Raw genomic sequence first — 72089 nt, 5'->3', positions numbered from 1 at the left:
TTCTTGGTTTGGTCTATTTAATAACATATTGACATAAAATTGACATAGGGTAAGATACTTGTATTTTAAGTGTACAATCTGGTAAGTCTTGACCCATGTATACATCCATGGAACCTCTACCACAATCGAGATAACAAGCATTTCCATTACACCCCTTCATCTGCTGTTGGACATTGGGTTGTTTCTGACAACCCACTGCTGTAATGTTATTTCCTCATAACCATTTCACAAGTCATTTTTTCTCCCCATTTTATGGGTGAAGGAATGAAGACTCAGAGAGGCCAAGATGCACACACGGAGGTTGGAGCACAGCATCTTAAATTGTTAGAATGTTTGAACTGCCCATGTCATTAGGACACCTCTCCCTCATTTAAAGAACTGCTTGGTGTTGAGATTTGAATTGTGATCAACAAGTAAGAGCTAGAAGGACACACAGGTGCAGAAGTTGGCTGAGCCATGTTATCGAAAACAGAGAAAGAAAAGTCTCCAAAGTCATATTTTATTTTATTTATTTTTAAAAGATTTTATTTACTTATTTATGAGAGACACACAGAGAGAGGTAGAGACACAGGCAGAGGGAGAAGCAAGCTCCCTGTGGGGAGCCCAATGTGGGACTTGATCCCAGGACCCCAGGATCAAACCCTGAGCTGAAGGCAGACATTCAACCACTGGGCCACCCAGGCATCCCCAAAGTCATTTTAAAGCAAGTTGGAATAATTTTGTAGGAATGACTTGGTGAAGGGTGTATTTGATCTCTCCTTTATTTTAAACATAGGATTTATATGTGATTTATCTGACTTTCTTGGCCATTTAACTTGAATTAATTTTTGTTTTCCCTCAAAGGGATCATGACTCATCTATCAGAGTTTCCACTTCTGAGAGACAGACGCCGTGAGAAATGCAAAGCACTATGAACCTTTGAACCATGCTATTTCAGGGTGGAGCGGGATGTACCATTCCACTCTGTGGAAGAAGACTTTCTGACTTCTTGTAGTTGGGAAAACGCTGGAGTCATATGTGATTTGTGGAGCAAGACCTTCTGAATAAATCAAATAGCTTATGAGGGAAGTTGCGTTTCCCTCATTGCCTTCAATTGCCTCCAAATTCACCTCAGAAACTCTCAGCAAGGATCAGCAATGTGCTCCCACGATTAATCGTTTTTTTCTTATACTTGGCCTTGTTTCAAAACCCTTTTTTGTTGATGTTTGCAAAGCAGGGTTTTGGTGGGATTCCTGCCATGCTTTCTCTCGTTCTCCTTTCATGGGACATCTGACATGGGGAGACAGGCCTGCCCACCACCTCCCTCATTTAACTAGAGGGTGCGTGATTTACATCTATTGTAGATTGAGAGAGTCCAGCCTCACAGAGACAGAGGTTGACCAGTGTTTCTCGAGCTCCTCTTGTTTTGTTTTGTTTTTTTCTTTCTTTCTTTTCTTTTTTTTTTTTGTTTGTTTTTGTTTTTTGAGCTCCTCTTGTAATAGATCCATGCACCAAGGGAAGTTCCCTGGGGGATATTTTAAACGTAGAAGGCCTGAGAGCAGGTAGGGGCAGAGCACTTGTGCTCCTGAGGCCTGACTTCCATGGAGGGGCTCCCAGCTAGCTGGCTTGATCATCCAGAAATTTCAGTCCCTGTGCCTTACATTCATTCCTGCAAGGAGACACTGCCCTGATTATGGTGACTCTATAACTTATCATACAGACAGGGACTTTTTTTTTTCTAAGATTTTATTTATTTATTCATGAGAGACATAGAGAGAGAGGCAGACATGCAGGCAGAGGGAGAATCAGGCTCCTTGAGTGGAGCCTGATGTGGGACTCGATCCCAGGACCTCGGTTGGGATCATGACCTGAGCCAAAGGCAGATGCTCAACCACTGAGCCACCCAGGTGCCCCCAGACAGGGACATTTTTAAGAATAAAAGAGAAAAGCAAAAAAGAATAAAAGAGATTGGTAAAAATAATGAAAGCTATACAGTTTAAAACTTTTTTTGAATTATAGATTAATTTTTATAATGTTGAACTTATAAAGTAATTCTACTCAAGAGTGTTTAAACAAATATAGATGCTGCAGAAATAGAGATGTTTTCTGTTTCATTCTATTGTAGTACAGAGTACATAGGCAATTAAAAATAATAGGTCTATCAAACATTTCTTCATGTAAGTCAAATTAGTCCAAAGTATAGTTATGGAATTTTTAAATTTTTAAATTAATTAACCTTGTAAAGCATTTGAATTTTCATTGTTTATTTTGTTCAGTTCAGTTCCTCCCCTGCTTTTGTGTGGTTTAGTTTCATATCTTCTTGTTTGCAAGCTTCTTTGTTTGCAAGCTCAATAACTGCAATTTGCTAGAACGTAAAAGCTGAAGTTTTGGAGTGCTCCATTCATCGAACACCTTGATTAAAGATTTTTAACTGATTATGAGCAAAATGCAACCAAAATTTAAATGGTATATTTACAAAAAGTGTTCAATGCCATTGCAGGGTACTTGTGTTCAGTTTGTTGAGTTAGAAATTTATGCTTGAAAGTCTCCAGTGTTTCTAAAATCTAATTAATGTTGGACAGCAAAGAATAAGAGTTGAGTTGCTTCAACATCAGTGTCTCTATGAAAATTACGTAGTTCAGTTCTTTCTTTCGGTGTATCTGTGTATTTGTAAAAATATTTGCAAATTTTGACAACATAGCTTCTGTTTTAACTGAAAGAATATCACAACCTTTTTGAATGCATTTACGAATCATGTGCATGGCAATAAGTTGTGGTACATTTCTGCTCTGCAGTTTCGATTTAGTAAGTGCATTGGGTTTTTTTTCCACAATTCTCTACACCACCAAAATTTGTAAACATATTGTGGCTACAAAAACAAATAACTTAATTCTTAGTATTGAACACTGTAACTGAATTTATAGGAGGATTCACAATAATTTCAGATGTTTCACTTCCTAATAAAATGCTAAAAGTTCTATTTTGATTCCAGGAAAAATTAGATGAAAATCTTCAGCTATTAGAGTTAACTGGATTTTTATGTCAATCACTCGATGACATTGATATAAAACTGGCATCATTTAACAGTGTGACAAGTTCTTTGTATACTAATGGAGCGAAACCATTTTCAGCTCTCACTTTGCAAGCATATGTCTATGAGGAAACTTGGAATTAAAGAAGAGCAAAATTAAGGACGCCTGGGTGACTCAGTTAAGCATTTGTCTTCGGCTCAGGTCATGATCCCAGAGTCCTGGGATCGAGCCCCCCATTGGGCTCCCTGTTCAGCGTAGAGTCTTCATCTCCCTCTCCTCCCTGCTTGTGCTCTCTCTCATTATCTCTGTCTCTCTCTCAAATAAATAAATAAAATCTTTAAAAAATAAAGAAGAGCAAAATTAAAGTAGAAAAAGGATCATTTTATCCAAATCAAAAGACATGCTTCAAAAGGGGTTGTGTAAATATATCTTCTGAAGCTGCACCTGCTCAGCTGTTGTATTCAATTCCAATCTTCTTAAATTAACTATTAACTTTTGAAATAGAATCTGATGACTTTTCGGGAGGTTTATATTTCCCTACTTTCAAGTGGCCAGTGCTATCACTATTGACCCCAAAATTGATGGTTGATGTTTATATTTTGTGCAAGTTTCACTTTCTTAACTAGCTTTCTTGTGAAGTGACAATTTTGTATTTATGTTTCCATTCAACTCGTTTCCTTGAGGTCATTTCTATTGAAAGGATTTACTGAAAAATAAAAAAGCATTGTCAAACAATAAAATAAGCAGTTGTGGATTTACCCCATTCAATAAGTAGCAAAGGCACCACGGCATTCACACTACACAAAGACTTCTAGACAGGATGGCTTATGTTCTATTTCCTGCATGTAATCTGTGCATACTTAACCAGTAATTTGACATGTTTTCCATTAATCTGGTGACTTTGTACATATAACATAGAGTGTCACAAGCTGATACACCAAGAGTGTGGTAAGTGGGTGGCAGGATCAGCAACACAGAATATTCCCCTTGCCATCACCTGAGACCAGAAGGAGTCATTTGTCCCTAGCAGCTCACGATGCTACACTTCATTTTACCAGTGAGAGTCCTGCATGGCAGGCCTGAAAAGGAAACATCAGCTACTTTGCTTCTAGAAAGTTGGGAAAAGAGAAATGGGTTATTGCTGGTTTCTTTCAGATTTGACCATATGTTAAAGTGAAAATGCAACATCACCCAAGCCACTCATAACGCTATTCAATGAGACTATAGCAGAAGTTGGAAATACAAACGGCCATCTACCCAACCCATTATGGCTCATTTTAACACAGCTACTAGTAAAAACACTTCATTAAAACATTAAGTATTTGAGACAAGTGCTATACCACGGGAATGTTGAGAGCCCATTGGTACATGTAATCTCCCTAAGCTAGACTGATTGTTTCTAGTTGGGTTTGGCTACATGACACTGTCATCTTTCTGGATTGTCATTAAATAAACCCTCTCATGTCTTTATTCTTTTTTTTTTTCATGTCTTTATTCTTAAAATAAAACAATTCACTGGCTTTTGAGTTTATTTAACTTCTGGAATAGGACCTTTAGTAAAGCATTACTACTTTATTACTATACTTGGCCTCACACTCAAGAAAAAAAAATCCCAGTCCCTCTCTGGGTCACAAGGTCTTGCGTGAGAGTCTCTGCCCCTGGCCCTTCAGCCCCATCTTTTTCTCCTCCTACATCACCATTCTCTGCCATACTTGCCTTTTTCCAGTTCTTCAGCTACGCCAAGTTTTATCTGTCCTCAGAGCCCGGGGAGGCTGCTCCCACTGCTTGCTCTGTTCTTCCTCCTATGATCCCAAGCTTGGCTCCGTGTCCTCCTGTGGATGATCTCAGCCTAAGCATCACCTCTTTGGAGCATCCCTCCGTAGCTCTTCCTAGAGGAGATGGCCCTTGGTTTTTCTCAATCTCAGCCCATATTTGTCTCCTTCGTAGCACTTGTTGCTTTTTGCTGCAGTTGGTTTCTTTGTTTGCTTATTTATTTTACTAACAGCCCCTACCATGAGAATCTAAGACTGCATTCTTTTCATCTTCATATCCTCAGAGCTGAAAAGGGTGTCTGGCACCAGGCACTGAATAAACATTTGTTGTAAATGAATGAAGAACATGTATTCATATTGTATGTAAGGTGAAAAATACATATCAGCTGGGTCACATTTAATATGAAAATGTTGATCGCAATATCAAGCTTCCAAAAATGTTTAATTTTCATAGTGGTTTCTATGATACATTTAGCAAGTTAGTCCCAAGGGCACCTCTCTGCTCACTGGAGAGGTACCTTCTTACCCCAAGTCTGCAAACAGAGGAGCAGGGTCCGATCTGCCCAAGTCTCACTTGCTAATATGGTTGGTGCTGGGACCTTAGGCTCCCTCCAACCGCTCAGGCTTTAGATACTGTAGGCAAGTGGGAACTTAAGTCTGTAAACTTCCTGTCACCTTTGTATTTTCATCAACCTGGCCTTGTATGGAATTGTGGTTTTTGAACAGATGGCTGACGTGGCTTTGTTAAATGCAAGAATTTGTCACATTGTTTTTCATAAGCTGCAAACCACTGAGAAATTTATTTGCATTATTTGATAAACAGGCTCCATTCCTCTCAGGATTTCTGCCCTGCAAATGTTCTGGTTTCTGGAAAAATTTACTCTAACTCGATTATGCCTTCTATAAACTAAGATGAACATCTTATATTTTAACGTTTAAAAAGATAACCCCTTCAATTTGGTTTTAAAGTATGCTAATTCTCTCAGTTTCAATGAATGTCAGAATCATGAATAAATCATTTGCAAAAGAGTTTTAATGCATTGCATTGCTTTCTAGGTACTCACTCCTTCTGCAAAAGGCTTCTTTACAAATAAGATATCCCAGTATGATTCTGATTAAGGGAGGTGCACAGGTTTGTGAGAAGGTAGAGAGAATTATGTTAACTCTATGCATGAGGTGCGACTATAGGGGAAAGAAGCTAGTACCTCAAGGCACACACAAAAACCGGTCTCACGATTATAGTCCATATTTTCAACTCTCAGCAATAACTTTGCATGCTTAAGTATCCAATAATTAAGGGACTAATTGGATAATTTATAGGATACTCATGCTCTGGAGTACAATATAACATTAAACATCATATTGTAGAAAAATATTTAATGACACCAAAAACTAATACGTTAAGAGAACAAGGCAGGGGGTACAAGCATATGTGCAACATGATGTCTTTTTTTTTTTTTTTTGTAATTTAAAAAGGCAGAGAAATATTTATGCAGAGAAAAAAGACTGGATGGTAACATCAACATGCCAAAATATTAACCCAGAAGGTTAATGATGACTTTCCCTGAGTGGTGGGAATGGGAGTGGTTTTCTTTCTCTCTCTCTCTCTCTTCCTTTCTCCCTTCCTTCCGTCTTTCCTTCCTTTATCGTTAAGATTAATGAAGAAAAGGAAGTAAGATAGGAAGCAATGAGAATAAGAAAATGGTTAATTTTCTTCATTGAAAACTGTACATTAACACGGTTTTTAAAAATGGAAAAAGCAATGAGTGTAAATATCAGAAAATGTAAATATCTCTCCCTGCTCTTCAATTTTTTCCCCCGTTGGCAACCTCTGTTAACACGGTTTTGTATTTAAATATATAATTTACATGAACCAATACTCATATATATTTTTTCATGGGTATTCTTTTTTTATATACAAATGCTAGCATAATAAATAATTTTACTCCCTTATTAACGACTTTCAAGAAAATTTCCCTTGTATTTCACCACGCAGACATCTTCATTACTCTTTGGCAGTGGCCTAGGGTTTCATGTTCTGAATGTGCTATAATTTACACAACCTCTCCCCTAGAGATGGACATTTAGGTTACTTCCATTCTTCACTACCACCCACGTTTTTGTGATGAGTATACCACAACATACATTTGCTCATCCATGGTTTTTAACATTTGCCAATCCATAAGTAAAAAAAAGGATTCCGTGGTTTTAATTAATTTACATTCTCTTATTATGAACTAACCATATACTCTAGCTGTAATATATTAAAAGATACTTAAACTATTGTCTTAAAGTCCTCCCAGGAAGGGGGTTATTACAAGGACAAAGGTCCATCAGGTCTGGATGAATCAATACCCAGAGCATAGATGGTAACCCGGTTAGAGCTGGCTGACAAAAACCAGGACTATGGCTCTGTCCCCTTCATGTCAATAATCCCTTATGTCAATAATACGTCAGAATTGACATGTTAGCTTATACTATTTGCCATGCTTATTTCAGGTAGCTTGTAGTTAAATAAAATAAAAAGATAAAACCCTGAGCTGTGGACCCCACATGACAACAAGCTTAAAAGAGAGAATTCCTTCTCTGTGAATCTCTAGGATTTGCCCTGTGTCATACAGTCAGTCTGACTTTTTTTCTTTTCTCACAGAATTATTAGAGACATACTGAGCTCTGGCCGCAGCCAGCAGCAGCTGCTCGCTGCCACACGTTTCAGGGGCTGATTTCTTTTCTGGCTTGGCTCCCCTCCTCCTTAAGCATTCTTTTCACCTTTCAAATAAATGACTTGCATCCAAACTGCTGATTCAGGTGTCTTCGGGGGACCCAAACTAAGGCACAAACCTTTTCTTATTTAGTTTTTTTTTTTTAAAGATTTTATTTACTTATTCATGAGAGACAGAGAGAGAGAGAGAGGCAGAGGGAGAAGTAGGCTCCCTGCGGGGAGCCTGATGTGGGACTCGATTCCAGAACCCCAAGATCATGACCTGAGCCAAAGGCAGATGCTCAACCACTGAGCCACCCAGGTGCCCCTTATTTAGTTTTTATAACGCATTGTGAGTTTGGTGTTAAAAACCTCATTTTACAGGTGAGAACACCGAGGTAAGTAACTAAGGTAGAGAATGTTAGCGAAAATTCTTTAGCAGGTGGACATGTGCTTTTTTTTTTTTTTTTTTTTTTTCCCAATCCCTTGCTCTAGTTCTTGTTCAGGGTAGTAACCAGCATCTAATTTTAGAGGCTACTAACCTGAGGGTAGCATCTGGCTGGCAAGGGAGGCCTGATGCTGTTTGTGGGGGAACAACCCCGTAGAGCACATGGAGGTGCCACTCTTTTCCACTATCTCAGCCTCCTGACTTCACACTCCTTCCAGGCTCATCTTCTCATCATACCTCAGCAAACGTAATGTCAAAGCCACTCCTTGGAGACATTAAAATCTTTTAAGATGTACAACTTCTGTCTTAAAAACTGCAACTTCTGGAAATTCCACTCAGGAGTAGGTACCAGATGCCCTCCCTCCATGGACATAGCCCATCTGTCTCCAGATAAAATGCCCGCAACTCCCCTGCTTAAATGGATTGGCTTATGGCTTTCCAGGTCCCCTGAGTGGTTTGCCGTCTACCTTTTCTCATCACTCAGGGTATTGACACCTGGGAAAATGCACACACTTGCTGACTGATGGAGACCAAGAGCAAAGAATAGATTTGGCTCCAATCTATTTTTCCTTCTTTCCTCCTTATGCATCCAGGGAACTTCTGCTCTGAAGATTTTGCTGTGGGTGAGCGTAGGAGTTGGCTGGGTAGGCTCTCCTGGATGTGCCTCACCAGGACCTGTCATCCCTCCCCACTGCACCCCACCTCATACCCGTACCACACATAGCAGAGCAGCTCCTTCAGACACAGCCAGTAGGTATTACAAATAGTGTTCATTACTGGATTTTTTTATAATGATTACATTTCATGAGTTTTATTATCTGTTTTTTCCTTAGAGCTTCAGAACATTGGATACATCTAAATATGGTAACAAAATGACTCCCTCACAGTCCTTTACCCACAAAATACATTGGAGGCAACACTCATAGGAAAAGTGCCTGAGGCCCCGGGAAATTGAACAATTACCTATACTTCCTTAAGTGTTAAGTAATTCAAATATTTTGGAGTGATAAACTACTTTGGAGATAATTGCACCATTATAACTAAATGGATCTAAATCATCTAAACATACATTGTGTTTCCAAGCATTTAGGTCTTTGTTATCCAATATTATTCTACTATATCTAATTAAATACACAGCACACGTATATAACACATGCACGTATTCATATAAACACATTATATATATAATATATATATTCTAAGAGCAAAGAATTACAGACATAACCATACAAAATGATTTGAAGATTTTCATTGTAGGTAGTCTAAGAAGATAATATTAGCTGATAGGTAATACGCAAGTGTAGGAAATCACACTATGTACTAAAGACTACAGAAAGATCTTTAGCAAGTTCTTAAACTTGAACTTTTATGGAAAAATCTAAGGAAAAGGACAAATAGAATGATTATTACACTGAAAAGATGTCCGTTTGGTTAATCATTCAGAGTCTTCCAGAATACATGTATTCATAAGTGGGGCCCCAGGATGAGCCCATTGTATTTCTTGATGGTGTAGTTGAATTTTCAAAAACTCCATTTGTTATTTTCGTGTTGCTCAGGGGGAAATCAGAGTCTGATGGAACTAGCTTGTACTAACTAAACTTACAAGAGCCTGATTGATAAAAACAGGTTGCCAATTAATTACTTTGAGGTGGAAAAAATATAGAGCTATTAAGAGGTCTGGAATTTTAATGTGCTCAGGACAATATTTTTTCTTATTTGTAGGAAAGTCTGCCTGGGAAGTTAAATTACTATGAAAAAGTGCTTGGTAAAAACAAAGTCAGAATAAAGGGAGCTGGGTCATCTTAATGAGAAGTACCGTTATAAAGAATCAACGAAAATTGAAACAATTTGGATAAGATATCTATGTCTTTTTCAGAGGTACAGACTGTATATCCTCAGCAGAATTTTAAAAACTTCTCTTTTTAATACATTCTGTTGGTAATACTCAAGTCCTCATAGAAAAACTCACCTCTAAAGTGCACTTTAAAGGTCATTTGTCACTGATTCATTTGCTAGAGCCAACTATTTTGGTGTGGCTTGATTCTATTTTATAACAAAGTCCTGCCAGTACAATTAAGAGAGATTTCCCTCATAATATTTTTCTATCAGCTTTCGCTTCTTTCTTTAAACACTGTTATCTACTTTCCCTGCCAATGACCTTTACCTTTATGTCATTTGAGTCATCATGCTACAGACTGGATGCTTTGGAAACGCAATTGCAATATGTCAGCTCCCTTTCAGTGGCATTCATGGCTTTGACACAACTAGCAAACAGGTTGAGAACTGAAGAACAGGATTTCTGTCTTGTGGATCCTCCACCACTTTTCTTGATTATAAGAAGCAAGTTAAGGAGGGATACTGAGCAAATTGTACTTCCCACATTTTCTATGAACAAAATTTGAGAGTTCAACTTTATGGTTTAATTTATTAGCAATAATAGATTTAGCAGGAACAAGATAGCATGTTCTTTTTTTTTTGTTTTTCATCTTCATTTCTTTTGCATCTATCACAGTGTCTGTAGAAAATGTCGGGAAACAAGTTTCCATGGATTTCTTGCATTTCTGCACATCTTTTGAGGAGAAGAGTTGTCAGGAGTGTCTCCCTCAATATCATTAAGTAGACGTGCTTCTTGTTCAGTATAAAAGACCTGGTTTCCCTAAGTTTAGAGTTGCTCAAATGCAGACACTGGCTACTGTTACTGCTGTAAGTAATGAAGTCCTTTGTCTCAGACCCAGGGGTTTCACGACCTCTGCTGGCATCTAAACTGTGGCAAGCAAATTTGTTAATTTGAAAGTAGGATAAAATCTCATACTCTTCACAGTTCTTGAGAATAAGTACTCAAAAAAGTAACTGTGTCGAATGAATGAATTAAAAAAAATGTTTAGGGAACTTAATACTCTTCTGACTAACCAACAGTTACCCAGGAATGAGCCCAAGAACTTCTCTTGGCAAGGAGCTATTTTACAATTTATTTTCATTAAAGTACCAGTGTGTGTTAGTCAGCCTGTGTTTACTTTAGATATCAGTGTTGACTTAAAACTGTTGGCAGCAGTATGTTTGGACTTGGCTAAACATTGAGTTGTATGATGGGAACTGATTATTTATTTAAGCATTACCTACTCATATAGGAACTATAGACTTTGGATAGTCTCTACTTGATTCTGCATCAACGTCCCTAATGGATGAAGCCATAATTTTGGTACAGAGGGCTGAAATTTTAATCTCTCTTTCTAAAAATAACAACTAATTATCTCTAGACTGATGCTTTCATTTGGAACACAAAATACTGACTTTGGCATTTATTTTTTCCATTTGCTTTAGAGGTGGATTTGTTTTTCTTTCTGTTTTAGAATGCCTGGCAAAGCTGAGCCCGGAAACCCTCTACCAAAAAGAAGTGATCTAGTCTTTCTACGTGGCGGATGGCCAAGCTGCCACCTGTTGCCCTCCCGTTAATCATGACTCCAAGAGCTTCAGCAGAGGGCTGGTGCCAGGCAGCTGTGGATCCAGGGAGAAAATCACGTTCTGAAGGCAAATAAGTGATTTAAGGTCAATCATCATTCATAGCTATCTTAGAAACTGTCTGGCATGCCAGGAAGCAAAAAGTGTGAGGATCCAGGAGCCATAGGTTTGGTTCTAGACTTGCCAATTTTCTGTGATCCTGGGCCAGTCATGTGATCTCTCTGACTCTTAGTTTCCCAGTTGTAAAGTGGTAACAATAATACCTGCTCTGCCTATATCACAACACTCTTGAGCATCAAATGAAATAGCTCAATTCTGGTCAGTAAGGGTAATCATCATAAAGTTCTTTTCTCGACATTTTGGAGGCCTACGTAAATGGAGGGGTTATCAGTAAGGAGTATGCCTACCATATTACTTTTGAGTTCCTGCTTCACTTTTTTTGCACTAACCAAAATGTCCCTGCAGGGAATAAAGCAGATGTAGTCTTGAATACTATACACACATGATTGAATAATTTAGATCATGGCAAAACTGACTTGTTTCTTGGACACTTTTTATGTGGTAAACTGGATCACAGTGCTCAAAGCAGAATCAAACTGGCATTTGATAAAGATGTAGATGCTATGATTTCTGACTCATGGGGTTTTCTTACAGAAGTGAAAATTCAGCCAACTATCCTTGACCCAGTTGGTCCCCATGAGACCCTGAACAGGATGAAGAAAGGCTGTTTAACAGCTTGTCTGTTTCTGTCATGAATCAGCTCCTGGGGTGCAGAGAGACTTCTCCCCATTCTCAGAGAAGAGGGACTGATTACATAGGGAGCTGGGCTTTGTGGTAGCAGGTCACCATTGCCATGATCAAAAATTGTGCATTTTGACACAGAGTAGAAGAAGAGTTAATATAGTATGCATTTTTTAGTCTTTATTGTATCGCATACCAAAATTATATTTAAGACCAGTTTTTGTGGAAATATGAAACAAAATTCATAAATACACATTCATAGAGATACAAAAGTGACAAAAGAAATAAATATTCCTTTTTTCCCCCAAGATTTTATTTATGAGAGAGAGAGAGAGAGAGAGAGAGGCAGAGACATAGGCAGAGGGAGAAGCAGGCTCCCCGCTGGGAGCCCAAAGCGGGGACTCAATCCCAGGATTCCAGAATCACAACCTGAGCCAAAGGCAGATGCTCAACCACTGAGCCACCCAGGCATCCCTAAATACTCGTTTTTTTAAAAACTTAAAATACAACATGCAGAAATTGAGCCATTTCCTTTTGAATTTAGCTGTCATTCCTAAATGTGATATATTTGTCCTAATGTAAAGTTTTGGTGATCCTGAAGAAAATAGAAATGGAACAACCTCCAGGGGACTATCTTCTTCAAATTTCATCTTTAGGATCATCTATAAATGGGTGATTGCCATTTTACCGCGTTGCCCTGTTAAGCTGTAATCACCAGTTTCATGTTCTTGCTTTTTTTTTTTTTTTAAATGAGATAACTCTTTTCAAAACGGATCTATGGCTTAGTTATAAGACGAAGTGGTGAATTATTTATGTAAAGATATATTATCTCTGAATGTGATTCACTTGTTATTATCGAAAGTATCTTTATAGCACTGAGGTTGCCATATGTGCTTCATGTATTGAAGATATAACAATTCCCTCAAACACTCAGTAAATAACACAGTGTCTCTATTATGAATTTTATTTCTACATCAAGTATATTCTGTATATTTTTGACACAGGGCCCTTAAATTGATCACCTTCTTGACCACCCACATGAATTTTCAAATTAAATAGTTAGTGTAGTCTTTTAACTATCAAAGACCAGCAAATATTTGAACAGATACAACTAGAGGATATCCTGATTGGCAGGCAAATCAGTCTAGCTGAAAAAGGTGCATATAGAGAAAAAAAAATCATGTCATCAGTGTTTTTCTGCCAGATGTAATATTTATTGTTATCTTTTGTTACATAACAGCATCGATACTGGTAAAAGACATTCTAGGACAAACTAGAGTGCATAGCACCCATCACTCCTGATGATGAAACCTGAAAGAATATAAACCTGAAAAGATGAACCAGAAAGAATATAAATTTGCTGATACACTAATTTACTTTAATTTGTTTGCATTTATTTAACATAAGCATGGAATACCTCTGTTTTTTTTTTCTTTTGGACAAGTAAAGCTTCTAAATATTTTTGTGATGGAAAAATTCAAGCATGCACAAAGATAGAATAGCATGTAAAACTTCATGTACTCATTAGGCGGCTTCAATAAATATTAAGAAGTGGCCAATCTCATTTCATTTCAAAATACCTCATCATAGTTCTCTAAAAGACATACATAAATCTTAAAATAATAACCATTCACATAAAATGGGATATGGTTTCAGTATTAGTAGAGTTTGGTGGAGTATAAGCTGAAAGCAAAGAATGTGCACTGGAATTTAACAATTATGCCTACAGATATTTATAGGTTTAAATATTTATTCCAAAACAGAAGGGCCATTGTATTCCCTGATGGCTATACAATTCCAATCAGTTGGCACCTGCAAAACCATTTCTAACATCCTTTCATCACTATTTGTGGGTAGTTGGATGATATGTATTTGTTAAAGCAAACCTCGGGAACTCTTGCCATTCTCATAGAGGCCAGGTTTATACGGTCAAAAAGTAGCAGAGAAAGAAGCTCCAAAATGCTCCAGATGCAGAGAAAACTTTTTTCTTCTCATGTACTGTACCAGTCTCTAGCCAGGGACACTTCTTTCTGATTATGTTGGCAGTGACTTTGCCTTTCTCTGGCCCCCGCGTCCTGTACAACAGCAAGAAAAAGACAAAGAGGAGACCTTGTCCTCTATAAATGTAGGGTGGACTTCCATTGTGTTTGCACAGATCATCAGAGCTTACAAAGCATTTCAAAGATGGTGTCACCTTTGACCATCACCATAAAGACTAGATTGTTTTTTTTTTTTTTTAGATTGGTATTATTGTGCCTGTTTTATGGTGAGTGAGTTAAGATACTTATCAAGGTCACGCAGGAGATGAAGCTGGGGCTTGAGTCCTCTGAAAAGGTACATGGTTGTTTGTTTTTTCAGGGCTGTCTCTGGACTAAAGATTTTATTTTGATTATTTTTTAAATAAATTCTGAAATTACAAAGGATAAAGGAAGGAGTGTGGAATGCATTTACAGTGACACAACTTAAAGGAACAAGGCACCCGTACACCTCCTCTTCCTTTTTATATCTCCTAACTGGGAAGGAAGATGCCCCTTTTCTTCTCATGGAGGGATGGGTCTTATTGGAGTGATCCCTCTATGTTAACAGTAGAAATGGAGGGACACCTGGTTGGCCCAGTGGTTGAGTATCTGCCTGTGGCTCAGGTTGTGATTCTGGGGCCCTGGAATCGAGTCCCTCATGCTTCTCCCTCTGCCTGTGTCTCTCTGCCTCTCTCTGTGTGTCTCTCATGAATAAATAAATAAAATCTTAAAAAAAAAAAAAAAAAACAGTAGAAATGGAGTCAATGTGTTGATCCCAGGGTAAAACAAATGTTCTTTGTCAGAGTCCAGGGATAGAAATCATCAGTCCATGGTCTTGGATGAAGAAAAAAATACTTCTTAAAATTTTCTTGAACCTCTAGCAGTCTCCAGAATTATAAATGCAGATTTAGTTAATTAATCAATCAATTAATTACAGAGGGAGAGTGCATGCTCTGACTAGTGGTTGGAGAGGGGCAGAGGGAGACGGAGAATCTTAGGCTGGTTCCACACTCACTGCGCAGAATGACTCAGAGCTCAGTCTCATAACCCTGAGATCAAGACCTGAACTGAAACCAAGAGTTGGATGCTTTAACTGACTGAACCACCCAGGTACCCCTAAACGTAGATTCTAAATCATGATAATTATTAACTGTTCCCATGAGACTGTCACCAAAAGAAATCAAAGATTTGTTCCTATCACGTTACAATTGTTGTAGATATCTTGAAAATATCCTTCATACTCATCACTACTTCAAAATACGGTAGCTATGAGACTTGCGGCTAGCTCTTATTATTTAATGTGTTAATAAAGACACATTATTTTATTATGAAATTTCAAAAGCCATTTTGATCATTGTATTTCTACATAATTATCTATTTTAATTGTAATCTTATGTGTTTTATTTTATGCATATTACCTGAGAAGGGGTATATGTATCACCCGGTGGTCATAGGGTTCATGGTACAAATAAAAGTTTTAAAAACTTGCTTTAAAGTAACATTCCCCTAGAAATCTTAGATTATTCCCAGGGAACAAAATTTTCAAAACTTATTTTAGAAAAGGAATTAAGTTGAGGCTATAATTCCTCAATCTCATCGTCTGTTCTGTTTCTCTCCTTGGCCCACTGAACTCCTGACAAACAGCACATGTGCAATAAACATTCATAGAGAATGACGTTCTTTTGTCTTCTTGGAGAAAAATGAGCAGACCGTTAAAAACACACCGAGTTTGGTTCATGGGACACTTCCCAAAAGGAGAGATGGTTTAAGATGGAGAGTAAAGTAGAAGGGGAAGGAATACCTGCATAAGGGAATTAGCCGAAGATCAGATCTTACCTGGAAGGAGACTTTCTGCATTGAGTCTGAAAACCACATTCATCTTCATCTGGAAAATGATGTCATGAACTAACCTTTCTGTATTCTCTCAACCAGAGGAAATCACATTATGCATGAAATAATTAAATAATTTTATTTTCAGTTGGAAGCACTACATTTTATGTTAAGTCTATTCACATGCGGGAAGATATTTGTTGCAGTAACATCTTCTGATACGTGCAATTCTCAGAAAACCATTATATTACAATTCTTAATCTAGGTGAAGGAAGTGAAAAGGTCTAAGCATTTAACAAGTATATTTTGATGATTCATATGTGTCAGGAGGAATTAAGAACTTCCATATGATTTTTCTGGTAAAGTTCTCCTAATAGTGTTGTCTTTTACGTTGCTACCAGAATTCGTTATGCTTGGCTTGTTATCTCTCAAGAGATATTTGGGAGATAACAAATACTCCACCTGGGTAGAATCTGGGAAATTAGATGACCATTAGGAGCAGTATGTAGGGCAGCCTGGGTGGCTCAGCCCTTTAGCGCCACCTTCAGCCCAGGGTGTGATCCTGGGGACCCACGTTGGGATCCCTGCATGGAGCCTGCTTCTCCCTCTGCTTGTGTCTCTGCCTCTCCCTCTCTCTTGCTCTGTGTCTCTTATGAATAAATAAATAAAATCCTTTTTTTTTTTTTCAAAAAAAGAGCAGTATTTAGAGCATAATATTTAGAACAGCAATAGGCAGAACAAATGTGCGGTTGCTCCTCCTATAGCTTACATTTTTACAGGGCCAATTTTGTGGTTCGTAAAATAGACCATATTTTTCATGACCCCAAACATCTTCCACGAATGTTACTCTGGTCTCATTAACTCTGCAACCTCAAGATCTGCAAAGTCATCATTTCTTGCAAAAACTTAACCCTGATCTCTCTTCTCATTCCAGGTTGGGTGGCCTGACCCTCTGTACCATTAGAGTCTTCTGCTCTCCTACTAGGGTCAGGAACTGCTGTCACTTCTCCATTCCCAAACCTTCCCACCCTGTACTCAACAGTACACTCTCAACTATGAACATCTTGAGACTGGAATTAGGTCTTTGAGTTACAGGTGATTAAGCCCACAAGATTTGTCTGCAGGATTAATTGAATGAATGGGTTAATGAAGCCAACAAATAAGACTAATGTGACAGGTAACATGAAAACCAAAGGGTGGGTAAGGAAGGGTGGAGAGGCAAGCTGACTCCAGGTGGTCTCACTTCCAAGATGTTAAACATATGTGGAGGCCGAGAAAAATTAAGGCCATCCCACCTAAAGTTTAGCATTAGCACAAGTACAGTCATCTTAGGACCCTGTGAATAAGAGCTGAACTTTACAGGAAAAACTGCAGAATGTCCTCGGCAGAGAATCCCATATCAGAAAGACAACAGAGCCCATGCCCATGGTAGAAAGTCGCATGTTAGAATGAGAACGGAGCTCAATGCCCTTGAAAGCCCCATATCAGAATGTAAACAGAACTTGAGAAATTCCTCCACCCCTTCTGAAAATCCCCTAGACCAGCCTATAAAAAACCCAGCTGTAACCCCAGACCAGCCTATAAAAAACCCAGCTGTAACCCACTTCGGGGTCCACGTCCCTGCTCCGCTGTGTCGGGTACACTTGGACCCAAGCTTGAGCTTGCTAATAAACCCTCATGCGCTTGCATCGGTGTCGGCTCTTTGGTGGTTTCTCGGATTCGCAATCTTGGGCACAACCAATAGAAGTGTGTGTGTCTGCACACACGCACCCAAGTGCACATGCGCACACGTGCACAGGCCCCCATGTTTGTGTGAGAGTAGCAGTAATACAGGAGAGGTGAGATTTATACTTGTCTGTAGATAAATACTTTCAAGGTAGCAAGTAGAAATGTCACTCGGCCACTTTCTGACGTGTAAATGCTACATTTCTCTAAATCAGAGGAATTGGTTCTGTACTTTCACCTACGTGACTGGCAGAAAAATTCAACATCAGTCATGTTGGGGAATTCTCTCTTATTCTCCAGAGGTTCATGAGAGGATCTCCTGGTATTGAGATACCATACCTTGCAGAGTCCTTATCAGCTACTCCATTTGCTGTGACTCCTCAGTTTCCAAAGTACTGGTCAAGCAGTGTGATCCAGGAAGACCAGAGATGCCCATCATGGTGGTCCCCTCCTCTACTACACACAGGCCCACGAGACCCAGGGTCTCAGAGTTTCTCACGAGACTGAGGAAAACCAGCCTTCTTCAATTAGGTTGCTTGTATGGCTTCAACTCCTAACCTCCATGCTCTCTTCTGCTGGAACACAGTCTTGGGGAAATTTTTGTCCTGGGTGTTGCAGGGCAAAAAGGGAGCTGGAAATACCACTCATTCCTTTCTTCACAACTCACCTGCTACACAGGTCTTCAGAAGTAACAGAAAGTTTTATCTTCCTCCTCCCAAAGCCCACCCTAGCCATGACCCCAATCCACTAGCAGTCCAGCCACTATTCTCTTTGCAGCATGGAAGAGCTCAAAGCACAGAGCCTTGGCAGTTGTCCCAGTTTTCTTTATCCTGTTCATGACGCCAAAGAAAACACATTTCTGACTCAAAAACAAGCTGGAGTTTTCTGTTGAGACCTCAAATATTTTCCCAGAGTCCACCATAGAAATAAGAAGGTTATGTTGTAATTTTAAACGATTTGTTCAAGTTCTTGTGGCAAGACTCTGCTATAGTTTTGTTTATCGTGCAAAGAGCCTTGAGTTTGCTTCAAACAAAATGTTTTCCAAAAACGAATGCAGACTTCCCTCTGCTGATCCAAATCTCAAGAAGAATTAGCATCTGTTGTCACAACACTCCAAACTAATACTTACAAGCACGATTGTTTTTGCAAGTTGCACGATTTTGGCAACAATACTCATGCTAGCATTATTACTTGAACTCAGAATTAATGTTTTCTTCAAAATATTTTACTCTAGTGATGTAAATATACCTTATATTGCCAAGGACATACTAGACAAGCATGTTCATCAATGTATTGTACTGAACTTGGCTTCGTTTCGAAAATAGTAGGAAATTCATGAGAGAAGCTTTGGGAAGAATAAATATTTTAGTGATCTAATCCCATAACATTTGTGCTTTCTTACAAATAGTAGTAACTAGGCTTCATTTCCAATGACACTAAAAATCTACCCCATTCAATGAGTAAGACTTCATTTTAAAATAAATGTATTATGAAACCATAAATAAGTAATATTGAAGACTACAAATGCGTAATGGGTGAATATTGATGTACTTCCCTTTGCTGCCCATTAGGAATAATTTCACCAGTGCCAAGTTGCTTCATGAGCATCTGTGATGTAGTGAAAGTGGAGACAAGACTGAATTGGAATAGGCTAGATTTTACTTCTGGAAGAGAAAATGCTAAAGGTGTAGGGAAAGGCAAGAGCCAAGGAAGTATTAAAAATGTTTTATTGGGACGGAGATACGGATTGAAATGATAGAACTGTCAGGGCTTTGCTCCAGGTCAGATTCCAGAGGCAAGGTGGGAAGCGGGCTTTGAGAAGTACTGTCATGGCTGTGTAGCAATTCCCTTGACAGACTCTCACGAGGGATTTTTAAATGCTAGGTTTTATTTCAATTTTGAATAGATTATACATTCACAAGGTTCAAAAACTAAATGCACTGTGAAGTCTATCAGGAAAAAGTCTCCCTAATGCTCTAGGCCCCCACTCACCCAGGTCTCATCCCTGGAGGCCACCAATATTACCAGCTGCTTGTTTATCTTCCAGAGGTTATAGGCATTGGTAGGAGATAGGAGATAGGAGATAGGCTTTGGTATCATATAATCTCCCCTCTCACTTTTTAAAGATTTTAAAATTTTTTTTTATTTATTCATGATAGACATAGAGAGAGAGAGGCAGAGACACAGGCAGAAGGAGAAGCAGGCTCCATGCCGGAAGCCCGACCTGGGACTCGATCCCAGGACTCCAGGATCGCGTCCTGGGCCTAAACCGCTGAGCCACCCAGGGATCCCCTCCCCTCTTACTTTTTACACAAGTGGTTGCGCACTGCACAAAATCTTCTGCGTGCTGTTTTACTGTCTTCACAATATTTGGGGTATCATTTCATTTTATTAGATAGATTCCTCATTCTCTTTTGCAGCTGCAGAGTATTCCATTGTAGCAATATACAAATATTATTTAGCCAGTTCACACTGTTGGAGGCTTCCCATCATTTGCTATGATTGTATACCTGATGCAATCAACTACTCTATCCTTAACTTACATGAGTTTCTTTTCATCGTAACATTCTCTTTCAAATGTAGAAATAAAACCCTTAGGATTAAAAGGAAACCAAGTATACTGACATAGAGTTATCAAAATATTTTTTTAATATTTTGATATTTTTTTGATATTTTGATATTTTAAAAATATGTGTGCTTAGTTATTAAGGAGTTAAATACCAAGTTCTGACAGTGGGACTAGTGACTAATTCCAAACTATAAATGAACATATGTGATATTTCAGAATATTTGCAACAACAGTAGCATGACACAAAAGGTCTGATTTTTGCTGGTAACAAAGGCGCAGGCTGATACTATTGTGGTTTCTTGCCTGCCTTCATAATTAAAGGAAATGACAAATTTCACTTAGATTTTGATGAAAACAAAAACACAGTGTGAGTTTGATGAATCCCCTAGATGTTCCTGTGCAGCCCTTACTAAGAAGGTCTGACTTATGCAGACATCATTTCCTAAATATTCAAGTATATTTGTATATATTTGTAAATTCCCAGAAGTGTTTTAAATAAGCAAATACTGATACATTTGTCACTGAACCTGTATTGTCAAACCACCAGATATACGGGCACTCCACCAGCATGGAGTGAGGGTGTGTTAGCAAGCATTTTTCGTCTTTGCCAACCTGAGAGATGAAAAATAGTATCCTGGTGTCGTTTTATTTTGGGTTTGTCTTATAAAAAGCACACTTGCTTCTCCTATATTTAAGAGGCACTTCCTATCTGTTCCCGTCCTTCGCTTATTATATTGGTGCAGGTTTGTTGTTGCATGAATCACAGAGACGTAGACAGCGCCCCCTGGAGTTAAACACCGAGGCTCTATTTGCTGGTCCCGGGGAAGATTTACATTGCTGTCCATTGTGGTTTTACCTCAGATTATGGTTTCTTTGAGTCATCCAAATACATTTAAGAAGCATCTGGAATCCTCAGGCAACTGGTCTTATTTGGGTGACAATGCTGTCCAAGACAAAGTCTGAAAGAAGTGCCAGAAATTTGATAGCTGCAGTTATCAAAGCAAGGGAAGTGACATGGAAAAGGTATGAAAGAATTTTTACTTTGCCTTTTTTTTTCCATTGCTGTAATTATGCATTATTTGTATGCAACAAATGAATGATGAGAACGAACACATGTGATGAAAATTCAAATAATACCGAAGAGTATTCAAAGAACGGTAGAAGAATCTTCAGTTTTCCAGTGTCCTTCCAGCATAGGAATTTTAAGAACAATGATACTGGGGATGCTTCCTTGGGCCCAACTTGTGCTTTTAGAATACTTTTCCTCTAAGATCCAGGGCTCCTTAGAGAAATAACTAGTTCCAGGTCTAGGGCAGGAAATGTGCAAGAGGAGCCTGGTGTGACGTGTTATACCAGATAGTAAGAAGTCACCAAAGACTAGCAGGTCATAGCAAAAGGATGCAGGGCCCAACTTGACCAGAGAGAGAGCATCTTCTAGAGCATCGGTGGTGAGAACACCTGCAATGGCCTCAAGTGCAAAACAAAATGCTAACCTGAAACACTAAACAGAATCAAAAAGAATTGGTCGTAGTGGGAGGATGAGTGGTCATCCTGAGAGACAACTCAAGTCCAGGCTTGAGCATGTCTTTGATGTACAAACTAGCTAATCCAGGGCCAGACCTTTCTCAGGCCCGTGATCCCAGGAAGCAATATTCCTCTGCCTGGACCACCTCAGGGCCGGATGCCCGGCACCGAGGGGCCAGCCTGTAGCTGAAAGCTCACTGAAACAATTCGAACTAGCCAGTCTTAAATTGTTTAGCCAGCCCTGCGTTGACATGCTCTTGAAGTTTCAGTTAAGACGGCCTCAGCCCTCTCCTCACTCCTTCCCCTTCTGCCTCCTAACCATGCTGGTGTTTTTTCCAGGTGGCCCTACACCTCCTGTTTCTAGGACTGTGCAGATAATCTACCCAAACTTCTGTGTCTTCTCCATGGCCAGACCTGACTGACCATCATGTAAAAGAACAGAGAACACTGGCACAAGATAGTCCAGAATTATCTTGTGTTTTCCTTGCTTCACTTCTAGAATCAGCCATTTCTTCAAAGAGTCTTGGTTCCTGTTATTGGGGAATGGCATTGAGAAACCAATACCTGGGTGCTAAGTACGTTTTAGGTACAACGGTATTAACTCTTGTGGCAACACTTGCTCTCATCTGACCAAGCTCCCCAGGCTGGAGCCAACATGGTGTAGTAGGTAAGGGAGTGGGCTCAGGAAAGTGGAAGAGGAGGGCAGTCTAGAAGGACAAGGCCCTGCAGTCATTCTCCCCAGTGTTCTCTTGAGGGGGAGTGACAGCTGCCAGGACCTGCGTCTGCAAAAGGAGCTGCAAGGCAAAGCAGGGACTCCACATCCCCAGCCTGCTTTTAATAACATTCCGCTGTAGACAGCTCACAACTCCCATTTCTACCCCAAATTCCTGATTTAATGACTCATAGGGACAGCTATTCTAAAGGCTCCCACCCAAGAAGCTTATTTGGTTCCTACTGGGCAGGAGTAAATGCGCTAGAAATATTCCAGATAATTTTTCTGCTTCCAATTGGTATTTCAGTGACTTTGCAATTCTTGCTCAAGTTTTTTTTTTCCTCATCTTTCTAAGTCTGAAAAAGTAACTTCCAAATCACTTCCTTGAAAACTCATGACTGGGTCGAACCTGCAACAGGCCAGGCTAGTGGTTTAACATGAAAATGGAGTGGATTTCCCATCAGGGTTCCCACAGTAGGCTACTACTGTGTTTTTGTAACCTAACACAATGAAAGGCGTTGTCACTAGATGATTCAGCTAGTTAGAATCTCAACTCCCTTTCTGGGGAGGAAATCTGAGGCAAGACGTTTATATTAGCTGCTAGGATAATGCTTACGCGGATAGTAATGCTTCAGTTCTCCTCCATCAATGCCAGGCAGAGACTGAACAGGGAGGTAAGAAGTAAGGTCAACCAGCCACCTTGGCCAGAAGCAACCATGTAGCCGACTCCAATCTATCATGTTCCCCTGCTGTCTGCCTGTTTGTCTGTCTGTCTCTGTCTCTGTGTCTGGGTCTGTCTCTTTCACACACACACACACACACACACACACACACACACGTGTGCACACACAGGATCTCAGTTGCCCAGGGTAACACCCTTCTCAGTCAAATTCCCTAGGGCAAAATCAACAGTAACCTGAGTTTTCAGCTCATTCAGTATCAGTGGGAAATGTGCCATGTTGGCCTTTGACTGACAGCCACAAAAACCAGTTTGATGGAGAGTGGCAAGGCCACGAGGTCTAGGTGGAGTATTAACTCACCAACTTGGCATGGTTACTTGGAGAACGCTCTCACTGCCTCTTGTTTCTGCTTCGGTCCGAGTCTCTAAGAGGGTTGAAGTCATAGAAAAGACCTAACAAATGTACAGCAGAAGATTTTTTTTTTTAGCACTGGGTGTTATTCTGTATGTTGGCAAATTGAACACCAATAAAAAATAAATTTATTTAAAAAAATTAAAATAAATAAAAATAAAAAATAAAAAAGAAGAATTTTTTTTTAATTCAGAACTCAACGCACACACATACATGAAAGCTCCTCTGTCACCAGGGATCCCCAGAAAGTGATATCTAAATTTCTGTGCTGAGTCAACTGCCTTCACTTCTTATTTTGGTGTGATCCTTGCCTCCCCTCTGACAGAAGCCCCATGGAGCTGAATTTTAAATGGCCTGAGAACCAGAGGGATGGAGTTTCACCCCAACCTTTCTGAAAAAAAGGCATGTTTATTTTACATAAGGTCCAAGGCCAGTGGGGAAATCCTTTTGCACATTAGACCAGAGTAAAGGAAATGAAAATAAGCTTCAGTATTTTTTTCCTATACTAAATGTAGGAAAAAAACTAATTTTTATTTTCTTTTACTTTGAATTGTGCTCATATCTTGGTTGTTGACCGTTCCACTTTGCTACAATAAAACCGAGTTTTTTGAATAGTGCCATAGCCTTAGGACTGTGCCATCCACCAGAATTCCGACAATTTAACTCACATTAGTGTAACGTTTTCTCATTTGAAAAACACTAGGCTAATCTTACAATCATTTATTGAATGAAAGTAGAACCCAAATGATTAATGTCTTGGAATTCTGTTATTCAGAAATGTCAATTAAAAAGTCCTTTAAGGGCACCTGGGTGGCTCAGGTGGTTAAGCATCTGACTCTTAATTTCAGCTCAGGTCATGATCTCAACCTGGTGAGATTGAGCACCCACGTCGGGCCCCACGCTCAGCACGGCGTCTGCTTGAGATGCTCTCTCCTCTCCCTCCATCCCTTCCCTTGCTCTCTCTTTCCCTTTCTTTTTTTTTTTTTTTAAAGATTTTATTTATTTATCCATGAAAGACACAGAGAAATGCAGAGAGAGGCAGAGACACAGGCAGAGGGAGAAGCAGGCTCCATGCAGGGAGCCCGACATGGGTGGGACTCGATCCCAGGTCTCCAGGATCACGCCCTGGGCTGAAGGCAGTGCGAAACTGCTGAGCCACCCGGGCTGCCCTTTCTTTACCTTTCAAATAAATCTTTTTCAAAAAAGTCCTTTACTTTGGTCATTTTTCACGGGTGAGAATGTCGTGAAGTAGTATAAGTGAGCCAAATGTGTGAAGCAAGAACATGAGTGTCTGAGTCAGAGAGAAGTGAGCAGGAATCCAGAGCACATCACTCACCAGCCTTGTGACTTTAGCCTGCATACTTACCCCATCTGTCTCTGTTTCCTCACCTGGAGACAGGTCCACACAGGAGAGCCATAAAGTTCAATTACGACATGGGAAGGACTGGCACGTGTCTATCCTGCACACTATTTAATTGTCCTCCCTTCCTTCCCCTACATGTACAGAAACTGGATAACAGTTTTTTGTTATTCTCCCTAAAGGCAGCTGGGATCCAGGGAAGCGAAAGAATCACAAAGAGAATCGCGTGGTTGACCAGGTACAAAATACACAAGCAGGTGAATTAGTCAGCTTTAATTTTTTAGGGTTTGTTTTTGGTTTCATTTAATCTGTGGCTTTTCTTCTCAACTGACGTTAGTCTCTCTAGGTCTCAGTGGCCTCCTTTCTAAAATTAGGAAGTTGGACCACCTATCTCAGTGGATTTCAACTTTGGCTGTGCAATAGAATCACTTAGAGAGCTTTCTTAAAATGCAGATTCCTGTCCCCACCCTCAGAGATTCCCAGTTTCCCTAGGGCTGAATCAGTGTGTGTGGTTTGAGAAACCCACAGGCCACTCTCCATTGAGACTCAGATGATCCTGGAGGCCCTCCACCATCTCCTAGGCCTGGCTTTATTACAAAACTCAAGGAAAAGATACTCAACTAAAAACAAATATTCATGTGCTGGCTTCACAGGCATGTTCTGGATGCCCTCAGCTCACCTACCCGTCAAGGGAGCAGGCCAGCCCTTCTGAGCAGCGAGACCCACATCTTGAGCTTCAGACCATGGGGCTGGCATCCCGGGAGCTGCCTTGTCTGAACATGGCAATGAGACCTGGGAGATTCCCTGGTTTGATGAGGGACTCCCTAGTTTGAACTAGGACTCCCAGATGGGGATGGGGGCATCGAGGAGAAAGGTCAATGAGGGTGAAGGTGAACTCCGTTTTAACCATGGGCCAAGAAGCTTATATTTAACCCAAGAATAAATTGAGCTACAATCCAAAGTGAGGAGAGAGCCAGGAGATTGTATGATGACTTACCAACCACTGCTCCTTCTCTCCGCCTTTCTGTTGTTGCAGGAGCAGGCCCTCACTATAGTTTCTTTTTTTATATATATAAATTTATTTTTTATTGGTGTTCAATTTGCCAACATATAGAATAACACCCAGTGCTCATCCCGTCAAGTGCCCCCCTCAGTGCCCGCCACCCAGTCACCCCCACACCCCAGCCTCCTCCCCTTCCACCACCCCTAGTTCGTTTCCCGGAGTTAGGAGTCTTTCATGTTCTGTCTCCCTTTCTGATATTTCCCACTTATTTTTTCCCTTTCCCCTTTATTCCCTTTCACTATTATTTATATTCCCCAAATGAATGAGAACATACACTGTTTGTCCTTCTCCGATTGACTTACTTCACTCAGCATAATACCCTCCAGTTCCATCCACATTGAAGCAAATGGTGGGTATTTGTCGTTTCTATGGCTGAGGAATATTCCATTGTATACATAGACCACAGCTTCTTTATCCATTCATCTCTCGATGGACACCGAGGCTCCTTCCACAGTTTGGCTATTGTGGACATTGCTGCTAGAAACATCGGGGTGCAGGTGTCCCGGCGTTTCACTGCATCTGTATCTTTGGGGTAAATCCCCAGCAGTGCAATTGCTGGGTCATAGGGCAGGTCTATTTTTAACTCTTTGAGGAACCTCCACACAGTTTTCCAGAGTGGCTGCACCAGTTCACATTCCCACCAACAATGCAAGAGGGTTCCCCTTTCTCCGCATCCTCTCCAACATTTGTGGTTTCCTGCCTTGTTAATTTTCCCCATTCTCACTGGTGTGAGGTGGTATCTCATTGTGGTTTTGATTTGTATTTCCCTGATGGCAAGTGATGCAGAGCATTTTCTCATGTGCATGTTGGCCACGTCTATGTCTTCCTCTGCCTTGCTATAGTTTCGAATAAAGGCCAGCTCCCAGCCTCTCAGCCTGGTCCAAATCTCACCTTTCCTTGAGGACACCTTCTCCACGGGCAGGGGTGCAGAGAAGGCTCCCAGCAGCCACATTTATTCAGTCCATACATATGTGAGCACGGCCCAGCCTTGTCCAGTGTAACTCTCATCCTTTAGAATCTGAGGTTGATGGGTCTCTTGAACAGAGAAAAATGTGAATTTGTTTGGACTGTAAAAGAGTGAAATGAATCTGCGTTAGGAAGAATGTAATTACGGAGAGAAGAGTCACAAAGGGGTGAGATGGAGAGGGAAGACATTCTGGATTTCCTAGGAGTTTGGTTCCCCTTGTCCATGTGTCCTATTACCCCATCTGCATCCCTACCTTTTAGTTTATAATTAATGTCCCTTTAGTTAAGGTAGCTGCAACTGGCTTATGCTACTTAGACAGCTGACCCTTAAAAAAAACACGGGTGTGATCTGCATAGGTCCACTTAACACTCAGAATTTTTGGATAAATACCTTACAATACTGTAAGTGTATTTTCTCTTCCTTATGATTTTCTTAATGACATTTTCTTTCCTCTAGCTTTATTATAAGAATACAGTATATAAAACATATAACACACAACATATGTGCTAATCGACTGCTTGTTTTCAGCGAGCTATTATTCAACAGTAGACTACTAGCATTTTGGGGAGCCAAAAGTTACATGTGAATTTTCAACTGTATGGGGGAGTCAGCACCCCAAACCCTTGTGTTGTGTAATCAAAAAAGCTCTAAAGACTATGGCTACTATATATGAATAATTATATCTTTCATGTTCAAACCAGTGAGAGTGCTTCCCAATTAGGAGGGAAACATTGGGATGCAGGGGCAGGAAGTCTGGGTTTAAATCTTCCTCTTAGAATCCCACAACCACACAGAATCATAGATTATTGGCATTAGTTCTTAAAGATAACTCATTTCCACTGCCCACTAGCTAGATGAAAATGGGAAGAGTTATTTTTATTTATATTATTTATTTTTAAAAGTTATTTATTTATTTATTTATTTATTTATTTATTTATTTATTGGAGAGAGACACACAAACACACACAGAGGCAGAGACACAGGCAGAGGGAGAAGCAGGCTCCATGCAGGGAGCCCGATGTGGGACTCGATCCCAGGATCCTGGGGATCACGATCTGAGCCAAAGGCAGATGCTCAACCGCTGAGCCACCCAGGCATCCCGGAAGAGTTTTTAACCCTTGTGGATTTAACTGTAAAATGGCCATAAAGAGTAGGAGCTGAACCATTTACTCTCTTGAGGTTTCTTCCAACATTAAAACCTCTGCTTCTGTGGTGCTTGATATTATCAAAAGGAGATCCCCCTAGAATCATTCTTGAAGCCACATTCTGCACACCACATGGTCAGGAGAGCTCAACGCAAGAGGTCATACCAGCTGCTCACCTGAATGACACGCAAAGCTGAACACTTTAAAATTTAAATGTGACAAGTGCCAATTTTGCCTAACTTTCCAGAAGACATTTTTGCTTTACTTAAAAGCAAATAACCTTAGAACTGAACATTTTCAACTCCCCTATTTCTTTGAGCAGAATTTAGCAAACACTTATTACTGAGCGGTGATGAGGATACACATTAGTGTCTCGTGGTCTGACTGGTGCTGGATGGGGCTGTGCTCAAGGACAAGGTGGGAGTGATGAGCCAGCCTGGGGCCGAAGGGGTCACGGAAAAAGCGACGAGTTCAGCCAAGGTAACAAAGCCGGGTGGGGTGGACCATGGCGAGAAGGAAGAACAGGGCAGTGGGACGGTGAACCCAAAACATGGGGTTGAGAACCAGGGTCCGGGGCTCAAGGCCTGCAGTCCTGTGGTGAGGTAAAGACCACCCTTTCCAAAGGTTTTCGTGCACTGAGGCGGATTCCGGAGGGCAGGAGGGAGGTAAAAGTGAACTTTTGATACCACCGTGCGAACTCCAGTGTCTAAAAATCAGTCACAAGAGATCATAAAGGGATCCACTGCGTATTGGCGTGATGGAACCCCAGAGAAGTAGACCTCATACATCAAGGGAGTAGAGACATCTTGCCTGGACAGTGGGCTGATGAAAATAGTAAGTGATTATAAGTAACATTTATTGAGTGATCGCTAAATGCCAGGTACTTCATGCCTTGCACACACCGACTCACCTTGTGCATCACAGCTCCGTGATGTGGGTTCTATTATTATCCTGTCTCAGAGGCCACGGTGCTGGATGCGTGGTGCTAACAGAGTGACGTTCCTGTGGAAATCCGCCTGCCTCGAGCTGAGTGGGCTGGCGGTTCCAGGCCTCCCTGCCACACTCAGATTTCCATCCACCTGCTTCCTCAGGCCAGTCTGGATCACGGCCCCACCTCTGTTAGTTGGTTCCTCCCAGTCCAGGAGTCTGCGTGACTAACCCCAAATCTGGTTATGTGTCCTGCCCTCCAGTTTTGGCTCAAATCCTTCAGACTCTGTCCGCAGCCTGAGCGACCAGATTCGCCAGCCTTGCTCACCTTCCTCTTCTAAACTAACGACACCCCATCTTTGGCCTTTTGTCTCTTCACTCAAAGGGGCCCCCTGTCCTGTGCCGAGGACGGGGCCCCTCCAGGCCTGGCCCCATCCAGTCACCCTGTCCTCCCATAGTCTAACCTGGCCCGCACACCCCGCTATTCAAGGGCTGAACTTACCCGGAGCCCGACCCCTCCTCTTACAAGGCAGTCACATAAGAAAGCCAGCCTAGGGGATCCCGGGGTGGCTCAACGGTTTAGTGCCTGCCTTTGGCCCAGGGCATGATTCTGGAGTCCCAGGATCCAGGCCCACATTAGGCTCCGGCATGGGGCCTGCTTCTCCCTCTGCCTGTGTCTCTGCCTGTGCCTCTGCCGGTCTTTCTCTCTCTCTGTCTTTCATAAACAAATAAATAAATAAACTTAAAAAAGAAAGAAAGAAAGAAAGAAAGAAAGAAAGAAAGAAAGAAAGAAAGAAAGAAAGAAAGCCTAACACCCTTTCCCTGCCTTCAGATGCAAGCCTGCAAATGCTGGCTCAGGAGCTGGCTGCGTAGACCACGGGGAGACCCCCAGGCCTGATCAACAGCCGGGGCCCCCCACTCATTCTGGGTCCTCTCAGCCTTAGCGACCTGCTCTGCTTGCCAAGTCCCTTTCCCTTCTGTTCCTTTCTTTTTTGCTTTTTAAAATCTCTTCTTTGGGGCAGCCCATGGTGGCTCAGCGGTTTAGCGCCACCTGCGGCCCAGGGCCTGATCCAGGAGACCCGGGATCGAGTCCCACATCGGGCTCCCTGCACGGAGCCTGCTTCTCCCTCTGCCTCTCTCTCTCTGTCTCATGAATAAATAAGTAAAATCTTAAAAAAATAAATAAAAAGAAATAAAATTTCTTCTTTGTTTAATCCTCCCCCCACCCCACCCCAACCCCCAACCCCAACGTCCCTCCCATGCTTTAGGCCTCCCGGGGCCCTTCCGGGCATCACCCCAGCCTGAGAGCAACCCTGAGGCATCCTGAGGTGCCTGAGCCCTCTGCGGCCACGAGCCACCTGTGTGTTGGTGCCACGTTTGCCTCGGGGGCAGCCCCGGGAAGCTGGCCGGAGCGACGCGGGGAGAGGAGCGGCTCGGGTCGGCCCTGCGGGCGGTGACGTCGGGGCGGCCCGGTGCCCCAGGGCGCCCCCAGCAGGTGGCCGAGCGCCGCTGCCCCCGCGTCCCGGCTGCGGCCGAGGCTGGTGGCGCAGGTGCAGGCCGGGCTCCCGCGGGATGCTCCCCCCGCCCCGCCCCGCCCGCCCCGCCCGAGCCCAGGACCAATGACGGCCGCGCGGGCCCGCACTTAAGAGGGGCGGCCGGGCCCGACAGCGCCCGAGCACCCCGCCCCGCTGCGGCCCGAGCCGGGCGCCGCCATGTGTCCCCGCAGGTGCGCGCGCTGCGCCGGCCACTCGCTGCTGTGGCTGGCCGTCCTCTGCCTCGTGGCGAACGTCCTGCTCTACTTCCCCAACGGGGAGACCCGATACGCCGCCGAGGGCCGCCTCAGCCGCTTCGTGTGGTTCTTCTCCGGCCTCGCGGGAGGGGGCGCGCTGGTGAGTCGGGGCGGCCGGGCCGGGCCCGCGGGGGGCGGCGGGGGGGACGGAGGGGGCGGCGGGGGCGGGGGGGGGGCCCGGGCAGGTTCGCCCCGCCGCCGCCTCCTGACCCCGAGATTCTGGGCTCCTCTTCTCCTTCTCCTTCTCCTTCTTCGTCTGTCCCCGCTTTCCAATGCAGGTTACACAGAAAGCGAGGTAGGGCCAGCGTGAGGATTTTATTAGACGTTTTGCAAAATCCACACTGCCTGGTTCCAAATCCAGTGATTTTGGTCTCTCCTCCTCCTCCTCCTCCTCCTCCTCCTCCTCCTCCTCCTCCTCCTCCTCCTCCTCCTCCTCCTCCTCCTCTTTTTCTTCTTCTTCTTCTTCTTCTTTTCTTCTTCTTCTTCTTCTTCTTCTTCTTCTTCTTCTTCTCTTCTTCTTCTTCTTCTTCTTCTCCTTTTCCTTCTCCTCCTCCTCCTTCTTTTCTTCTTCTTTTTCTTCTTCTTCTTCTTCTTCTTCTTCTTTTCTTCTTCTCCTTTTTCTTCTCCTCCTTTTCCTTCTCCTTCTCCTCCTCCTCCTCCTTCTTTTTCTTCTTCTTTTTCTTCTTCTTTTTCTTCTTCTCCTTTTTCTTCTCCTCCTTTTCCTTCTCCTTCTCCTCCTCCTCCTTCTTTTTCTTCTTCTTTTTCTTCTTCTTCTTCTTCTTCTTCTTCTTCTTCTTCTTCTTCTTCTTTTTCTTCTTCTTCTCCTTTTTCTTCTCCTTTTCCTTCTCCTCCTCCTTCTTTTTCTTCTTCTTCTTCTTCTTCTTCTTCTTCTTCTTCTTCTTCTTCTTCTTCTTTCTTCTTCTTCTTCTTTTCTCCTTCTTCTTCTCCTTCTCCTCCTCCTCCTTTTCCTTCTCCTTCTTCTCCTTCTTCTCCTTCTCCTCCTCCTCCTCCTCCTCCTCCTCCTCCTCCTCCTCCTTCTTCTTCTTCTTCTTCTTCTTCTTCTTCTTCTTCTTCTTCTTCTTCTTCTTCTTTTCTTCTCCTTCTCCTTCTCCTCCTCCTCCTCCTTCTTCTCCTCCTCCTCCTCCTTCCTCTCCTTCCTCTTCTTCCTCTTCTTCCTCTTCTTCTCCTTCTTCTCCTTCTTCTTCTTTCTCCTCCTCCTCCTCCTCCTCCTCCTTCTTCTTCTTCCTCTCCTTCCTCTCCTTCTGCCTCTTCTTCCCCTTCTTCTCTTTCTTCTCCTCCTTCTCCTTCTCCTTCTCCTTCTCCTTCTCTTCTTCTTCTTCTTCTTCCCCTCTTTTGAATGCAGGTTACATAGAAAGCGAGGTGGGGCTAGCATGTTGATTTTATTAGATGTCTTACAAAATCCACACTGCCTGTTTCCAAATTCACTGATTTTTATCCCTTCTTTTGAATGCAGATTACGGAAAGCAAAGTAGGGCTAGCGTGTTGATTTTATTACACATCTTACAAAATCCACACTGCCTGTTTCCAAATCCAGTGATTTTTGACCCCCCCCCCCTTTTTTGTCCTTTCTTTTGAATGCAGATTACATAGAAAACGAGGTAGGGCTAGAGTGTTGATTTTATTAGACGTCTTACAAAATCCACACTGCCTGTTTCCAAATCCAGTGATTTTTGTCCCTTCTTCTTCTTTTCTTTTATTTTTTTGTTCCCTTCTTTCGAATGCAGATTACATAAAAAGTGAGGTAGAGCTAGCGTGTTGATTTTATTAGACGTTTTACAAAATCCACACAGCCTCTTTCCCCAACCCAGTGATTTTTGTCCCTTCTGTTTTTTTTTTTTTTTTTTTTTTTTGTCCCTTCTTTTGAATGCAGATTACACAGAAAGGGAGGTAGGGCTAGCGTATTGATTTTATTAGACATCTTACAAAATCCACACTGCCTGTTTCCAAATCCAGTGATTTTTGTCCCTTCTTTTGAACGCAGATCACACAAAGCGAGACATGGGTCTGGTGTATTGATTTTATTAGACGTTTTACAAAATCCTGTTTCAACTCGCAGTGAACTACCTTGCGGCTTTGCTGTCTTACTTTACAGCTAGAAAACAGGTATAGCTTTCAAATCAGATTGAGAGACTATAGGGTTTCTCGTACCAGGGTAGGTAGGCATTTAGCATCTGCTCTGGGGAGCTGGGAGGACGCCGCCAGTTCTGTCTAAATCAACGGAGTTTTGGATTTAGATTCTCTGCTGTTTATTCTCCAGCATCTGTGATAGAAATGATCATAAATCATGAGTGTATTGCTATTTAGAAAGAACTATAAATTTTCTCCTTTATGTAATCCTGGGTGTGGTGCCTTGGGAAAAAAATCCTACAGTTAGGAGCAGATCAGGGTCTGAAGCTAACAGTGGAATGTGTTGTTTTTTCCAAGGTTTGTTTTTAATTGAAGCTAGAGGAATTTGCCTGCCAACCTGGGAGCCGAAAGTATTAGCTTCAACCACAGCATGGAAAGAATGTGGACAAACGCGAGTTTGCCACTGGAATTGCTAGGATTGAGAATTCAAAAAAGACTTTTTTATGGAATTGTTCATACCACACAGAATATTTCTCTTGGTCAAGAGAACATTTAAAACATTTAAATTTAATGCATTATTATGGAGCATTGTCATCATTTCCAGATAATCGTTTGTCCTGATTCTAACATCACACCTGCTTAGGCTTCTTTGGATCGCAAACTTAGAGTATTTATTTTATTTAAAGAGCTTTACTGTGAAGGGACAACTATACAATCGTATCATCAAAGAAGAAGTTCAGCTTTATTATAGGGTGTCTTCATCTCTCCCATTTACAAAAAAGTTTCGGTTATTCTATCAGACTGTTAGTATCATCAAGGTTTTACAAGGGGGAAAAAAGTCAGATTTAAAGACAGTTTAAGAGTTTCAAAGCAGAGTTCCCTCTGGGATTGTGCTATCAACTCTCATGGAAGAAACACATTTATAGGTTACTGTTTGAATCCTCACCCTAAAGACTGCTCTGACACATTACATGCAAACAAGCAGGTACTCCACTTAGAGGGGTTTTGTTCTCATAATTTAACATTCTTTCTGATATGTGGTGAAGCTAACCCAAAGCTATTCATCACTGTCAGAAAGAAATCTGTTCTACCAAAAAATGCTAGCCTGATCCCCAACACAGGCTTTGATCTAGGGAAAGGCAGTGACTTTAATGCCTGTTTTCAAACCAGATGTTCCTGCCAGCATTTGTGTTCATCGGCCTGGAAGAGGACGACTGCTGTGGCTGCTGTGGCCATGAAAACTGTGGCAAGAGATGTGCGGTAGGTCCTCCAGCCCTGGTGGTGGAAATGGTCCCTGGGAGGTGCCCAGGGCCACTCTGGCCTCACTTCCACTCTTTCTCCTCTTCCCAGATGCTTTCTTCTGTACTGGCTGCTCTGATTGGAATCGCAGGATCTGGCTACTGCATCATCGTGGCAGCCCTGGGCTTGGCGGAAGGACCACTATGTCTTAATTCTCTTGGCCAGTGGAACTACACCTTCGCCAACACTGATGGACAGTAAGTTCCCTATTGGCCATACGTTCTCATCCACCATATGGTATAGTGGCAAACCCATCAAGGTGGAAAGGTACAGTCATCCGTGCATCCATCCACTCAACCAGGTGTCTTTGCACTGACTCAGGACCAGGCGGTGGTGTCAGAGCATGGATCCCTGACCTGGAGAAGCTCTAAGTGCTTTTTAATGGATTCCCTGAGTCAGCCCTCATGATACCCTGTGAGGTGACTTCCACTATTACTCCCATTTTACAGATGAGGAAAAGGAGGCACAAGAGTTGGAAGGAACTTATTCAAAATCACATTGCTAAGAAGGACTATCCATGTGAACCCAGGCAAGATATGAACCCAGGCAGCCTGGCTGTATAGTTTGTGCTCATACAGTGTGTCCACTATACCAGAACAATTAGCTGATTTTACTATTTTGTAAGAAAATATTATGGAATCCCTACATAATATGGATGGAAAGCATATGATTTTAACCAAAGCCCATGGTAGATCATATTAATCCCATACACACATTCACATATATAAGCATATACAACAAACACTTTATTTAAAGTGATCAGACTCTATAAGACAGGTCTTTTTTTTTTTTTTTAAGATTTTATTTATTCATGAGAGACAGAGAGAGAGAGAGGCAGAGGGAGAAGCAGGCTCCATGCATGGAGCCCGATGCAGGACTTGATCCCAGGACTCCAGGATCATGCCCTGGGCTGAAGGCAGGTGCTAAACTGCTGAGCCACCCAGGGATCCCTGTAAGACAGGTCTTATCCAGAACTTTAAAATCAGGATAATTTAAGCTCTGTTATTTTATGTTGATGCTTCTTATCCATTATTGAGAAAAAAAAGAGCTGATAGAAACTGATACATGTGAAGACAAATGAATGACATCTTTCTCTGAATTTTGAAAAGTTTAGTTATGAGGTTCATGAGTGAAAATACTATGAATAGTGAGTTTCGATTGCCTTTATGTTAATACTGTCTCCCATGAGTTGTATAGCATATAGTGAGTTCATAAATCATGAACATGAAATTACATGGACCTGGATTCCATCCCAGCTCTGCATTTCTCCCTCAGCAACTAGGAAAAAGTGGACTGAGCTCTGTGCTTCTTAGTTACTTCATCTGTAAAATAAAACCAGGGGCAGTTGTCAGGAGGATTAATGAGTCAAAAAAATGGATTTGTCACAGAAGCTGACATGCTCTGAGCATGGCCTCTGTTAGCTGTTAATATTATTTCCTGACTTACAACCAATACAGCTCTAGGTAGCCTCTAAAGGAGGAAGGAAAGGAAAATGAGCACTTGGAGGGGTTTGAAATTTCAATGGTCAAAATTGTTAGTGATCTTGATTCAACTTGGTTCAGAACACACTGAATGTACTAGTAGAGATTGGTTATTCACGTATGCACAAACATACGAACTACTGCACAAGCCCATCTCTAAGAGATCCTGATGAGTGCAACTGGAATGGAAGGAGAAGCGAGAGTATTTCTAAACATGTTTACAGCTGTTTGAGTATACGCCCCTTCCATGACCCACCCCAGCTTCTGTAAGAAACCTTCCGCTTCCATCTCATTCGTCACTTCAACCTGTCCAAGGATTTCAGTATGGGAAATAACTAATGGTCACAAGCCAGTGATTAATTGCTCAATAGGCAAGTGAGGCCAAAGAGTTTTTTTACATTGTGTCCTACAATTACAATTTTTTCCCCCACTGATATGCAGAAAGACAGGGTCATAAGGACAGAGTTCTTTTTTTTTTTTTTAATCAACAAATTGAGTTTCTGATCGGCTCAATGAACCATTCAAAGTTAGGTCTCTAATTCCAAGCCCTTTTGTTCTGCTGCTTGGGGAAAAACTGATAAGAGTTATACCAGACCTCTTTGTGGAATTAAGTCTATTGTAGATTTTCCCACATGATTGAATCGTATTTCATTAAGAATCCAAATGCTTTATGATGTCGCAAAGGCTGAGATTCTAAGAAAATAATCAGAGAGAGAATTTATCAGACTATAAGAATATTCAGGTACTCAGAAAATCTCCTAAGTCACATATAATGTATATGACTTGTATGTATGTGTGTATACATGTGTGTGTGTAGTCATATGTGACTTCAGCATGGTTTGCTAACATTTCACAAAGTGACTTCAGATTATTTATCATTCAATTACTTTTAAAAGTGTTGAGTCCCTACTATGTGCCAGATACTGGTCTAGGGTTTATACCATACAATGATGACAGGTCTGGTTCCTAGCTTTATGGAGCTCAGACTTGTGGAATAGTTACACAAGCAGGTATCTTCCTGGCCGAGGTTAGGTGCCCTTCCTCACACCTGGTGTATTGCGATTGCGTATTATCTCCTCCCTTAGACGCTCTGCTCTTCCAAGGCAAAGCCCATGCCATGTTCACCATTATATTCCCAGCCCTGGCTTGATGTCTGACTCACACTGCATGCTCAGCAATCTTTGTTGAATATTATGTTTGTCATTGCAATAAGATCTGGGCTAAATTTCTAACTTTGTGAAATGACTCGGACTAGAAAAAAGTTGATATGAGTCAATGAATGAATTCATTTCTTTTTTTCTGAACAAAAAAGTACCACACAGAAAGTAACTTATACAACCCATTAGGTGTGGTCATGTGTTAGAAGTTTCTTTTTTTATCCACAGGTACCTTCTGGATACCTCCACATGGTCCCAGTGCGTTGAACCCAAACATGTTGTAGAATGGAATGTCTCTCTGTTTTCTATCCTCTTGGCCCTCGGTGGAATTGAATTCATCTTGTGTCTCATTCAAATAATAAATGGAATGATAGGAGGAATATGTGGCTATTGCTGTTCTCGCCGACAGGTAAGAACCTGTGTGAAAATGTCATAGCCTGGCCCTGGGGTCTTCAATTACTATAATACACCATTGTTTTCATCATAAAGAAAAAAAAAAGGCAAAAAACATTTCTTCCTACATCATCTTTGTGGCAAAGCATTTACAGCATTCAATTTTGCTGTCAGTAATATGCTTCCTTGAGTGTCATAGTCACTGGGTACCTTTCTGTTTTTTTTGTAGTTGGCTCTGTGTGTGGGGGAAAATGCTGCCCATAGACAAAGTGTCCCCTCATGAGCAAAGTCATGGCCTCTTTCACTACCCCTGCTCTGGCCAAAGAGATACAACTTTGCTTGCTCTCATGTTCCCAACTAGTATTACACAAATAGTAGTCAACATTCATTGCACTGGGGCACTGAGCTAAACTCCCCTTTCAGATGAGACCATGGGTCAGAGATTAAGCATATGTTTAAGATCATCTAGTCTGGAAGAAGCAGGCTTCAAACTCTGAGTCATTTTATGCCAGAGCTCCTGCTCTTAATCTGTATGCAGTACTTGCTGTTCTGTTGGATTTTTTTTTTTTTTTTTTTTTTTTTTTACTATTCTTTCTCAACAGAGAATCACAAAAATGCCCAAAGAGCTAAAGACAGAGAATCACTAGTAACCTTTGAATAGCAGCTTGTGAAAAGCCTTTCAAGGTGGAAGAAAACCAGGAAACACTTGTTTCCTGGGGATAAGAATTCAGAAAGAAGTATGCATTTGTTAGTAGCAGGGAAAGTTCTTGTTTCTATATCCTCCTTAAAAAAACCCCCGTGTATTAATGAATTGATGGAAGTTCAGCTTTGGTTGAATTTCAGAGGGTTTGCTTTATGCATTATTCTGTAAAACAGGATTAGGTAAACAGAAACCTAATTTATATTTGCCTAGTCATTTACCCCCTTGGTTTGAGGTCTCTTAACTTTCTTTTAAAATAAGACAAAACCTAATGAAAACTGAAAGCCCATTCCTACCATGAAAAGCCTTGCTGTAAATAAATGGAAACTTTCTAAAATTTTTGAGGAAGGGTTAAAATAAAAATCTGGTTTTCCTTATCAGGCAAGTACAGCAAGATTAATAATTTCCTTTGGGAGCCTGCCAAATTTCCATGAAAACAGCACAGTGGGAACCCTTCAGTATGAAGTTGTTTCCAGGCAATATGGTGGGGAGAGGCAGAGAAGAATCTCAGAATTCTCCTACTGTAATTTATCTTTAGCCTTGAATTCCTTACAAGGCAGAGATTAAATTAGGGGAGGCCCCGCTGGTCATCAGCAGTTGTGCATCTTGGGAACAAGCGTAATATGTCAATGACCACAGTTGCTGTAGTAGTTTGGCAGAGTGACCCTCCTCTCTGAGGGGGAAGGGGAGCAAATAGTCCCCCTGGGCTTCCCATCTGAGTCACAGTAGGCATGTCTGCTTCTCAGACATGCGATGCAGATCTGCTACCTTTATTTTTAAGACAAAAGACACTTTCAGAGGGCAGGGTTTTTAGTGTAGATGAGTCAAGTCTGTAACTTGGTAGCATTGAATTGGGAAGGTAACCCACATCCCGCCCACTCCTGGGTGAAACTCCCATGGCATTATCTCTTAAATCCTTGAGATTAAAAACCTACCCCAAACACATTCAGAGCCAACCAACCACCACCAGTAAGCTGCCTTTTCCATGGCCCTTTCCTGCAGCTTCTCAGAGAGGACAATGGAGTGTGGTTTGTTTAGGCAACATCTCATGGGCATTGTCTAAGCTCCCAGGTGAAGTTGACATCAGCCCGCTTTATGTTTGCTTCAAACAGGAATTTTTAGGACTAAAATGGCATTGTTGTCTGTTTAGCCTGATGGTAACCTAATGCTTATCTCATTTTCTTTACAGCGATATGACTGCTAAAAGAACCACCCCAAGACAGCACCGCAACCTTCCTCTATTTCATTTTTAATTTATATATTTGACTTGTATTAATTTGTAAAACTTTGTACCAGTGTATCATACTCCACATAGTCTACTTTTATAAATGTGTATAAAGACTGGCATCTTCATGTGATGTCAGTGTTTGAGCGTAGCAAACAGACCTTTTTCTTAGGATAGAGAAAATAAATTAAGCAAATTAATAGACTGAATGACGGTCGGTCCTCAGGGTAGCTGAGGTAAATGCTGGCCTGAGTAATGTTTTTGAGAAGCGTTGTAGGGATAAATATCGCGTTCCTGATTACTACTATATGTGCAAGGGTTTATTAAATGAAAGATTTCTAAGTGGCCTTTTTTAAAACCATGAAGGAGAAAATCCAACAACTTGAAAAGATGTGTTCTTTTCACTGTTTATATGGTATTTCCCACTCATGTGCCTGCAAATCTCTAACAAGAGGCCTTTTTGAACTGTTCCGTGTTTTGTGAGAGAGACACTTGCCCAGAGCTGGAGGGCCGGTTGAGAGTGCCCTGAGCTAAATGAAGGAGTCAACACAAGCAAGGTTGCCAAGAGTATTGCCAGATCCTAACTCTCTCTGACAGGTGGAAAACTTTTTGTCCTTTGAAGATAAGCACTAAGGATCACGTAGTTAAAAAGAAGAAGGCCTGGATGATTGGAGAAAAAAAAAAAAGATGGGAAATGGAATAAAGCAGTTTTATCAACATTATGTGAAAATGGGGGAGGGGGAGGGAGGGCAGGAGGACCATGAGGAAATAGCCCCAAAACTTGATGGTTGAAATACAACAAAATAAATATCCACTGCTACGTTTTCCCCTGTTTCATTGTCATTTATTTATTTATTTATTTATTTATTTATTTATTTATTTTTTTTTTTTTTTTTTCTTTTTCATTGTCCTTTATTTAAAGCTCCTCCACTTGGGGAACCTGGGTAGCTCAGTGGTTGAGCATCTGCCTTCAGCTCAGGGCGTGATCCCGGGGTCCTGGGATCGAGTCCCACATGGGGCTCCCCGCGGGGAGCCTACTTCTCCCTCTGCTTGTGTCTCTGCCTCTCTCTGTGTGTCTCTCATGAATAAATAAAGAAAAATCTTTAAAAAATAAAAACAAAGTTCCTCCTCTTTCTCCCAGCCTGCAGGTTGTGTAGCCCCTATTTGTTGGGGCTTTGTGTCTTCTGGGTCTGGGTTTTTACTCTATTTTGTCTCCCTGGTCCCCTTTCTCTGCTTTCCCTGCATTGTTGTTGCTCTGCTTTCCCTTGGGGTCATCATACCACTTTGGCAAAGTTCCTTTCTACTGGCTGCTCCAAGCATCAGGCTCCTGGGGAGGGCAACAGATATTTCCTCCCTTGATATTTTCTATCTATTGTACAGAGTTAGGCTCTTTTAAGAGACAGGATCCCTTGATCTACTGAGACTCGTCTTCAGAAGTTTTCTGCTTTGGGTGTTTATGGGGCTAGGCAATAGACAAATTAATAAAGAAGCTGCTCGGGCTGTTGGATAGCAGAGCTTCTCCTGTGTGCAAGGTGCCCTGTAGTGTCCTCCAGACCAAAGGATTCTCATCTGTTTTGTGCCTCTGTCTCCCCCTGGCAGTCCGATGAAGACTGTTGACTCCTTTGAAGAATACTGTTTACAAGTGCATAAAATAGAGGTGCCTGTTTGGCTCAGTCGGTAGAGCGTGTGACTCTCAATCTCAGGGTGTGAGTTTAAGCCCCATGTTGGGTATGGAGCCTACATTTTATTTTTTTTATTTTATTTTTTAAGATTTTATTTATTTGTTCATGAAAGACACATACACACACAGAGAGAGAGAGAGAGAGGCAGAGGCACAGGCAGAGGGAGAAGCAGGCTCCATGCAGGGAGCCTGATGTGGGACTCGATCCCAGGGCTCCAGGATCACGCCCTGGGCTGAAGGCAGGCACTCAACCGCTGAGCCACCTAGGCGTCCCTGGAGCCTACATTTTAAAAGAAGGGCATAAAATAAGGTGTGATATTTATCAAATTGTGATATTTTATCAAAATATGTTTGAAAATTATGATACAGTTAACTTGATAGCCCGCTCCATCACACCAACATCTGTAGAAAGGAAGACAGAGATCACATGTGCTCTAGCAGTGGCCTGATGAGTGGGTCTAAGAACAACTGTACTTTTGAAATATGAGTCCAATTGAAATGATATTTTGAGAGACCTGCAACAATTTTAAAGTGATATAAAAATAATATGTAATTTTGGTATTGTTAATCAAGGCACGATCACTATTGTGAGTTGTTGCCTGTGGTCATAACAGGGGAAATAGTAAGTTTTCATTACAGGTTAGTAAAGACATTCACATTTTTTTCTCATCAGTTTAACATCCTCTTTCCCAGATATCTGTCCATGGGCCTCTGTGGAATTCTTGAGAACCAGATTAAGAACCCCTGAAATCAAGAAAATCCAAAGAAGAGGTACAATGATCAGTAATAACCACTCCCCCCCCCAATCTATCCTCAAAGGCAACAGCAATAATAATGATTAATCATGATAGTAGTAATAGCAACCATTTGTTGGGTTCCTTCGAGGTGTCAGTTACTGTACTTGGCTTCTATACATTTATTTCACTGAAATGTCTCAGCAACCCTAGGAAATGGTGCTTGTCTCCATTGTATAGAGTTAAAGCTCAGAGAGGTTGAATAATATGCTCCAGGCCCTGTCTTTGACAAGTGGAAAAGCTATGATATGAATCCTGGTCAGTGCAATGTGAAAATTCACCCTTGTTTGGCTCCTCTCCTTGGCCCCCCTACTTCCTCTGCTACCCCTGCTCAGGGGCTAGAGTCCTGTCTCCTCCAACACTGACTCAGCCTCCCCCCCCCACCACCAGAGGGGGCCTTTGACAGGGCCCTGGGACCTTCCGTCATCCCCTCCCAGAGCTGAAATTTGAGTGACTCAAAGTTTCCCCCAATTTGTAAATTCTTTAATAGTAGACATTGCCATTGCCCAGAGGAAGTAGCTGAAACAAATTACCTTCTAACATAGTTTACTTATATTTATAGCCTACATTCTAGGTCTTTAATATTCTAAACTCTTCAGGTTGACTGGAAATTCCCTCAGAGATTCTACTGAAACAGCTTATTATCACCTGGCAACATAAAAACAATAAGATTACTGTAGAATTTGAGTCACCTGAAGAACACAAATGGCCTGAAGGTTAGCTAGTTCCCTCTGAATATCCATTTACCAGAGTTAAGAAATTTACAAATAACTGGCTAAATACAGGGAATCTCTCGAATTAAAATCTCAGGAAATTGATGGAGTGTTGCCTTTACTTCAATTTATTTCTTGTATGTGCGTGAGGTTTTTTTTTTGACTATGTTCCCTCTGATGTTCACTCATGGTGGGAACAGGTATGGGATTTGGTCCAACTTTTCAGAACTATCTATAAGGTCTGTATATCCTTTTTAGCCTAGTGTGTGCGTGCATGCAAGTGTGTGTGTGTATAAAACTTTGCAGACAAAGTTCCAAAGATAGCAGAGAACTTTCATGCTCTGAGCACTAGGGAGGAAGATTTGGTTATAAAGGTTCCTGCTTTCATAGGATTATTCCAGGATTTATGTGCCCTGGTAGAGACTTCACACACCATGATGGCACTGGCAGCAAATCCATCTACAGGGACAAATTTAAAGATGAGAGTTTCATCCTGAAGCACACAGGTCCTGGCATCTTGCCCATGGCAAATGCTGGACCCAACACTAACAGTTCCCAGTTTTTCATCTGGGCTGCCAACACTGAGTGGTTGGATGGTTGGCATGTGGTCTTTGACAAAGTGAGAGAGGGCACGAATATTGTGGAAGCATGGATTCATTTGGGTCCAGGAATGGCGAGACCAGCAAGAAGATCACCATTCCTGATTGTGGACGAATCTAATAAATTTGATGTGTGTTTTGTCTTAACTACCAGACCATTCCTTCTGTAGCTCCGGAGGGCACCCCTTCACCCCATCTGCTGGAAGTATCCTTTAATCTTTGTGCTCTCACTGCAGTTCTATGGGTCCCCTATTTTCCTTACTCCTTTTCAAGTCTAGCTAGATTGCAGAGTTAACGTTTATGATTATGAAAGAAAAACTAAACAAACAAACAAAAAGATGTTCAGTCTCCAGGAATAATTTTGGGAGTAGTGTTTATACCAAGAAAAATAACAAGATCCTAAGTGTCCAACAAGGAACTGATTTGATAACATGTCAGCAAAATAAAATGTTATTCATAATACATACACACTAAAAAATGATATTGGTCAGATTCTGGGTGATTTTTGTCTGGATTCACTTTGCCTATCTATAATTACTAAAGTTCTATAGTAAACACATATTACTTTTGGGAAAAGAAAGCTTCGTTCCTAAAACCATTCAGGGAATGATTCACAGTCTTTGAAGGAAAATCCCCAAGCATAAGAGAAAACCATTGTTCCTGTGGGTGGACAGAGGAGTCATTCTGCAGTGAACACTGGAGAATAATTGTGCAGGCAATTAGCTGAAGGGATGGGCCAGGTGAGGCAGGCAGGAACCACAGGCTAAAAATATGATGAGGAGCCTGTAATTCCCACTCTGTGTTTGGGAAATGTAAGTAAATGGTGCCTACTTGGTCTAGCCACCAAATAAGATTTTTATAAATATCAACAAAGTTACATATCTGTTTTTCCATTCTTAAAAATGAAAACAACGAAATGCTTTTTCTTTGAGCATTGGCCTTTTGTCAGGGTTCTTTGTAGCACAGCTTGAATTTTCCTCATTTTACTTTTCTGAGATAAGAGGGAGGATCAACAAAAGTCATGGTCTGGCCTGGTTCGTGGAAGTGATTCAACGCATCTTACGTAGAGAAATTGTCACCCACCTCAGGCTAGTACAAATGGTTCTTCCTCTTATTTTAACACAAAGTAATTTTGTTTTTGTTCATCTTTGTCTATGCAGATACTTTTTAAGATTATTGCAGCTAAAGAAGGCTGTTAGGCATTTCTGAAGGTAAATTTTTTGTTAGTTCAAACAACTAAACTAACGATCAATCCTCTTCCTTTCATGTGTGCCCGCGCACGTGCACACACACACACACACACACACACACAAACCAGGTATATACATATCTTCCTACTCTACAGCAGTTAAAAAGAAAAAATTACTGCTACATGAGACAACACGGGTGAATCCTACAAATAATGATAATGAAAGCCACCTACACTGTCCCCTCCCCCAATTTTGATGACACAATTTTGTATGTACTCTCAACTAATGTAGCTTGGTCCTTAAAGACAGAAGGCTGGTGAGTTCCCTTAGCAACATTTCATACACTAATATAAACTTTTTCATATTTTTATGAAATATGAAAAAAGCACAGCTTCTTATAGGAGCAACACTATAGTCCCCCAAAGGGACTATTTCAAGATGTCTACAATCACAAGTTGAATCCTGCAAGTAAGTGGAAGACTGTGTCAAACATTTCACCATACCCATTTCTAATTCTCACCATACCCATTTCTGTTACATGTGTATAAATATTATTAATTTATGTGCAGGGCTCAGCACCAATTGCAGTGACTGCTGGCATCTCAGGTGTAAAAGGTACCTACAGGGTTTGAAAGCAAGGTAGCCAGGTTGGGATCTCACGGAATACCTAACTCCATATTGTTGAAGGCAATCCAACCCCTTGGCTAAAGGAGAGGTTCTAAAACTACACTCAGTTCTTTGGCAACCTCTGATGCCTAGGTTAAATTTTTAATCTTTTTAAGCCCTTATTTAAATTGCTTTTTTACATGTAGTAAAATGCACATAAAAATGTATAGCTCAATGAATTTTTACTTATGTTTATTCACATATAACCACCACCTAGGACAAGATATAGGACTTCCAGCACTCAAACAACTCTCTCATATCCTCTCCCAGGAAGTACATACCCAATCACCACTACACACCCAGGGTAACTACAGTTCTGATTTCCATCACCACAGATTAGTTTTGTCTGTTCTTGAACTTTATATGATTGATTAATAAAGCATGATCTCTTCGTGTCTGGTTTTTCTCACTAAACATTATGTCATTGAATGCTGACTCCTGAAATATCACCAGAACAATCTGTTCATGAGACAAAGCTGAATGTATTGCTTCCTGCGATCAGGGAGAGTACCACCTGAGGGAACTTACATTGGAAAGAGGAAGAAAAAGTTGAATTTGAGACTTTGATTCTGGTTTAGATGAGTCTTTCAATGTGAAACTTGAATAGGGTTTGTAGGAATTATATCGTTGAGGACCGTGGGAAAAGCAAGGCAAGGATTCTGAGGTGAAGGTTTCAAAGACTCTTGGGATGAAGGCTGTTGATGTTTTCTATTGAAGAGATGATGGGTCTTTCTGGAAGTTCCATAATGAACAACAAAGTGATTTACCTGGGCAAGAGCATCCTGGAATAGTAAACTGTGCTAAGGAAGACTATGAAATAATAAAGTCATGGTAATGTAGACAGTAAGCTGTGGAGCAGTTTACAGGTTTAGTCCTCAGTGTCCACGTGGGGCTTGGAAGTTAGATGGTTTCAATTCACAGTAATTTTGATATTCATCTGTGTTGCCTTGTATGCAGTAGTTTGTTCTTGGCCTTTGTTGTGTAGTGTTCCATTATTTGAAAATAATATCATTTATTTACCCATTGACTCTATTAATGGATATTTGGGTTGTTTCCAATTTTTGTGTCTTTGGAAATAAGTTGCTATGATCATCTTGAATGTACATATTATTTGGTGCATATAAGAACACAGTGGGGTGGCTCAGTTGATTAAGTGTCTGATTTCAGTTCAGATCATGATTTTAGGATCCTGGAATCGAGCCCTGCATTGGGCTCTCTTCTCAGGGAGTCTGCTCGTCCTTCTACCTCTGCCCCTCTCCCATCTCATGCTCTGTCTTTCTCTTTCCCAAATAAATAAATAAGATCTTTAAAAAAAAAAAAAAAAGAAAAGAAAAAAGGAAAGAACACACTGGGGGGACCTGACTAGTTCAGTAGGTAGAACATGAGAACTTGACTTGGGGGTTGTGAGTTCAAGCCCTATCCTGGGCCTGGAGCCTACTTGAAAAAAAAAAAAAAAAAAAAAGAACCCACTGGTGTTGGTTTGCTTTTGCCTTGTTAAAGAATCAAACTGCCACTGGAGAATCTTTTGTTGGACGTTAGTTAGCATCCCAAGAAAGCCCAGGGTTTCCCCCTGGCCTATCACTCCCAAGGTTTGGCTCATCTCTTTTTACCCAAGGTACTGTTAATCACTCATTAGTTCAGTATTTCTGGACAGATCACTACATGCCCTGCCCTGCTCAAGGTACTGAGGATGCAGCTGTAAACAAGATTTTACAAGTTCCACAAGGCAGAGTCCTTGACTATGTTGCTCACCGTGGTATTCCCAGCTCCGAGAATACTGCCCAGCAGATAGCAGGTACTCAATGACTGACAGCGAATCTGGTCTGCTGTTTGGTTTTGTAAATAAAGTTTTATGGAAACACACCCATGCTCATTTGTTGACATATTGTCAATGGTTTCCTTCCTGCTACAATGTCAGAATGGTAGTTGTGAAAGTGAACATCTGTTCCATAAGACCTAAAATATTTACTATCTAGACCTTTATTAAAAGAGTGCTGACCTCTTGTCTAGCTGGTCATTTGCCTAGCTAAAAATTGATGCTTCCATTATAATAGAAGAGGAGAAGAATGGGTATTTTTGTTATTTTTAAGCTTATTATAGAAATTTTTTTAAATGTCTTTAATAAGTGAGAGAGAGAGAGAGAGAGAGAGAGAGAGAGAGAGAAAACGAACCTAATGTACCTACCACCCAGCTAGAAGAATGAATACTAGAGAATACATTAGTTTCCTGGGGCTGCTGTAACAAAGTACCACAAACTAGATAGTTCAGAGCAACACAGATTTATTGTCTCACAGTTCTAGAGGCCAGAAGTCCAACACTGGGGTGTCAGCAGGACCACACTCCCACTGAAGATGCTAGGGAAGGATCTGTTTCAGGCCTCTCTCCTAGCTTCTGGAAGTCTCAGGCATTCCTCAGCTTGTAAAAGGTCATCCTCTCCCTGTGTCTGTTCACATAGCCTTATTTTTCTCTGTGCATATCCATCTCTGTGTCCAAATTTCCCATTTTTAGGAGGACACTAGTTGAATTGCATTAGGGTCCACCCTAATAACCTCATTTTAACCTCATTACCTCCATAAAAACCATAATTCCAAATAAGGTCACATTCTGAGGTACCAGATAGTAGGACTTCAATATATCTTTTTTTGAGGGGACACAATTCAACCCATAACAGAGGAAGAGATAGCAGTCTCTGTCTGGGACTTCATCAACATCTTCTAAGCTAAATAGGTGCCCCGTGAGACCTCTTCAAAAATGTCTGGGCAATAGTACACACAAGACAAATCTTCCTGAAGATTTGCCACACCCTTTAACACTCCATAAGCTCTGAGAAGTCTTGTTAAACCTGTTTAACTCAAAACTTCCCAAATTATTTAACTCTCAGTGCCTGGGGCTGCAGCTTTGGGAAGAAAGTAAATAGCAGATAAGAAGATAAGCACAGATATGGAAACATGATAAACTTGTGAAGCTACAATAGAGGACAGAGATCAGAGGAGATTTTCAGTGATGACCAGGAATTTAGGATGAAAGAAAACATTTCTCAGTGTAATTAGCTGCTGTCTGTTCAATGGACAGAAAATGATGTGCTTTTCTGCTATTCTTGAATAAGGTATAGGGTTACCACCCTTCTGGATCTTGCTCTAGTTCTCTAGGAGAACACTATATATTCAAGGGCCTCAGCTCCCTAGGTTTTATGGGGAGTCCTAATTTCCAATGTTGTAATTTTGGAGAAGAAGGTTTCTACTGTTGCTGTCTCATTCTCCAACTGGGAGACCTCTCTGACTGGGAGAGACAGTAGAATTTCAGAGATATAAATAACTTAATTGTAAGACATCTCATCCCCTCTGTAATTTAGGGTCAAGCCAAATCTCCCACCACTCCATTTCTGAGTCCCAATGTGTTTATCATGGTGTGTGCTTGTATGTGAGTGCGGACACTGGTGTGTGTATAAAGGTTGAGAAGCAACTTCCCTCTGCGTTTGTGCATGCATCCTCTTGTGCATGGGTGTAGAGGTATGAGGAGCAAGGACATGCCATTGATGTGAGGCAGGCGAAACTTAAGGTTGGAAAGAGACAGAAATGAAATGACATATTAGTAACCAGTTTCTACAAAGGCAAGTTGGGCGATTCAGTCTTAGCACGCTTGGCTAGAGGGTCAGGGTTGCCTGTGAGTCAGGTAACCTGTGAGCAATTAGGCATTTCTTTGGCCCAGGGAAGTATCACACTAGAGGCAATGGTGAGTCTCATCTTGTATAATGAGAGAAGTATTCATGTTTACATCTTCAGGGCTCCCTACGCAGATGAGAACATGAGAGTTTGAGAGTTTGTAGATGTGCAGGTGGGAGAACAGTGCCCAGGTAGAGAAAGTATGAGCAGGGCTGCAGAAGCTCCTTTGACCTTCCCTGAGCACCACACTTTTTTTGGCTCCACACCTCATCCTCTCCCATCACCTCTGCTTCTGAGAGTAAAGCAAACAACTAAATGATTTCCATAGACCAGAAGTAGATGTTTCTATTTGCCTTTTTGAAGATTCCTTCCTTTTGCATTGGAATTCATTCCCACTTTAATGCCACAGGGAATTAAATGACAACTGGATTCTTATTTGGACTTTATCAAATAATAAGCATATTTGAGTAACTAAAGATCCACAGAAATTTGAATAACTCAAGAACCATATGAAAAGGGTGCTGGATTTCACTCAGGAACCCTGCATTTTGGGTTATGCCTATTGATCCTGGACAAATCAGTTTTTTTCTCTGAGCCTCAATTTCCTAATTTGTAAAATGGAGATACTAATGTCATCTCTAACTGCCTATCAGGATTAGGATGGTCAAATTAAAGCCTATATGAAATTGTTATAAGCTGTAAATTTTTGCATCAGATGACTATTATTTTGTCCATGAATAAAAAGATGAGAATAGTAGTTCCATTCTATTATCACTCTCATTAATTCTGGCCCCATTGTTCTCCTCCTCACCCAAGTCCTGAGCTCTGGGATTCAATAGCCACCCAACATGTGAAGGACTTTGCATATAATTTCTACTTTCAACCCTTAGAACAGGACCTCAACTCTGGCTGCATGCTAAAATCACTTGGTAACTATACCCCAATATGTCTCATGAATATAAATGTAAGCTTTCTCAACAATATATAATTGCAAATCAAATCCAACAATGTATGAAAAGAATTATATATCACAGCTAAGTGGGATTTATCTCATGAATGCAAGGCTGGTTCAACATTTAAAAATCAATTAATGTAATCTACCACATACAGACTAAAAAAGAAAAAAAATTACATACTCATATCAATAGATGGACAAAATCCAACACATATTCATGATTTTTTTTTAAAAAACTTCTTATCAAAATAAGAATAAAGGGGATATCCTCAACTTGATCAAGAATATCTACAAAAATCTATAGCTAACATCTTCCTTAAGTGAATAACTAGAGTCTTTCCTGTGAAAATCAGGAACAAAGCAAGAATGTCCCCTGTCACCACTTCTTTTCAACATCATGCTGGAAGTCTTAGCTAATGTAATAAAACAAGAAAATGATATAAAAGGTATAAAAATCGGGAAAGAAAAAAATAAGCTGTTTCTATTCACAGATGACATGATTGTCTCTGCAGGAAACCCAAAAGAATCATCATCATCCACAACAACAACAAATGCCTCCTAGAACTAAAAGATGGTTATAGTAAAGTTACTGATCTATGGCAAGAAGGGCAAATTTCTGGAACATACGCTCCAAAATCACTAGTCCTGTATTCATGACAGACATCACTAACCATTCCCGAACTCTTTCCCAATGAACCCAGGCATAGCCTCAGGATCCTTCTCAGCCCATCAGAAGGGCATTACTAGTTGATCAGAGTTGCCAGTGGAATCCCTTTAGGCATCTCTGCTTTATAGATTTATTCCATTTCCAAACCAGGATCAGCCACGTTGAATCTGCCTCCTCTATTCCTGCCTCCGTCTCCATGACATGAAAAGCCTGACATGTTCATAGGAGAGTTCTCTGACAGACTCTGAACAGATTCTGTGGCAGCTGTTCAGGTGGTAGGACAATGCCGTACCTTCATATTGCACTTGTAGTGTTTAGGTCTCAAGGACTTTCTGCAAACATTAAGTCATTTATTTGAAAAGTCTGGGGCAATGAGGAGTAATGAGATAATGTTGATGAAACACTCAGCATTCCCAAGATGAAAGACTGCAGGTGACTCAGGGAAAAGACATTTTTAGAGGCCACTGAAAACTCTCACAGGTGTTGGTTGGCTGCCTTTTTCGCTTTGCTGTGACTATCATTTAAGGCCAGGAGACAAGGCCATGATGCCATTCTTTAGAGAAGGCTTGCTGATGTGGGAGGGGTGGCGGTGAGGATGGCTTGGTAGGACTCTGTCCAGCATTTGTCACTTTCTAGTTTTGTTATCAGAAGCAAGTCTCTTTATGTCTCCCAGCTTCTCTCCCCTCCTATGTCCGGGGGGAACGATAATGTCTGGCTCAGATAATGTGTGTGAGAACAGACACTTGATGGCAGCTGTTCTGAGGAGCTGGGACCAGCTTGGGCGGATTGTAGAGGGCCACATATGCAGTATACCTGCACTTTAGTAAGAGGAAACGTAGAAGATAGAGCTGATTAAGAATCTAGACAGGAGCCTTCCTTTGGTTCACATGAGAATTAGGACTTACATCTTTTAAAAATTTCCCTTGTTGATCTATACTGAAAAACATAGACCCACGCTGAGTCCAGTCTGGTCCTAGAAGTCAGGTTATGTCCATTCAGACTGTTGATCTCTCTGTGCAAAACATACTGAGTGGTTACTTCACACCGAGCTGAATAATGGGGATGAAAAGAAAGCTTAAATTTCCTCTAGGTGAGAGAGGAATTCCTTGCTACAAAATACAGGTAACATATTCACCGATTCTAAGGTGCACACTTTTGTCACACTGTAACACACCTGAGATTGGAGCACATCATACAACTGAACACATATCACGGTTTTTATGATAGCATTTCTTTCCTTTCTTCACAGAATAAATGGAACACCTTGTAGCTGATGACATCTTAGATCAGTGACATACAGCAATAATTGTCTCTCGGGCCGTGTGAGGGTTCAAGGGAGTAACCTGGGGGAAAGGCACCCGTATTTTTTATTTACCACTACATAACAGATTACTCTAAAACTTAGCAGCTTAAAGCAATAAACTTTTTTTTTTCTTTTTTCCCCTCCTCATAGTTTCTGCAGCCAAGAATCCAGTAACAGTTTAACTCAGGTTCTAGATCAGGGTTGCTCATGAGGCTGCAGGGCGAACTGGGTCCACCACCGTTTGAGGCCTGATTGGGTAGAGAGGATCCACTTCCAAGATCACTCATGGGGCTCATGAGGCTGTTGGCTGGAGCCAACCATGTAACCCTCTCTATTGAGCTGCTTATGACAAGGTATCGGGCTGATCCTAGAGTTGGTGATGTGTGTGTGTGTGCGCACGTGCACGTGTGCATGCATGTGTGAGGGTACATGTGTAAGATAGAAAGAGGAATGGCCCAAGCTGGAAAGATGGAAGCTGCCAACGTTTATACCTAATCTTGGAAGTTACATACTGCCTCATCTGCCGTATTTTATTGGTCACACAGACCAACACTGGTACAAGCTAGGAGGGCAAGGACCAACGGGTGCCATCTTGGAAATGGACTACCATAGCACCCAACGCATTGAGTGATGAAAAGAAATTCAGAAATAAGTGTTAGTTTTTCTCCCAGGGTAGCACTTTTCTTTTTGCTGCATATAAATTCTGTTGGAAGAGATTGAGTCTTCTTTTAGGTTTATATCACCACCAAACTCTTATTTTCAGTTTGTACAGCAGTCTAGCTGGAGCAGGAAATGGCAATGAGTGTGAAAGGATGCTGAAGAGAAGATTCTGTGTTTGACTACTTGGTATGGCTGGGGATGGAGAGCTTTCCTTCTGGCTTCTGTGCAAAATGGAGAATCTTAGGATTTTACTAATCTCTCTTTTGAAAGAAGTGCATCTAAACTCTAGAGACCAGTTACCCAAGAGAACCCAGCCACCTTTAGGCCTTCTGACCTTTATAGAGCAGAGTGGTTTGGCATCAGATGATGGTCTAAATACAAGAGTTCACAGGATTTTAGACGTAGGCTCTTTTTGGGGGGCACAAAGAAACTGGCTAAGCAAATCATCATCCACCAGCATAGTAAAAAGAACAAACAGATGATTGTAAAATTCTGGGGCCATCAAATCCTGATTTCAAAAGTATTATGGGAAATAAGAAGCTTGGTTACTCAAAGCTGAATTTAGAGCAGCCTTGTAGTTTTTAGGGTATAGATCCTTTACCTCTTTGGTCAGGTTTTTTCCTAGGTATCTTATGCTTTTGGGTGCAATTGTAAATGAGATTGACTTAATTTCTCTTTCTTCAGTCTCTTGTTAGTGTAGGAAATGCCACTGATTTCTGGGCATTGATTTTTATCCTGCCACACTGCCGAATTGCTGTATGAGTTCTAGCAATCTTGGGGTGGAGTCTTTTGGGTTTTCTATGTACAGTATCATGTCATCTGCAAAGAGGGAGAGTTTGACTTCTTCTTTGACAATTTGAATGCCTTTTATTTCTTTTTGTTGCCTGATTGCTGAGGCTAGGACTTCTAGTACTATGTTGAATAGTAGTGGTGAATACTTGTGAAAGAAATTGAGGAAGACAAAACGAGATGGAAAAATATTCCATGCTCATGGAATGGAAGAATTAATATTGTGAAAATGTCAATGCTACCCAGGGCAATTTAAACATTTAATGCAATCCCTATCAAAATACCATGGGCTTTCTTCAGAGAGTTAGAACAAATCATCTTAAGATTTGTGTGGAATCAGAAAAGACCCCGAATAGCCAGGGGAATGTTGAAAAAGAAAACCAGAGCCAGGGGCATCACAATGACAGATTTCAGGTTGTACTACAAAGCTGTGATCATCAATACAGTGTGGTACTGGCACAAAAACAGACACATAGATCAATGGAACAGAGTAGAGAACCCAGAAATGGGACCCCAACCATATGGTCAACTAATATTCAACAAAGCAGGAAAGACTATCCACTGGTAAAAGGACAGTCTCTTCAATAAATGGTGCTGGGAAAATTGGACAGCCACATGCAGAAGAATGAAATCAGACCATTCTCTTACACCAGACACAAAGATAAACTCAAAATGGATGAAAGATCTAAATGTGAGACAAGAATCCATCAAAATCCTAGAGGAGAACCAGGCAACACCTTTTTTGAACTTGGTCACAGGAACTTCTTGCAAGATACATCTATGAAGGCAAGAGAAACAAAAGCAAAAATGAACCATTGGGACTTAATCAGGGTAAAAAGCTTCTGCACAGCAAAAGAAACATTCAACAAAACTAAAAGACAACCTACAAAATGGGTGAAGATATTTCCAAATAAGATATCAGATAAAGGGCTAGTATCCAAGATCTATAAAGAAGTTATTAAACTCAACAGCAAAGAAACAAACAATCCAATCATGAAATGAGCAAAAAACATGAACAGAAATTTTACCAAAGTAGACATAGACATGGCCAACAAGCACATGGGAAGATGCTCCACATTACTGGCCTTCAGGGAAATCAAAATCAAAACCACAATGAGATACCACCTCACACCAGTGAGAACGGTGAAAATTAACAAGACAGGAAACAACAAATGTTGGAGAGGATGTGGAGAAAGGGGAACCCTCTTGCATTGTTGGTGGGAATGGGAACTGGTGCCGCCACTCTGGAAAACTGTGTGGAGGTTCCTCAAAGATTTAAAAATAGAGCTACCCTACGGCCCAGCAATTGCACTTCTGGGGATTTACCCCAAAGATACAGATGCAGTGAAATGATGGGACACCTGCACCCCAGTGTTTATAGCAGCAATATCCACAATAGCCAAACTGTGGAAGGAGCCTCGATGTCCATCGACAGATGAATGGATAAAGAAGATGTGGTCTATGGAATATTCCTCAGCCATTAGAAACGACAAATACCCACCATTTGCTTCGACGTGGATGGAACTGGAGGGTATTATGCTAAGTGAAGTAAGTCAATCAGAGAAGGACAAACATTATATGGTCTCATTCATTTGGGAACTATAAAAAATAGTGAAAGGGAATAAAGGGGAAAAGAGAGAAAATGAGTGGGAAATATCAGAGAGGGAGACAGAACATGAGAGACTCCTAACACTGGGAAGCAAACAAGGGGTAGTGGAGGGGGAGGTAGGCAGGGGGATGGGATGACTGGGTGATGGGCACTGAGGGGGACACTTGATGGGATGAGCACTGGGTGATATGCTATATGTTGGCAAATTGAACTCCAATGAGAAAATAAATTTAAAAAAAAATAGAGCAGCCCTGAATATAGCCCCACGTACTCTAAGCCTAGTTCGGAAAGGCTGATGTGGACCTGGTCCAGCATCATTAACATCACTTGGGAACTGATTTGAAATGCAAATTCTCAGCCCTCATTTCGGATCCACTGAATCAGCTCACATGGGAGTGGAGCCCAGTGAACCATCTGTGTTTTAATAAACCCTCCGGGGGATTCTGATGCTTACTCAAGCTTGAGAACCACTGCCCTGAAAAGTTTGAGAACCACTGCTCATTGTAAAATCCTTTCCTTTGATATACGACTTATCCCAATAGTCACAGCAACATCCCTTCCCCGCCCCGTGTCTTCCAACACCAGCAAGCAATTTTCCAATACTCTTGGTATCCAACAATTCAATTTAATTCTGATACTAATTACTTGGAGTTAGTGTCAGATTCCACATATTTAAGAGTTCAGTTTCATAAATTTGTCCCCATTTCAGACACTAGTCTCATGTCTGGGGCCACCCATACTTCAGGAGCTCTCATAACACCCCCTTTTTAGGCTCAATAATTTGTTAGAATGGCTCATAAGACTCAGGGAAACACTCAGGTCTGCCAGTTTATTATCCGGATATAACTCAGGAAAGCTAGCTGGGAGGAATACCCAGGGCAGAGAATAGAGAGTGGACATAAAACTTGCATGCCCTCTCTGGGTACACATAGCCCTCCCAGTACCTTGATGTTCACCAACCTGGAGACTCATCAAGTCCTGTTGTTCAAGAGTTTTTATAAAGTTTAATCTCCAGCCCCCCTTCTACTTCTTGAAGGTTAGTGAGTGGAGCCAATCTTCTGATCACTTGGTCTTTTTGGTGACCAGCCCCATCCTGCTGCTACATAGAGGCCTCATCCTAAGTCACTTCATTCCCATGAACTCAGGTGTGGTGGAAAGAGGCTCATTAGAAATAACAAAAGACACTCCTATCACTCAGGAAATTTCAAGGGTTTTAGGATCCCTGTGCCTGGAATTAGGGATAAAGATCAAATATGTTTCTTATCATACCACACAGAAAAAAAAAGAGATCCGGGATCCCTGAGTGGCACAGCGGTTTGGCGCCTGCCTTTGGCCCAGGGCACGATCCTGGAGACCCGGGATCGAATCCCACGTCGGGCTCCTGGTGCATGGAGCCTGCTTCTCCCTCTGCCTGTGTCTCTGCCTCTCTCTCTCACTGTGTGCCTATCATAAATAAATAAAAATAAATAAATAAAGAGATCCAAGAGGGTCAATATGTCAGAAAGAACTTTTTCAGTTAGATGTGACAAAATGCCAATGTGACTCTGATGCCAAGGAGTTCAAGAGACTCCAGGCCTCAAACAGTGTTGTCTACGTACTTTGTTCTTTCACTCTCCCTCTCTCTCCCATTCCTCTACATCCCTAGCCTGTTAGTCTCATTTCTCTTATTGCAGATGAGCTTCCTCCATATGGCAGTGTGTGAGCAGAATACGTTGGGTGAAATAATTCCTTACTTAAATGATTTAGCATCTTAGATTAGTGAACCTAGAGGAATGAGAGCCTGTCTATCCCAATGTCCATAAATAAAATTCCAGGGATGGGCCCTGACTGTCTCGTTTAGGTTACAAGACCAATGTGCTGTGACCCTCAGGTTGGGGTATTTTGACTGTCTGGTAATAGCCCATGTGTTTATACCAGTGGCTAGTTAGGGATGGCCAGGATGGGCTAAACAAACCAAGGCCACATGAAATGCCGGAGGATGGTTCCCCCAGGAAAGAAAAAAGGGATTACCAGTGGCTATGGTTGCTATTATAACCAAACCAAATGAAAGTCTGTCCACCTCCTCTGCAGCAAGCCAATAAGAACTGACACTGAGCTTTTGTATTGAAAAAGGATAGGCTATTTATTAGTGTGGTACCACCCAGAAGAATGAGGAATTAATGCTCAAAAGTCCTGAAATCCCCCATAACTTGCAAGTGAGGGTTTTTAAGGGCAAAATTTGGAGGAGGGGTCCCCTGAGAAAGTGGTTGCTGTTAACCAGAGACCCCGGAGGTCATACTACCAGGGGTATCCTGACAAAGTAGATACCATTGATTAGAGGCTCATGAGGTCCTGCCAGCAGATGTTACTTAATAACTTCTGAAGCTACTTGTCTGGTCCCCTGGAGGTGTATTCCATGAGAAGAGACTTGGAATCTGAAAAGTATCTTTATTCTTTATGTTAGAAATGTCATTAGTTATATCTCGTGATTATATCTTTAGGGTAGTGCTGATTAACTACTTGTAAGCTAGTGGGGTTGCATTCCTATATATTCCTTTGGATGATAAGCAAGCATTTCTATCTCTTGAGCCTAGAAATATGTGTTTCCTGGCTGGTCCAGCCATGCCTGGGGATGATATGACCTGATAAGATGGATGCTGGCTTCACTGTAAGTAGATTTGATGAGAACCCCACATTGGGGTACTTTACACCCAACATGGAGAGAGGGACAGGGGAGGGGCCGAGGGAGAGGGAGAGAATCTCAAGCTGACTTCGGGCTGAGTGCAGAGCCCCATGGGGGCAGGACGATCCCATCACCCTAAGATCATGACCTGAGGTAAGAGTCAGCAGCTTAACAGACTGAGCCACCCAGGCATCCTCTCTTCACTTCTTTAGTGAGGTAAGTGCTAATTATTTTTCCTTATAGGCCAGGATAGAAAATAGCTTTGTAGACTCCTGAGTGCACTTTTCTCTGAAGAAGATACACAGCAATTTAAACCATAGAAGACAAGTAAGAAAAAGATGAGTAGCCTAGATCATCCAGGGAAAGATGATATAGGGAGGCCCTTTATGTTTGGAGGGTTAAGGGGGATGAGGGATGGGTAGTGGAAATAATGCTGCCACCCTACCTCTTGGGGCTCACTGGAGAGAAAGGATGGAGAGAATTCTATAAACAAAGGAACCCATTCTGACTCAGAGCTTCAGAGGCCACAGTTCTGAGAGGCTAAAAGACCTAGGTTGAAAGAGAAGCCACATGGGGCCATTGATAGAGCCAGTTCCCGGTGGGCGACACTGCCCCTGAAGAGCCCTTATGGCCCCTTCAGACCTGGTCATGCTGAGGCCTCCTCACAGCAGAGGCAGCATTTTAAGGTGAACCAACTGGTCTTCAACAGTGACACCATGTGGCTGTGGAAAGTAAAGACAGCACGGGGATAGAAGGATCCAGGGCCAGCCTATGCCCTACAGAACAATGTTCAGAGGGTGCAGGTCAAGAGGAAGACTGATCTTACTATTACTAGGCTGGGTCGGGGCTACAGCGATTTTGTTGAGTACTGGTACTTTTGAGTTTGGGGAGCAGTTCATACTAGTTAAATACATTCTGAAATGATGTATAGACTTTACAGTTCTGAAGATCTAGGACTACGTTTCGCCTTTTGCAGGTTTTGCGGGAACCCTTGAGCATCCCACCCCAGACCACTGAACACAAGCATTGTTTTGTTTCCTCTTTCACTGCATGGTGTGCCAACCTGTGTGGGTTTTTGTTTGTTTGTATTTGTAAAGAAGGAAGAGGGAAGAATGAAAGGACCCAATTTTTGAATTTCAAATGAGTTTACACCGAGATCATTACATTTTTCTCCAAGATAACTTACAGCTCAAATGTCTACAGTTTTATACGGAACTGTTTTAAGTTTTAAGAATTTACTGGAAAACTTATTATCTACTCGCTATGGACTTCTAGTTGATTAAATGCTCCCTTTTATTTCCAGCTGAATACCATCATATTGGTTTCTCAAAGCATTTATTTAGAAGTGTATTAGGAATAAGAGTGTGTAAAGTAGTCAGATGGATATAATCCACGTGGCTTAGAGTGTCATTCATTCAAACAATAGGTGGTATGTGAGCCTCACTATGCCAGGCATCGTTCTGGTCATGGAAGATAGAATGATATAGAACAAAATGTGGCATCTTCCTCAAGAAGGCTCCCTGGCTGCAGAGAATCACACAAGATGCTATGAGAGCAGAGAGGAGGAAGATCTGAGCCAGTCTCATTGGCCAGCACTGATTTTGAGGGGCATAAGGCACAGACAAGTGCCAACAACTAAGTGCAGAACCAGTCCACAAAATTGATAACTTATATGTAGCCAGGGCTGCTCAGAAGTTGTGTGCTGAGTGTTGGAGTCAAGACTACTTGGGTTTGAGTCACAATTCCACCTCTTAGCAGCTGTGTAATATTGGGTATGTCACTAAGCCCCAAGTGCCCCAGCTTCGTTGCCTGTGAAGTAGAGAGAATACCTACCTCAGGAGAGGTTTAAATTAGATAACATTGGCAAAGTGTATTGTTGAGCAGGATTGCTCTATAAGTTGAGATTTATTTTAATAATGATAATAAATAAAAAATCTGTAGACCAATCAGATCATCAGTACATTTTTGTTATGCTCAAATCAAGAATTGACTCTTTTAATAAAGAGTTGATGGTTTAAAAAAAAAAAAAGAGTTGATGGTTTAGACCAGGTAAGTTTTACCGTATTTCTCTAATTCTCAATCTTGACCTTTGCTGTAGATCAGAATCACCTGGGGAGTTCATAAAGCTGATGCCCAGACTTCAACCCCAAATTCTGATGCAATTGGTCTGGGGTATGCTTTGGGCTTTAGGATTTTTAATCATGAAATAATGTGCAGCTGAGATTGAAACCCATTGGTCTAACTGAATATGGAGAGTGAGCAGATATGTCCTTGGGTCACAGGCCACCAAGGCCGTTACTGATGACTTTCCCGTTATGTACCTGCATTCTGAGCTAGAAGTTGTTCTGGAAACAACCAGTGGGAGAGAGAAGCATCTCCAGCAAAAGGTGCTAAAAACTGATAGAGGCACCTGTACTTCTAATCCCATGAGACATTTGTTAGTCTTTACAGTACCAGGATGTGTTCCTCAGCCAGCAGCCCTGGGAGGCCCAAAACAGCTGGAGTTAGAAAGACATATTATTTTAGAGACAGCTCCACCAGAGCCCAGCCAAGAAACTATTGGCAGGTCATTCTGTCTGCCCCATCTTGGTTTTGTTATCTGTGTGTGTTCAGAAATATGACAATGTTCTTCCTGTGTGACCCACAGACCTCTTCTTGGCTCAATGCATTATGTGGGCAAAGCACTCTGTAAACCATAAAATACTACATGAATGAAATAAAATACTGCTGTTATTTTGCATAGTTTCTGCTGTCCGGAGCTAAATTTTCAAACAAGTTGTACAAAGTTTTGATGATCGAGACCATTTTCTGTAGCAATTCTGTGTACTGGGTTTCATGAAAGCAATACAGAAATGAACTCTATTTTTTTATCCTATTTAATAATTTATGATAATAAACCTTTTTGAAAAATACCATCTAGGGTGTGGGCCTACAGGGTAAAATGATTTCTTTTTTTGTGGATAAACAATTACTGTAATGAGTTTTTGTTACATGTGGAACCGAATAAAGGAAGCCTAAATCAAAATGGAGTCAAGAAGCCAGAAGATGGAGTTCTCACATCAAGCCATTGGCTGCAGCCCTTGCATTCCCAATAGGACGAAGCTTAGACTTTACAACCCCAGTAGGAAGAAAGGTTTTCTCCTTACCCAGCAACAACCAGGCCAATGGGAGACTGTCACAACTCAGCCAATGAGAAGCCACTATACTTGGAACTCTCAATTTACTCCAATGGACTTTTTATTCGTAATTGCCTCTCCCAACTCCCCTCACTTTCCCCTATAAAAGAGCATTCCTCTCCTTTGTTCTCTGAACTTGCCTCTGGTTTTACCATAGCTTGCTTTTCCTGAAATTCTCTGCTATTCCCATCTCTGCTGGTAAAATAGCTGACAGTTTCATTTTTAAAGTTAACATATGTAAATATAAAGAACCTGGGTTCATGCAAATTTATTGAGGTCCATGCAAAATGCCATCTGATATTTTATTGAACTACCAGAATTCAAATTAAGGGTTCTAATTAATAATGTAAATTAGCAATATAAATTATGAGTTTTCTTGTTTTGATTGGTTTTTGGTTTTTGGTTTTGTTTTTATTTTTAGCAGAATTATTTCCTTTCAGGTTATGGAGAGTTTAGAGAACATTTATGTTTGTTAAAAAACCAAAATTCAACTGCGTACATTTTAAAGATCTTACTAACTTTATTTAGAGATTCATGAATCTGGCAGCATTCAAGCTAGCAAATAAAAAGGAGCCCCAAATAGTTGTAAACTTGAGAGGGTTTAAAGGCCAAAATGAGCAGGAACAAGACAGTATACTGGGCAAAAGTGGGTTGGTTAAAAAAAAAAAAAAAGTGGGTTGGTTATTGCAAGGTTACCTTCCTTATGGCAAGAAGTCTTGGAGCTGGGTCAGGTAACGTGCTGCACAGGCAAGCACTGTTCGGTTGGCCTGGGCTTTCCTTTCCTGGGAGAGCTGAGCATAGAAACTTAGTTGAAAGAATTGGTTTGCTGACAAGAGGCTTAGCATGAGTGACTCCAACTGGGGCCCGGTCTGGTTGCATTAACACCTTCCTAAATCTGACTTGGACTGCCTAGCAAGTGTACACTCTTGTGTGTCCTTACAGAGCTGTGTGTGCTTTGTTGTGGGCACCTGGATGCAGATGTGGACCTGGTATGTAGGGACCACTGGAGAAATCTGCAGACTTATCTCTTCATCTCATGCTGCAGAAAAAGGTTATATGAACAAGGCAACTACCCAGGTAAGGAAAGGTTAAACATATGTCAAAAGACAACCTACAGCACATATTCCATCTAGGGTCACATGGCCCACTTTGAATCCCAGCTTCAATTTTTACCAGCTATGTGACTTCAGGCAAGTAATTTAACCTCTCTGTGCCTCGGTTTCCTCTTCCACTAGATGGAGGTCATAGTAGTAACTAAGTCAATAGGTTATCATGAGCATTAAATGAATTAATATTGGTAAAGTGCCTAAAACAGTATCTAGAACATAGTAAACACCATATTAAGTGTGAAATAGGGTATACTTTTTAACCCAGTGTGTAGCATCTAATTTGCTCTAAGATACGCTGGTATAGACAAACTATAGGAGTGTAAATTAACTTTAATCCACATCTTAGTGATGAGAAATTAACAATGAAATGCCCAATTAAATAGTGAATTTTTTTTAAAAAAGACTTTATTTATTCATGAGAGAGAGAGAGAGGCAGAGACACAGGCAGAGGGAGAAGCAGGCTCCATGCAGGGAGCCCAATGTAGGACTCGATCCCAGGACTCTGGGATCACGCCCTGAGCCAAAGACACATGCTCAACTGCTGAGCCACCTAGGCATACCAAATAGTGAATATTTGAATAGTATTTCCCAAACTCATATCTATTCAGAGCCTCGGAATATGACCCTCTTTGGAAATGGGGTCTTTGCTGATGTAATAAGTCAAATAATTAGGTAGGTGGATTAGAGTAGGCCCTAAATCCAAGGGTGGGTGATCTTATAAGAAGCCCATGTGAAGATACAAAGAGAGGTTAAGGCCATGGTAAGACAGAGCTGAGACTGGAGTGATGCAGCACAAGCCAAGAAATGCCAAGGATTACCACACCCACCAAAGCTGGGATATAGGCATGAAACAGGGTCTCCCTTAGAATCTCCAAGGAACCAAACTTGCTGGCACCTTGAATTCAGACCTCTAATTTCCCGATCTGTGAAACATTATATTTCTGTTGTTTTAAACCACCCAGTTTGTGGTAATTAGTTATGGCAGACTTAGGAAATTAATATACATCTCTTCAACTCTCAATCATCTTTCCGGCTTCCTCTTCTCATGTATACTGTTGGTGTGATCCAAGGCTTCCATCTTTGTGATACTCTCTCCTTAAATCCTCTCCCTGGCACTTATTGGCAAACAACCTTACTTTCTACCCTAGGCAAACAGGAAAGAAGTTAGGGAGTTAGCCAGGGCGCTTTCCTCTATTTCAACTTTCACATTCAGTTGGTGACCAAGTCCCATGACACTGCACCCTTTTTAAAAACTATTTTTCAAGAAGAATAAAGGGGGAATACTTGCCTATTATTTTAAAAGATATAGCATGAACAGATAAATACTCAGAACAATGGAACAGACTAGACATTCCAAAATAGACCCAAGTATATATGGAGATTTAGTAAATAATAAAGATGCTCACTAGGAAAAATATTAACTCAAAAAAATGGTGCAGGGACAACTGATAGCCATTTCTAAAAAAGATGAATTAGATCTTTCTCCCGTATCATACATCAGAATAAATTTCAAATGGAGGCGTAATCTAAATGCAAAAAAATGCATAAAATGCTAAGAAAACATAAATGGGTTTGGAAAGAACTTCTTAAAGCTATAAAATGAGACCCCAAAGCAACAATAGAAAATCTTGATAAATTTGACTACATAAAAGTAAATTTTTTGGCAAGGTATAAGATATCACAAGCAAAGTCAAAAGGCAAATGACAAATTGGTGGAAATTTTTTGCAACTTATATTGAGACAAATCTCTTTAATATATAAAGAGTACCTCAAAATAAAAAAGAATAAAATTCAAGACCTGAGAGAAAGATGTGCAAAATCATAAACAGACAACTTGAGAAAGAGATACACAGGTGACTTTTTAATAAGAAAAATTTATTTAAATTTAATTTAGTTAACATATACTGTATTATTAGTTTCATGGGTAGAATTTAGTGATTTATCAGTTGCATATAACACTCAGTGCTCATTACACCAAGTGCCCTCCTTAATGCCCATCACCCAGTTACCCCATCCCCAAACCCACCTGCCTTCCAGGAACTCTTAGTTTGTTTCCTATAGTTAAGAGTTTCTGGGATCCCTGGGTGGCGCAGCGGTTTGGCGCCTGCCTTTGGCCCAGGGCACGATCCTGGAGACCCGGGATCGAATCCCACGTCGGGCTCCCGGTGCATGGAGCCTGCTTCTCCCTCTGCCTGTGTCTCTGCCTCTCTCTCTCTTTCTGTGTGACTATCATAAATAAATAAAAATTTTTTAAAAAAAGAGTTTCTTATGGTTTGTCTCCCTTTCTGTTTTCCTCTTATTTTATTTTTCCTTCCCTTCCCCTGTGTCCATCTGTTTTGTTTCTTAAATTCCACGTATGAGTGAAATCATAATAATGGCCTTTCTCTGATTGACTTATTTGGCTTAGCATAATACCCCCCAGTTCTATCCATGTCATTGCAAATGGCAAGATTTCATTCTTTCTGATGGCTGAGTAATATTCCATTTTGTGTGTGTGTGTGTGTGTATGTGTGTATATATATATATATATCTTCTTTATCTATTCATGTGTCGATGAACATCTGGGCTCTTTCCTCAGTTTGGCTATTGTGGACATTGCTGCTGTAAACATTGGGGTGCAGGTGCCACTTTTAATAACTATGTTTGTATCCTTTGGATAAATACATAGTAGTGCAATTGCTGGGTCATAGGGTAGCTGTATTTTCAACTTTTTGAGGAACCTACATACTGTTTTCCAGAGTGGCTGCACCAGTTTGCATTCCCAGCAACAGGAACAAGAGAGTTCCCTTTTCTCCGCCTCCTTGCCAATGTCTGTTTCCTGAGTTGTTAATTTTAAGCATTCTCACTAGTGTGAGGTGGTATCTTATTGTGATTTTGATTTGTATTTCCCTGATGCTGAATGATGTTGAGCATTTTTTCATGTGACTGTTGGCAATTTGTATGTATTCTTTGGAGAAATGTCTGTGTCTTCTGCCCCTTTAATGACTAGATTTTGGGGGGGGTTTAGGTGTTGGGTTTGATAAATTCTTTACAGGTTTTGGATAGTAGCCCTTTATCTGATAGGTCATTTGCAAATATCTTCTCCCATTCTGTAGGTTGCCTTTTAGTTTTGTTGACTGTTTCCTTTGCTGTGCAGAAGCTTTTTATCCTGATGAAATCCCAATAGTTCATTTTTACTTTTGTTTCCCTCGCCTCCAGAGACGAGGAGACAGAGACATTTCTGGCAGAAATGTCTGCAGAAGTTGCTGCAGCCAAAGTCACGGAGTTGCTGCTTGTGTATCTCCTCTAGGATTTTGGTGAATTCCTGTTTCACATTTAGGTCTTTCATCCATTTTGAGTTTATTTTTGTGTGTGGTGTAAGAAAGTGGTCCAGTTTCATTCTTCTGCACGTGGTTGTCCAATTTTCCCAGCACCATTTGTTAAAGAGACTGTCCTTTTTCCATTGGATATTCTTTCCTGCTTTGTTGAAGATTAGTTGGCCATAGAGTTGAGGGTCCATTTCTGGATTCTCTATTCTGTTCCATTGATTTATGTGTCTGTTTTTCTGTCAGTACCATACTGTCTTGATAATCACAGCTTTGAATTGAGCTTGAAGTCTAGAACTGTGATGCCTCCAGATTTTCTTTTCTTTTCCAGAATTGTTTGGCTATTTGGGGTCTTTTCTGGTTTCCATACAAATTTTAGAATTGTCAGGGCACCTGGGTGGCTCAGCAGTTGAGCATCTGCTTTTGGCTCAGGTCATGATCCTGGGGTCCTGGTATCAAGCCCTACTCCCCCCCTCCCCAACCTGTGTCTCTGCCTCTCTCTCTGTGTCTCTCATGAATAAATAAATAAAATCTTTTTTTTAATGTAGGAATGTTTGTTCCAGCTCTGTGAAAAATGCTAATGGTATTTTGATACGGATTGCATTGAATATATAGATTGCTTTGGGTAGCATAGACATTGAAACAATATTTGTTCTGCACTTCCATGAACATGGAATGTTTTTCAATTTCATTGTGTCTTCCTCAATCTCTTTAGTTATCTTGGTGAGAATATTTGCACTCATGTTCATCAGGGATATTGGTCTGAAATTCTCCCTGGGGTCTTTATCTGGTTTGGGCTTCAAGGGAATGCTGGCCTCATAGAGTGAGTTTGGAAGTTTTCCTTCCATTTCTATTTTTAGGGAATAGTTTCAGAAGAATAGATATTAATTCTTCTTTAAATATTTGGTAGAATTCCTTTGGGAAGCCATTGGGCCCTGGACTCTAGTTTGTTGGGAGATTTTTGATAACTGATTCAATTTCTTTGCTGGTTTTGGGTCTATTCAGGTTTTAAAATTTCTTCTTATTGCAGTAGTTTTTGTAGTTTATATGTTTCTAGGAATTTTTCAATTTCTTTCAGACTGCCCAGTTTGTTGGCATATAATTTCTCATATATCTTTGTATATGTTTGTATATCTTTGGTGTTGGTTGTGATCTCTCCTGTTTCCTTCATGATTTTATTTATTTGGGTCCTTTTTATTTTCTTTATGATAAGTCTGGCTATGGGTTTATCTATCTTATTAATTCATCAAAGAGCCAGTTCCTAGTTTCATTGATTTGTTCCACCTTTTAAAAAAAATCTATATCATTGATTTCTGCTCTAATCTTTATTATTTATCTTTTCCTGGTGTATTTAGGCTTTATTTGCTGTTCTTTCCCCACATCCTTTAGGTGTAAGGTTAAACTGTGTATTTGAGACCTCTCATTTCTTGAGAAAGGCTTGCATTGCTATATACTTCTCTCTTAGGACTGCCTTTGCTGCGTTCCAAAGGTTTTGAGTTATTGTGTTTTCATTTTCTTTTGTTTCCATGAGTTTTTTAAATTCTTCTTTAATTTCCTGGTTGAGCCATTCATTCTTTAGTAGGATGCTCTTTAATCTCCAGGAATTTGTGGTCCTTCCAATTTTTTTTTTGTTATTGACTTTAAGTTTCATAGCATTGTGATCTGAAAATATGCATGGTATGAACTCAATCTTTTTGTACCAGCTAAGACCTAATTTATAACTCAATATATGATTTATTCTGGAGGCTGTTCCCTGTGCACCCTAAGAAGAATGTATATTCTGCTGCTTTAGGGTGAAATGCTCTGAATTATGTTAAGTCCATCTGGTTCAGTGTGTCATTCAAGCCCTTGTTTCTTTATTGATTTTATGATTAACAAGTGCTGTAAGTGGGGTGGTAAAGACCCCTACTATTATTGTATTATTATTAATGAGTCTCTTTAATTTTGTTATTAATTGGTTTATATGTTTAGCTGCTCCCAAGTTAGAAGCATAAATATTTACAATTATTAGATCTTGTTGGATAAACTCCTTTATTATGATATAATGTCCTTCATCTCTTATTGCAGTCTTTGGTTTAAAATCTAGTTTTTATTTTCTTTCTTTTTTTTTCTTTTTTTATTCATGATAGACAGAGAGAGAGAGAGGGAGAGAGAGAGGAAGAGGCACAGGCAGAGGGAGAAGCAGGCTCCATGCTGGGAGCCCGACATGGGACTCGATCCCGGGACTCCAGGATCGCACCCTGGGCCAAAGGCAGGTGCCAAACCTCTGAGCCACCCAGGGATCCCCTAAAATCTAGTTTTTCTGATATAAGGATAGCTATTCCAACTTTCTTTTGATGTCCATTAGCATGATAAATGGTTCTCCACCCCCTTACTTTCAATCTGGAGGTGACTTTGAGTCTAAAATGAGTCTCTTGTAAGCAGCATATCGACAGGTCTTTTTTTTTTTTAATCTATTCTGATACCCTCTGTCTTTTGATTGGAGCATTTAGTCCATATACATTCAGAGTAATTATTGAAACATATGAATTTAGTGCCATTGTATTACCTGTAAAGTTGCTGTTCCTATAGATTGTCTGTTCCTTTCAGGTCTTTGTGACTTCTGGGCTTTCTCTGCACTCAAAAGATCCCCTTTAATATTTCTTGCAGAGCTAGTTTAGTGTTTACATATTCCTTTAGTTTTTGTTTGTCCTGGAAACTCTTATCTCTCCTTCTATATTGAATGACAGCCTTGCTGGATAAAGTTTCCTTGGCTGCATATGTTTCCTATTCAACATCTTAGATATATCATGCCAGTCTTTTCTGTCCTGCCAGGTCTCTGTTGACAGGTCTGCTGTCATCCTTACGTGTCTACCCTTGTAGGTTGAGAACCTCTTGTCCCGAGCTGCTTTCAGGATTTCCTCTTTATCTTTGAAATTTGCAAGCTTCACTATAATATGTTAGGGTGTTGACTTATTTCTGTTAATTTTGAGGGGAGGTGTCTCTGTGCCTCTTGAGCTTTAATGCCTATTTCCTTTCCCTTCTCAGCTATATTTTGTTCAAATAAACCTTCTGCCCCTTTCTCCTGCTCCTCATCTTCTGGGATTCCTATAATATGGATATTATTTCCCCTTAAGGAATCACTGAGTTCTCTAAATCTCCCTTCATGATCTAATAGTTTTCTTTCTCTCTCCTTTTCAGCTTCCTTATTTTCCATCATTTTATCTTCTATATCACTGATTCGCTCTTCTGTTTTGTTCATCCTTATTTTTCTGGCTTCCACTTGGGACTGCTATTGGGAATTCCACTTAGAAATGCTATTACATCTCAGTAATGTATTTTAATGCATTTTAAATTTCAGCCTGACTAGATTTAAGTTATTTTATCTCTACAGTAAGGGACTCTTTATTATTGTCTATGCTTTTTTTTTCAAGCCCAACTAGTATATTTATAATTGTTTTAAGTTCTAGTTTGGACATCTTACTTATATCCATATTGATTGCATCCCTAACAGTGAGTACTACCTCCTATTCTTTTTTTGGGGGGGCAGGGGGGTGAATTTCTCTGTCTCATCATTTTGTCCAGGAAAGAGAAAAAACAACAATGACAACAGAAAAAAAACAAAACAAAAAACTACATTCTGGATGCATTTTGGTCTGCTTGTTAAAAGAAACTAGATCCCAAAATAAGAAAGAAAAAAAGCAGGAGACCTGGGTGGCTCAGTGGTTGAGCAACTGCCTTTAGTTCAGGTCATGATCCTGGGGTCCTGGGATTGAGTCCCACATCAGGTTTCCCACAGGGAGCCTGTTTCTCCCTTTGCCTATGTCTCTGCCTCTCTCTGCATGTCCCTCATGAATAAATAAATAAAATATTTTTTAAAAAGCTATATACATATATATATGGAAAGGAAACAACATAAAATATAGTGTATATGTAAAAAATAAAAATTAAAAGAGAATTGAAAAAAAAATTAGAAAGGAATTGAAAAAATAATACCAAAAGACTAAAGAATAAAAATACAAAGAATGCTATATACTATTTTCCCCAAGTGTTGAAGTTTTGCAGCCTTCTATGATCAGTAAACTTGGTGTGGGTGAGTTGTTCACACTGGTCCTCTAGGGGCGGGGCCTGTTGGGCTAATTCTCAGGTGGATTTGCTCTAATGCAGATGTGCCCCCTGAGTGCAGAAGCAGGGCTCAGTGCAAGCAGTTTGAGAGTCCACTAGGTGGCGATGTTTTGCTCCCTAAAGGCTTTTAGCATGGATGGGTGGGATGGATATGGTGGTGCCCTGGCTCTCTAGCCCCAGAGCTGAAAATTCACACAGAAAAGCAGTCAATCATACTTGTCTCCCTGGTTACTGTTAGAACTCTGTGCTCACCCGGCCTGTGACCAGGCATTTTTCTCTCAGGCTAGCTTGGAACCTTGCTGTGCCTCCCAGGAGGGGGGTGGGTCCTGTCATGCTTTTGTCCTTTGCTGGACCCTTCCCAAGAAAGAGGTTGCCCAACCATGTAGCCATTCACAGTTTACGGCAACATCGAGCAGAGAGCCAGCACCTAGACTTGCTGTCTTCAGCCAGCTTCTTCACTCCCATGCCTGGGAACCCTGTCCCACTCGGGCACCACCCATTCTTCCTGTGATCCCTGGGATCCTGAGACCACACTGTCCCACTTGTGATTTTGTCCCACTTCACCACCTGAACACCTTTACACCAGGGACATCCCCCACTGTAGCAGACTTCTGAAAGTTCTGATTTTGCACTCATTTGCTTATAATACTTGGCAGTAGCCTCCTTAAGCTGGCTTCCTCCCCCTCTGCTGTATCATCAGCTATATCACACTAGATTCAGGTCTCTGTACCTCCTACCTTCCAAATGGTGGTCACTTTTCTACTTGTAGACTTACAGCATTTCTTTTCTTAGGTCTCCAATTAATCTCTCAGGTGTTCAGAATGATCTGATAACTATTTAGTTGTACTGGAGGGATGAGACAAAGGTAGAGTCCCCCTACTCCTGCCATCTTGATTCATCCTCTTCTTTTTCTAAAAAAAGATTTATTTATTTATTTGGGAGACAGAGTGAGAGAGCACCAGTGTTGAAGGAAGGAGCAGAGGGAGGAGAGAGAAATTCAAGCAGATTCTGTGCTGAGCACAGAGCCCCATGTTGGGGCTCCATCCCACAGCCCTGAGATCATGACCTGAGTCAAAACCAAGAGTCAGACACTCAATCAACTGTACCACCCAGGCGCCCCTAGAATTGACTCTTAAAACATGTAAAAAGAAGTTGAAATTTATTCCCAATAGTATAAAAGCTATACAAATTGAAACTACACAGAGATATTTGTCACCTGTCAGATTCACAATAATTCAAAACCTTGGCACCCTACTCTGTTGGTGGGGCTGTGGGGAATTAAACACTGTCATACAATGCTAATAGGAATGCAAAATGATATAGTCCTTAGTGAAGGAAATTGAGCAACACTTAACAATAACTATTTTGTGTTTACTCAGGAAAACCACTTCTAGGAAACTACCTTTAAAGTAAACTTCCACAAATATTGAAAGAATGCATGTACAATATTCCTCATTACAATATTACTTGTAGTAGTAAGATAGTGGAAGCAGTGCAAATGGCCATTAATAAATTAAACTGTGGTACAGCTACATGATGGACTGCTAAGCAGTCACAAACAAATGAAATATTTCTATAATCTGATATGGAGTGATTTTCAGGATTATATTATTAAGTGAAAAAAATGAGGTGCAAAAAATAAGGAAACATAAGAATATATATATACATATATACATACATATGCTTATTTTTTTGCAAAATAGGGAACATAGGAAGGATTTTAATAGTCTCTTAATGAAAATACCTGCTTCTGGAAATGGTGGGAACAGAGTGAAGGAAAGGGAAGCAAGTGGCACTTCTTTGAATATACTTTTTTATATTGCTCTAACTTTTGAACCAAGAAAAAGTCATCCATAAACCAATGTAATAAAATGTAATAAAAATATTCTAAAAATCAAAACCTAAAATCAAATATAAAAAGAAGCAAATGAATCTCTATCAAATTATTATCAGGGATCCCTGGGTGGCGCAGCGGTTTAGTGCCTAACTTTGGCCTAGGGCGTGATCCTGGAGACCCGGGATCGAATCCCACATCGGGCTCCCGGTGCATGGAGCCTGCTTCTCCCTCTGCCTGTGTCTCTGCCTCTCTCTCTCTCTCTCTGTGACTATCATAAATAAATTTAAAAAATTATTATCAAGATTTCTTTTCAGTCCCTTTATGTTCTTAGAATATATCTCACTAAGGATGTACAGAGGACTATGTTCAAAGTTACCTGAATTACTCTGTTCTGTACTATCCACTATACCATGATTGCACATCCCTGGTGTCCTGAATTCTAAATAAAAAGGGAGACTGCAAAACGTCTAAACTCTACTTCATAGATTTATGATTGAAATTAATATTAGAATTGTGTTTCTAAAGCTATTTTATGTATACAATATTGTAGAATGCAGTGGGAAGTAAATATATGAATATTATTAGGAACCAAGGTTTTTACAGTGGTCCTGTAGAGCATTCTTAATCTTAGAAGATGCCCACTGAGGGGCACCCGGGAGGCTCAGTCTGTGATTGACTCTTGATTTTGGCTCAGGTCATGATCTCAGAGTCATGAGATCAAGCTCTGAGTCCGGTTGTAAACTTAGTGTGAGGAGTCTGCTTGGGATTCTCTCCCTGTCCCTCTGCCCCTTGCCCAGCTTGCACTCTAGCTTTCTAAAATAAATAAATAAATAAAATCTAAAAAAAAAAAAAAGGAGATATCCATTGAAGTTTTTCCAGTGAGATTTCATGATGTCTGTAACTTTCTTTTAAATGATTCAGAAAAAAAAGCACGTGAGAAACATAAAGCAAAGGGAGCAAAATATGAGCAATTGATGAGTCTAGCTGAAGAATAAAGAGCGATCTTTATATAATTCTCAAATTTTCAATTTTTCTTAAATTCAAAATTCCAATAAAATTTTTAGACTAGGTGTATAGCTTACATTTACGTTATGTTACGGTATATCTGGCACTTTAAAAAACACATGTTTTGGTAGTAACTCTAATTAGAAACACACAATTTATATCAATAAAAAGAGCTAGATTTTTGCTTCAGTAGGAATCAGCAGCAAAAATATCCAGGTCTTAGAAAATCAAAGGTTTCTTGCTTGCTTGCTCACACTACCTACCCATCACAGTCAACACAATCTGTGCAAGAGGAAAAAGCGCTGTGGAAGGTCCCTCTCAACTAATGAAATGCTTGACTAGAAATGACATGTGTAGCTCTTTAATCACATGACCCAATTCATCCCTAAGGGGAATTAGAGATTGGGA

The 72089-nt window shown here is 40.9% G+C and overlaps 1 protein-coding gene, 1 long non-coding RNA gene and 1 pseudogene across 2 annotated transcripts; 2 read left to right on the top strand and 1 right to left on the bottom strand.

Moving 5' to 3' along the window:
• Positions 1-30714: 30714 nt before the first annotated feature.
• On the top strand, positions 30715-40020 carry TM4SF1 (transmembrane 4 L six family member 1). Its single transcript, XM_025448968.3, has 5 exons — positions 30715-30952; positions 34111-34200; positions 34291-34436; positions 37106-37286; positions 39160-40020. Exons 1-5 carry the CDS (start codon positions 30776-30778, stop codon positions 39172-39174), a joined length of 609 nt encoding a protein of 202 aa, XP_025304753.1. The 5' UTR covers positions 30715-30775; the 3' UTR covers positions 39175-40020.
• Positions 40021-42627: 2607 nt separating this feature from the next.
• Positions 42628-43103, top strand: LOC112661057 (peptidyl-prolyl cis-trans isomerase A-like; annotated as a pseudogene).
• Positions 43104-46911: 3808 nt separating this feature from the next.
• On the bottom strand, positions 46912-57591 carry LOC112661090 (uncharacterized). Its single transcript, XR_003137420.3, has 4 exons — positions 56791-57591; positions 55753-55926; positions 51297-51465; positions 46912-51171 (listed from the first exon to the last, which is right to left on the bottom strand). It is a non-coding gene; the product is annotated as an uncharacterized LOC112661090 (long non-coding RNA).
• Positions 57592-72089: the final 14498 nt, after the last annotated feature.

The sequence above is a fragment of the Canis lupus genome, chromosome 23 (genome assembly GCF_003254725.2).
Source record: "Canis lupus dingo isolate Sandy chromosome 23, ASM325472v2, whole genome shotgun sequence".
In the NCBI taxonomy this organism is placed as follows: Eukaryota; Metazoa; Chordata; class Mammalia; order Carnivora; family Canidae; genus Canis; species Canis lupus.
This window is presented reverse-complemented; position numbering and strand designations above follow the sequence as displayed.

Bases quoted from the DNA above. Each gene is read 5' to 3' on its own strand.
- TM4SF1 (XM_025448968.3), top strand. From the start codon at position 30,776: ATGTGTCCCCGCAGGTGCGCGCGCTGCGCCGGCCACTCGCTGCTGTGG. The intron at 34,201-34,290 runs GTAGGTCCTCCA...TCCTCTTCCCAG, and splicing joins ACTGTGGCAAGAGATGTGCG to ATGCTTTCTTCTGTACTGGC. The intron at 34,437-37,105 runs GTAAGTTCCCTA...TTTTATCCACAG, and splicing joins TTCGCCAACACTGATGGACA to GTACCTTCTGGATACCTCCA.